Source organism: Salmo salar, chromosome 01 (genome assembly GCF_965601325.2).
Source record: "Salmo salar chromosome 01, fSalSal1, whole genome shotgun sequence".
NCBI classification, from domain to species: domain Eukaryota; kingdom Metazoa; phylum Chordata; class Actinopteri; order Salmoniformes; family Salmonidae; genus Salmo; species Salmo salar.
The window spans coordinates 92836258-92897205 of record NC_138291.1 but is presented as its reverse complement, the minus strand read 5'-3'; the positions used below and the strand labels follow the sequence as shown (position 1 = coordinate 92897205).

At 45.1% G+C, this 60948-nt stretch overlaps 1 protein-coding gene across 2 annotated transcripts; it reads left to right on the top strand.

The window, feature by feature from the left end:
* Positions 1-703: 703 nt before the first annotated feature.
* On the top strand, positions 704-44769 carry LOC106610271 (fatty acid synthase). Of its 2 annotated transcripts, none has more exons than XM_082978156.1 (43): positions 704-991; positions 15316-15460; positions 16587-16739; positions 16975-17148; positions 18020-18220; positions 18400-18522; positions 19619-19734; positions 19887-20021; positions 20137-20623; positions 20843-21030; positions 21249-21438; positions 21603-21697; positions 21863-21997; positions 22168-22371; positions 24435-24550; positions 24846-25021; positions 25128-25319; positions 25529-25609; positions 25799-25984; positions 26162-26341; positions 26419-26622; positions 26883-27199; positions 27354-27755; positions 27967-28131; positions 28214-28329; positions 28501-28655; positions 28867-29070; positions 29181-29331; positions 29726-29904; positions 30004-30123; positions 31011-31133; positions 31235-31458; positions 31708-31906; positions 32247-32398; positions 33689-33780; positions 34021-34415; positions 34586-34774; positions 34852-35079; positions 37201-37259; positions 37359-37511; positions 41072-41170; positions 42646-42897; positions 43001-44769. In XM_082978156.1, the coding sequence occupies exons 2-43, from the start codon at positions 15334-15336 to the stop codon at positions 43136-43138; spliced, it is 7575 nt and encodes a 2524-aa protein (XP_082834282.1). In that variant the 5' UTR covers positions 704-991; positions 15316-15333; the 3' UTR covers positions 43139-44769. The 2 variants fall into 2 exon arrangements, with proteins under 2 accessions (XP_082834282.1, XP_082834283.1); XM_082978157.1 differs by lacking the exon at positions 704-991 and adding an exon at positions 5914-5936.
* The last annotated feature ends 16179 nt before the right edge of the window (positions 44770-60948 follow it).

The window sequence follows — 60948 nt, the reverse complement described above, 5'->3', positions numbered from 1 at the left end:
GATATATATATATTATATATATGACTCCCTAAATTCGACCAGGTGACCGAACACATGCGTTGATATATAATTTGTACGTCAACCACAGGTGACCATACAATTCTTACTAATGATATTAAACATAGTATTGGCCTAATCTGCGCTAGTAGATTTCCAAATACATTACATATACTGTAAAGAATACATTCATTTGCTCATTCATGATTAATAGGTTAGGGGAACAATATTTACCTGGTCTAGGCTAAATCCACCATTCTTTAATGGTATATCCATCTCCAATAAATTGCATTGCAAAAAAATCATACACATTCTGAATAAAAAGGGGGGAAAATCTAATTGATCAAGATTGTCAAATATGTGTTTCCCAAAGTCCATGGACTATTGCAACCGCATGTGTCCTCCTTTCTGCAAGATTTCGAAATGAGTTATTGTTCAATCAGAGGGAAATCTGAACACAACTCAGGTAAGTGATGGTTCTACGCTTTGAATTTGAGTGATGAACTTGAACTTGGTTTTGGGTTTTACCAATATAAAAGGGCGGGGAAAACTGAGCTAGGTTACCGGTGTACTCAGATGATCCATCCAGTGCTACCCGAATGAACTACAGTAACCTTGCCATCCTGTTTCTTCCGTTTTTTTCTCCCGAATCCACAGAGGCGTTCAGCGAATCACCCCATCACTGGCTGAGACTGGCAGTCCTGCCTCGTTTCTCATTGGACTGAACAGCCCAGAGAAGCTGTCAGCCCATGTGGCGTGGCCGGGGAGAGCATGTCAGACATTTAAATGAAATAGAGAAAGGGATTCATAGAAGCGAGAGAAATTAGAAGGGCTTGGCAGGGAACGGAAGCAGGAACACACACCGACACAGGCAAGCGCACTCTCACCGACGGAAGATAAGGGGTTTTCGAGGAACATTTTGCTAACCGTTTCCTCACTAACATTTCGCAATCCCTTTGGTGTTTTCTACGGATATTAAAACACCTAACTACAGGTAAGTTGTTCTGATATTGCGAGAATATCAATACTTTACCGATGTTAGCTTGCTCTAGCTTCTTCATCACGATAGCCGGTGAGATGCCCATGATGACCGGCATAGTAGAAATAAACATCAACGAACTCGAACTGGATTTCCTCGATTTCACTTAGTTGGTTATCAGCTACACACTTCCTCGCTACAATGTTCATGCATTTTAGAGTTATCATAGCTAGCTGACTAATTCCCAGAAATGGCGACGTTTTAGCGAGGATTACTATCTCAAGTTAAAGCCAATATGACTCCAAGTGATGCGGCAACCTCTGCTAGGGCTAGGCTAGCAGTTGTCACTCTTGCTCAATAATAAAATATGTAGTCATCACTGCCTGGATGCCAAGTTAGCACGTTGTAATCAATTACTATTCACTGATGCCCTGGTTTTTCTGCTTGCTAGAGGGTTGTTTGCATGTCTGGCCCTGGTCTGAATTTGGTAGCAGCACGAGATACAGTAACAGGCTGCGTAGTTAACACTACAGGTCTTGTCTGAGTAGTCGCGGAGGAGCGCTAAGGCCCAGTGACTGTCTAGGCCTACTGTACATAAAAGGGTCATTAATAATTCAAGAAAATGTCTTTCGTTTTTTTTCTCCAGCTGTGGTGCTGCCTGTGATGGTATTGAGTTGGATGTCCTATTGCCTACCTTGTGAGAGACCTTTTGCTGATGCTAGCCTTTCTGATCCAATTTTGGTTCAATTTGTTTGACATCTAGTCTGGTGGGAGCTGAGCATGATAGAGTTTTCTCACCCTCTTACTGTAATCACGCGATGAGTCATATTGTAAAACTCAGCGTAGCTATCCGTGTCTCTGAACACAATCACTTTCACTGTCAACTTCCACCCCTGTCACCTTCTGAACTTTACTTAATAAGTCCCCAAGGGTCTAGTATGAATCTGAGTTTTGTGCCTAAGCCATTGAAAAAAGATGGCCAAATCTAACTGCAGACGAATACAGAGCAATACACAGACAAATATCAGAAATGGATACCAATGTTTGGTGAGCCTACCCATCCCAGTACCCTCGCTCTCTATACTCTCAATGAGTGAAGGAGCTGGACTGGTGAGAGGCAAGAGAAGGCCCATTCTAAAGCCTAGTTGTGGAATTCACCATGCTGCAAGTGTGTGTCAAGCAACCTTTCCACATGTGACCTAGCTGGACAAATCACCAACAGAGCTCTATCCTACCAGCCGATATGTTGGGTGTTTCTCAAGATGTTCATGTTACATTACCTGGCATTTGCAGACGGATGGCATGCAGTGGTCTTTAACCCTCCCGTTGAGACCGGTATTCTAGGCACAGGATGTAATGTCCTGGCTTTGAGAGATGTAGTCTATATCTATAGTGGAATTGGTCATGTTGCTCTGTATTACCCTCCCAGTGTTTTTCAGGTGTTTTAATATATAGCTTAAGTGACAAGTTGAGTCAAGTCGTGTACTGCTATTTTTATTTAACCTATTTAACTAGGGAAGTCGGTTAAGAGCAAATTCTTATTTACAATGACGGCCTACCAAAAGGCAAAAGACTGGGGGCTGGGATTTTAAAAATTTGAATAACATATAAATATAGGACAAAACACACTACGACAAGGGACAACATTACATAAAGGGAGACCTAAGACAACAACATAGCAAGGCAGCAACATGACGACAACAACATGGTAGCAACACAACATGGTAGCAGCACAAAACATGGAACAAACATTATTGGGCACAGACAACAGCACAAAGGGCAAGAAGGTAGAGACCACAATACATCATGCAAAGCAGCCTATTTGAGACAGGTGAAACTATTACACAAGGTATATGGCCTAGATTTGAACATATTGTATTTTTGATAGATTGTCATCAATACAAATTCATTGTCATCCGTACAAGAACACCAATATTATTTTCCTGTACAGATGTTGGTCTGTAGCATGTCACTCCCTCATCAATTGAGTTATTAAATTAAACAACATGGCTGTGGAGGACGGAGTGAGACTGCGGCAGACAGAGAAAAACGAGAGAGGGGAAAGAAGGGAGCCCGAGACGGAGGGAGAAAGAGACGGAAGCACCAAGGGACAGAGAGAGAAACACACCCACACGGGAAAGCTGTGTGCGGTGTTATCTATGGCATGGTGCCACTGTAGTTGTTATTGTGTTGCCTCAGCTAGGCCTATATCCAACACATGTCATCAATCAAGGCCCTGCCTCACAGTGATGTGATCCAGGTCAGGTAGATGATAATCCACCTTAATCCCTGTAAACTATTTCCAAACCTGCTCCTACCCATCCCTCTGGCAGGAAGGGTGATCAGGAGGAGGTGTTTGTACTCTATTGTCACTGTGACTGCTGTTTAGAGTGTAGCCTATTATTAGTGAGAAGGTTGGTTCTCTGAACGAAATGGGAAAGATGTGTTCAACAGGCCTCTTTTCTTCAAGCTCAAGGCCTCTTCTTCAAGCAACTGTTCACCTACAGCTTCTTGTTTAGCCTTCTCTCGTCCGTTGGATCTTGATTAGCCTACTTGTCTGTCTATTGTGATAGACAGGTAATCGGCTAATACAGCAGTGGTCTTTACTGAGCTGTTAGCATGGAGCTAAGGGGCGCACACACACACACACACACACACACACCACACACACACACAGCCTATACATCAGGGATCATCAACTAGATTTGCCCGCAGGCCAATTTTTTTTCTTGAGGGTATGGTTGGGGGGCTGGAACATAATTACAAATAATTTCGGCTTCTTACAGTCAATTTGCAGTCTACAAACAGATCATGTTTGACTTAAACAATCATTTCAAACCTTGCTTACATTAGTATACGATTTGTGTCTCTCTCTATTATGCGGAGGAATAATTGGGAAATGATTTCCAAAGTTAAAATCACCTGGAGCTGACTTCCTGCTGTTTTTAGTCCTTTATGTCCAATAATAAAAAAAAACTTTTTTGGGGAACCCTGCTATACATAGTAACAAAGGAGTGGAAAAAACCATTCCATCTTTCACTCATCCCCTTCTAATGATCCCCTATTTTCTCTTGCTTGCTCGCCTCTCTGTCTCTCTCCGTCTCGTTCTCTCTGAGGTGTGAGAGTAAGGGGACCCAGTGCCTTGGCAAGAGTTGAATAGGTTCCCATGCAATGCAGTTCTCAGACCTGTGTGTAGGAATGTGTGTCCATTTTGGCTGCTATTAGCCCTTTGAAAGCCGGTCAACTATTTTCTAAAGAGACTAGCTTAGGCCTAGTTCATTTCATTTGAATCCTCCTAAACAAGTTATTTTTTAAAGTTAATTTCACCTTTTATTTTTTTTTACAGGCAAATCAGTTAAGAACAAATTCTTATTTACATTGACGACCTGTCCAACGAATCATTAAACAACACCTCTATAAACAACAATTACACTATACGCCTGTATTACACTATACAGAGTCTACACAAAACTGTCTATGGCAGACTGACCAGATGAAAGCTATGATCCCTTATTGATGTCACTTAAATCCACTTCAATCAGTGTAGATGAGAGAGGTTTTTAAGCCTTTTTTTAACTAGGCAAGTCAGTTTAAGAACAAATTCTTGTTTTCACTGACGGCCTAGGAACAACGGGTTAACTGCCTTGTTCAGGGGCAGAACGACAGATTTTTACCTTGTCAGCTCGGGGATTTGATCTTGCAACCTTCCAGTTACTCGTCCAACGCTCTAACCACTAGAGACAATTGAGACAATTGAGACATGGATTGTGTATGTGTGCCATTCAGAGGGTGACGGGGCAAGACAAAATATTAAATTGCCTTTGAACGGGGTATGGTAGTAGGTACCAGGAGCACCGTTATTTGCCAAGAACTGCAACGCTGCTTGGTTTTTCATGCACAACAGTTTCCTGTGTCTATCAAGACTGGTCCACCAAAGGACATCCAGCCAACTTGACACAACTGTGGGAAGGAACATGGGCCAGTATCCCTGTGGAAGGCTTTCAACACCTTGTAGAGTCCATGCCCTGACAAATTGAGGCTGCTCTGAGGGCACAATGGGTGGGGGGGTATGCGCAACTCAATATTAGGAAGGTGTTCTTAATGTTTTGTACACTCAGAGTACATTCATATCGCACTGCATCTCGCACGGCTATTGGCTGATTGCTATGTCATCCTGATACTCTTACTGATACATGACCACAGCTCACAGGAAGCTGACTTCAGCCAATAACAGCGTGAGATGTGCAGATGTGTGAGATATGCAGGCATTTGTCCGAGGGTCAGCTGTAACACAGCTGCTCTATTTATAACCCTGAAATGACTATATATAGTAGCCCTAACCTCTATCTGTATGAGTTTGACTGGTTCCTATTAATCTTCTCCTAGCTCTGTTTTTACGTGACCATGTGCCCTAGGCTTCTAGCAGAATGTAGGCCTAGCCACATTACATTTGAATGACAGCACCGCTTTGTACTGTTGGCCGTTTCCACGCCATTAGGAGTGGATAATACACTACATGACTAAAAGTATGTGGACACCTGCCCGTCGAACATCTCATTTCAAAATCATTGGCATTAATATGGAGTTGCCCCCCCCCCAAATCCACTAATTTGAAAGGGTGTCCACATACTTTTGGGTTGATTTCAAGTTTTCATAACAATCGGTAATCGGTATTTTTGGCCACCGATTTGCCGAACTTTAATAATATTTTTTTTTTGTATATATATATTTTTTTACACCTTTATTTAACTAGGCAAGTCAGATTAAGAACACGTTCTTATTTTCAATGACGGCCTAGGAACGGGGGTTAACTGCCTTGTTCAGGGGGGATTCTGGGATTCATTTTTGCAACCTTCCGGTTACTAGTCCAACGCTTTAACCACCTGCCTTACATTGCACTCCACGAGGAGCATGCATGGCAGGCTGACTACCTGTTACGCGAGGACAGCAAGAAGCCAAGGTAAGTTGCTAGCTAGCATTAAACGTATCGTATAAAAAACTATCAATCTTAACATAATCACTAGTTAACTACACATGGTTGATGATATTACTAGTTTATCTAACGTGTCCTGCGTTGCATATAATCGATGTGGTCGGCCTGTTAATTTCTCATTGAATCGCAGCCTACTTCGACAAACGGGTGTTGATTTAACAAGCGCATTTGCGAAAAAAGCACTCGTTGCACCAATGTACCTAACCATAAACATCAATGCCTTTCTTTAAAACCAATACACAAGTATATATTTTTAAACCTGCATATTTAGTTAATATTGCCTGCTAAGATGAAATTGTGTCACTTATCTTGCGTTCATTGCACGCAGTCAGGGTATATGCAACCGTTTGTGCCGCCTGGCTCATTGCGAACTAATTTTCCAGAATTTTAAGTAATTATGACATAACATTGAAGGTTGTGCAATGTAACAGGAATATTTAGACTTAGGGATGCCACCCGTTAGATAAAATACGAACGGTTCCGTATTTCACTGAAAGAAAAAAAAATTGTTTTCGAGATGATAGTTTCCGGATTCGACCATATTAATGACCTAAGGCTCGTATTTCTGTGTGTTATTATGTTATAATTAAGTCTATTATTTGATATTTGATAGAGCAGTCTGACTGAGCGGTGGTAGCCACCAGCACGCTCGTAAGCATTCATTCAAACAGCACTTTCGTGCGTTTTGCCAGCAGCTCTTCGCTGTGCTTCAAGCTGTTTATGACTTCAAGCCGGGTGGATATAATTTGTGGAACGTTCCAACAGGAATCTATTCCAAAAACTTCGGAAATAACAAGGTTGCCAAAAAACAACGCATACAAAGTTGTATAGCGGCAGAATAAGATACCGGGTAGGGAGTGGTCTATTTCATTGCGTTTTTCATTCATCACGTTTATTCCGAAAAATGTCTGTCCTCACTCTGGTTGCCTATGGACAAACATTAAGAATAAGCTACGTGGTTGATGCCTATTCGGCAGCTAGTTGGCTAGGTTTGTATGTGTTGCTACTTTGTATGCGTTGTTAGTTGGCAACCTTTTACTTTACGTTTTTTGTAACAGATTCCTGTTGGAACGTTCTACAAATTATACCCACTCCTTCAAGCCTATCAACTCCCAAGATTAGGCTGGTGTAACCGATATGAAATGGCTAGCAATTTAGCCGGGTGCGCGCTAATAGCGTATCAAACGTCACTTGCTCTGAGACTTGGAGTAGTTGTTCCCCTTGCTCTACATGGGTAACGCTGCTTCGAGGGTGGCTGTTGTCGATGTGTTCCTGGTTCGAGCCCAGGTAGGAGCGAGGAGAGGGACGGAAGCTATACTGTTACACTGGCAATACTAAAGTGCCTATAAGAACATCCAATAGTCAAAGGCATATGAAATACAAATCGTATCGAGAGAAATATTCCTATAATAACTACAACCTAAAACTTCTTACCTGGGAATATTGAAGACTCATGTTAAAAGGAACCACCAGCTTTCATATATTCCCATGTTCTGAGCAAGGCATTTAAACGTTAGCTTTCTTACATGGCACATATTGCACTTTTACTTTCTTCTCCAACACTTTGTTTTGCATTATTTAAACCAAATTGAACATGTTTCATTATTTATTTGAGGCTAAATTGATTTTATTGATGTATTATATTAAGTTAAAATAAGTGTTCATTCAGTATTGTTGTAAGTGTCATTATTACAAATAAATTCAAACCATTTTAAAATCGGCAGATTAATCGGTATCGGCTTTTTTTTGGTCCCCCAATAATCGGTATCGGCGGTGAAAAAAAAAAAATCCTAATCGGTCGACCTCTAAAATATATATATATATCTCTCTCTCTCTCAGCAAAAAAAGAAATGTCCTCTCACTGTCAACTGCATTTCTTTTCAGCAAACTTAACATGTGTAAGTATTTGTATGAACATGCAAGATTCAACAACTGAGACAAACTGAACAAGTTCCACAGACATGTGACTAACAGAAATTGAATGTGTCCCTGAACAAAGGGGGGGTCAAAAATAAAAGTAACAGTCAGTATCTGGTGTGGCCACCAGCTGCATTAAGTACTGCAGTGCATCTCCTCCTCATGGACTGCACCAGATTTGCCAGTTCTTGCTGTGAGATGTTACCCCATTCTTCCACCAAGGCACCTGCAAGTTCCCTGACATTTTTTGGGGGAATGGCCCTAGCCCTCACCGTCCGATCCAACAGGTCCCAAACATGCTCAATGGGATTGAGATCCGGGCTCTTCGCTGGCCATGGCAGAACACTGACGTTCCTGTCCTGCAGGAAATCAGAACGAGCAGTATGGCTGGTGGCATTGTCATTCTGGAGGGTCATGTTAGGATGAGCCTGCAGGAAGGGTACCACATGAGGGAGGAGGTTGTCTTCCCTGTAATGCACTGCATTGAGATTGCCTGCAATGACAACAAGCTCAGTCCGATGATGCTGTGACACTGCCCCAGACCATGACGGACCCTCCACCTCCAAATCGATCCGGCTCCAGAGTACAGGCCTCGGTGTAACGCTCATTCCTTCGACGATAAACGCAAATCCGACCATCACCCCTGGTGAGACAAAACCACAACTCGTAAGTGAAGAGCACTTTTTGCCAGTCCTGTGTAGTCCAGTGATGGTGGGTTTGTGCCCATAGGCGGCTTTGTTGCCGGTGATGTCTGGTGAGGACCTGCCTTACAACAGGCCTACAAGCCCTCAGTCCAGCCTCTCTCAGCCTATTGTGGACAATCTGAGCACTGATGGAGGGATTGTGCGTTCCTGGTGTTACCCTGGCAGTTGTTGTTGCCATCCTGTACCTGTCCCGCAGGTGTGATGTTCGGATGTACCGATCCTGTGCAGGTGTTACACGTCGTCTGCCACTGCGAGGACGATCAGCTGTCTGTCCTGTCTCCCTGTAGCACTGACTTAGGCGTCTCACATTCCGGCATTGCAATTTATTGCCCTGGGCACATCTGCAGTCCTCATGCCTCCTTGCAGCATGCCTAAGGCACATTCACACAGATGAGCAGGGACCCTGGGCATCTTTTTTTTGGGTGTTTTTCAGAGTCAGTAGAAAGGCCTCTTTAGTGTCCTATGTTTTCAGAACTGTGACCTTAATTGCCTGCTGTCTGTAAGTGTCTTAACGACCGTTCCACAGGTGCATGTTCATTAATTGTTTATGGTTAATTGAACAAGCATGGGAAACAGTGTTTAAACCCTTTACAATGAAGATCTGTGAAGTTATTTGAATTTTACGAATTATCTTTGAAAAACAGGGTCCTGAGAAAGGGACGTTTCTTTTTTTTGCTGAGTTTATATAGTTCCTCTGTCCAGTGTCTGTCTTCTTTTGCCCGTCTTAATCTTTTCTTTTTATTGGCCAGTCTGAGATATGGCTTTTTCTTTGCAACTCTGCCTAGAAGGCCAGCATCCTGGAGTTGCTTCTTAACTGTTGACGTTGAGACTGGTGTTTTGCGGGTACTATTTAATGAGCTGCCAGTTGAGGACTTGTGAGGCATCTGTTTCTCAAACTAGACACTCTAATGTACTTGTCCTCTTGCTCAGTTGTGCACCGGGGCCTCCCACTCCTCTTTCTATTTTGGTTAGAGCCAGTTTGCGCTGTTCTATGAAGGGAGTTGTACACATCATTGTACAAGATCTTCAGTTTCTTGGCAATTTCTCACATGGAATAGCCTTCATTTCTCAGAACAAGAATAGACTGACGAGTTTCAGAAGAAAGTTCTTTGTTTCTGGCCATTTTGAGCCTGTTATCGAACCCAGAAATGCTGATGCTCCAGATGCTCAACTAGTCTAAAGGCCAGTTTTATTGCTTCTTTAAGCAGCACGGCAGTTTTCCGCTGTGCTAACATAATTGCAAAAGGGTTTTCTAATGATCAATTAGCCTTTTAAAATTAAAAACTTGGATTAGCTAACACAACGTGCCATTGGAACACAGGAGTGATGGTTGCTGTTAATGGGCCTCTGTTCGTCTATGTAGATATTCCATAAAAAATCTGCCGTTTCCAGCTACAATAGTCATTTAGAACATTAACAATGTCTACACAGTATTTCTGATAAATGTGATGTTATTTTAATGGACAAAAGATGTATAAATAAAAATAAAAAACAGCAAGCAATGCAGGTGTAGAAGCACGGTGGCTAGGAAAAACTCCCTAGAAAGGCCACAACCTCGGCCGAAACCTAGAGAGGAACCAGGCTATGAGGGGTGGCCAGTCCTCTTCTGGCTGTGCCAGGTGGAGATTATAACAGAACATGGCCAAGATGTTCAAATGTTCATAAATGACCAGCATGGTCAAATGATAGTAATCACAGTGAACAGGTCAGGGTTCCATAGCCGCAGGCAGAACAGTTGAAACTGGAGCAGCAGCACGGCCAGGTGGACTGGGGACAACAAGGAGTCATCATGCCAGGTAGTCCTGAGGCATGGTCCTAGGGCTCAGCTCCTCCGAAAGAGAGAATTAGAGAGTATACTTAAATTCACACAGGACACCGGATAAGACAGGAGAAATACTCCAGATATAACAGACTGACCCAAGCCCCCTGACACAAACTACTGCAGCATAAATACTGGAGGCTGAGACAGGAGGGGTCATTATCATCGTTATTGTCATTATACTCCCTACTGTGCTCTCAAATATGCAGTATCTGTAGATTCTTAAATAAAGTCACATTTATTTACTATTATTAATGTCTCAAAAGTATCCTTTTTAGATTTAGCTTGTTTTTAGACAATGTTTAACAATCTACTCTCTAAACACGTCAAATTTCCAGAGTGGCTCTGTGGTACTTTTAATGATATGACCCATTTTATATATAGAAATGTACATTTATAGGTCATTAACCAATCACAGTCCTCCTTTAGGATTGTACATTCAGCAAATCACCAGCAGAGGAAGTTCACTTGGAATCAATTTTCCATTCAATGTGTTGGTGGTGCTCATAAAATGTATCATACCTTCAGAATTAGCAGAGTGCCTACTTGTAGAGTATATTGTGCCAAACAATGTCTTTAAAAGGAACAAAATCAAAAACTGTATTTTTTTAGATATTAATATCCCATTATTTTAGAGTGGGGAAAGAAGTATGTGAGGATGGGGGGGCACCCTCCAGAAGTTGGAGAATTTAGCATTTTTTTAACACCGTAAACAGCTTTTTTTCTACAATCTAGAGCCATAAACATGCCTAATTCTATGTAAATACCTCTTTAACTGTTCAATTGTCATTTTAATGAGGGTGTCATTCTGACTGTTGTAAATCACGCATTTCAATATACTGCAGCAACATGCCTAGGATATTACATCCAAATTCCAACCCAGTACATGGGATCATAACACACATCTCGACAGGCACATATCACAGCATCATAATTAATACACACAAATATCATGATGTTATCATAAGGTGCCAGATAACATAAACCAAGTATATTTCTGTGTGTCTTAAGCACCTTTTGAGCTGTCTGTCCTCTGACTGGTGGTTCTTTTATTAAACAAACTAAATCTGCATCTCTGCTAACATCTGTGTAAAAGCTGGAAAGGATGTGAGTCTTATTCAGTACATTTAGTCATTTCTTGCTATTCTGAAGTCTAGCAACCTTGCCAGCAGGTATGCCAGCTAAGATAGTTAGACAAGCTACTCTAACTTGATTGACAGCCTGAAATAGCTTGGTAGTTAGGTTCCCGTCTCCCAACCTCATAACTTTCTAGCTGGCTAGCCAAAGCCAACTTCATAAAATTGCAATGGTGGCTAGTATTACAGACAAACATTTATTTATCAAAAAGGAATCAATAGGTTACATAGATCAAATTAATTTACATACGAGTCCTGTCCATCACCAGCAGCTAAAATCAAATCAAACTCTGTGTGTGTGTGTCACTTTACACTCTCTCGCTCTCTTTCTCTCCTCCCCCCCACTGATGATACTGTCTGCACGCACTAGAGTATCTAGTGTCCTGCCAAGCATACCTTTGGTCCATGGAGCACCTTGGAAGGAACCACTAGATAGAGAGAAGAACTCACTTACTGGGGGGGACTCTTTGCCTGGTCCAGTCATTGTGCCCCCTCTGCAAAATACCGCTGACAGATCATTTTATAAATGATTATGATCAAACGTGGGCTTACAAAATGAAGTTTAGTAATTCTTTTAAAAAACAGGGCAAATCTGAGGGGCTTGTGCCCCCTATGAGCGTGACACCTCTGTTAATATCTCTTAATGTTGAACAATTTCACATCAATTTATATTTCAGAATCAAGACTTACTCCATATGTTAGAGCCCACTATAAGGAGTATAATGACATCAAGATGGTGTCTGTGCCATGTACGGTTCATAGGGTCTTACAGGACACATGTATAGGTCTAAAATGACCACTTTCGTCATGGATTTTGTCAAATGGTTTGTGATGCAAATGTAGAAAGCATGTTAAACATTCTTCCTCCCAAATGAAGTTCCTATATGAGAATTGCCGGAACAATCTGCGATACCAAAAATATTTTACGTTCCCGCTGGCGTGGAATCGACCGTTACGTGAAAGGGGACTCTTCCATTTGATTTTGTAGAGTTATCAGGGGAAGGTAGATATGCATCAGTGGACTGACACACACACACTGGCAGGCGAACTCACAGGGCTCTTGCTATTCAGATGTTACACACACACATAGCAGCCAATCATCTGGTGTTATGATAAGATACTGCATTCTCAGCAGCCATTTTTTTTTTTATTCAACTTTTATTTAACTAGGCAGGTCAGTTAAGAACACATTTTTATTTACAATGACGGCCTACCAGATGGCCTTACCAGAAGGCCTCCTGCGGGGACGGGGGCTGGGATTAAAAATAACAAAATAAATAAAATATAAATATTGGACAAAACACACATCATGACAAGAGAGACAACACTACATAGAGACCTAAGAAGACAACATAGCATGGCAGCAACATGACGACAACAACATGGTAGCAACACAACATGGTAGCAGCACAAAACATGGAACAAACATTATTGGGCACAGACAACAGCACAAATGGCAAGAAGGTAGAGACAACAATACATCACGTGAAGCAGCCACAACTGTCAGTTAGTGTCCATGATTGAGTCTTTGAATGAAGAGATGGATATAAAACTGTCCAGTTTGAGTGTTTGTTGCAGCTCGTTCCAGTCGCTAGCTGCAGCGAACTGAAAAGAGGAGCGACCCAGGGATGTGTGTGCTTTGGGGACCTTTAACAGAATGTTACTGGCAGAACGGGTGTTGTCTGTGGAGGATGAGGGCTGCAGTAGATATCTCAGATAGGGGGGAGTGAGGCCTAAGAGTTTTAGAAATAAGCATCAACCAGTGGGTCTTGCGACTGGGAAGTGCAGTGATGTGTTCTATAAGGAGCATTGTTGTTATCAGAATGCTGCATTCACAGCAGCCTATCATCTGGTGTTATTAATAAAGAGAAACCGAGCGTGCTGTCCTTGCCTCAGTGTCTCTGTACCGTACATCATCGCCACTCTTGATTGGTTAACCAGGATAACTCTCACTGCCCGACGGGCTAACTAGGTTAACTGCGTAAAGCAGTGTTTTTCAATTCTGGTGCTGGTGACCCACAGGGTGTGCACAGTGCAGGCTTTTGTTCTAGCCCAGTAACTCACCTGTAGCCTACATGAAAACCTTGATAAGTTGAATGAGCTGGGTGGGCTGGAACAAAAGCCTGCACTTTCTTTACCGTAGCTCTCTAGGATTAAAGAGCACTGCTGTAACACTCTTCTAAAAGAGTTCAGGGGTACTGTAGGGGCTGAGTTCTACTAGCTGTATGGGTGGCTACGGTTGGTGCCCCTGCCCTGTGTGAGAGGGCCAACAGTAGTCTTCTGTGTGTTGGACTACAGCTAGGAGCAGAGCGCTTCACTGTCTCAGTCAACTAGGATTCACTGGTTGGCCCCCCCTGCCGTCTCATTGGTTGGCTGGCCTGCATGGAAACCAGGAACAAAGTTTCTGAGGTGGATGATGAGTTCACTCTACTGTTCACTTGCCCTCAACTGCTCACACAGAGTAGCCTACCATCTCTACTTCTCTTCTTAAACAGATGCAGACATCGACCCCTCTGTCTCAGTGAGTGTTTCCCAGCCCAGCCCGGTGCTGTCGCCTGCGGTGAACTAGCTGGTTTATAATGCTGGGCTGAACATGACCTTGTGCTATAGAGGCTTTCATGGCTCGTTCCCACAAGGTAATGCAGACCCTCCGTGCTGCCTGGTCAAGCAGTTACAGAGAATCTATTGTCAGTCTAATAAGATGCCTTGCAGGGGGTGAGGGAGTTTATAGCCGCCAGCTACTGTCTGTCTGCAAGCACTGAAATGTTTCTGTGGGGAATGGGAACGCTCACATAGGGTCGTTTTTTGTCTAGACTTTTATGTCTCCCTCTCTCTTTCTTCATTTCTTTAAATTCTCTCGGTCTCCTCTTCCCTACTCAGAGATCTCATGCTGTAGTTTTCTGATTATTTGTGGCGCTGCTGCCATCTTGCACCAGTTCTTGTGTAATAGATTGTGTGTCAATGAAACTACAGTAATGTGGATAAATACAGGTTAAATGAAAGGATCCTCTAACTAGGATTGTGACGATACTAGTTTACCTGATTTTTTTCCATGGCAAAAAAAAGGAAAGAAGCAGACAACTCTTTGGTCCTTTTGTCAAATAGGGTATCATGTGCTATAGCTTAATTAAATACATGTTCTTAAGTCATCCGCTTCATGTTTCTAAGCTGTGATTTACATGTTGTTATTTAACTACGCAAGTCGGTTAAGAACATATTCTTATTTACGATGACGGCCAAACCCTAACCCGGACGACGCTGGGCCAATTGTGCGCCGCCCTATGGGACTCTAATCGAACCAGGGTCTGTAGTGACGCCTCTAGGACTGAGATGCAGTGCCTTAGACTGTAGCGCCACTCGGGAGTCTGAAAGTCTGAAAAGCACTTACCCATTGGACAAGTCAGGAGCATTTTTTTGTTTTTGGTTGCCTTAGTGTTAATTAGATATTTACCTGCAGAAGTGGCATGTATTGCCTGCGTTTCACTTAGACAAGGAATCAGAAAGATCACTATTGGAATTATTTCTATTTTGGTTGTCATCAGTAAAATACATTCTCAGAGCAGGCTCAACTTGCCTGTCTTCACTTTAAACGGGAGGAACCCGAAAGATCAGTTTTAGGTTACTGGAGGTAGGATCAACTTGTTCGACAGCTCTGTTCACTTGCCCCAGGCAATAAGGCAACTCTTAATGTCAATCCCTGCTTCTGATTATTGTGATACTGGTACCTTGTCGACCTTACTTCTAACTCGCGCTCTCTTTCTCGCCCACAGTAACCCTTCCTTCCCAGGATGGAGGAGATTGTTGTAGCAGGGATATCGGGCCGGCTTCCTGAGTCGGACAACCTGGAAGAATTCTGGGAGAACCTCTTCAATGGGGTTGACATGGTAACAGAGGATGACCGACGGTGGAAGCCAGGTGAGCCCCTGTGACCTTTCCATGACCCGGACTATTATGACCGACAAACATCAGACTTGTTTCTGTTGTTTATTTGAAAAGCCTTTGAACTCTGAAACGACTCCCAACAAGCTTTGAAAACCTCAGACTGACACACAAGCTACCTTGCATCCCGGTGTTCTACTCCGTAAACTGATGAGTAGCTTGTTGTATCAGGATGTGGGTCTACTGCCTAGTCATGAATGTTGCATCAACCACGTGACAGGAAATACTTCCCTTCCCTAGAAGAACATTCTGATCACAGACCTGGTTAGTTGTACTTTGCATCACCATCAATGTCGGCAGCTCAATGAGTAGAATGCTGAATGCTTCCTGCACAGTCTTCACTGGCCCATTCAGTCAGTGCCCAGCACCCACTACCCACATGAAGTAACCCACATGAACACAAATCAACCCTGGCTAGCGCTGGTGGCCATTAGCTGTAAGATGAGCCTTTGATGTGTGACACTATGAGAGAGTTACTCTGTAGTCTCTGAAGGAGTTGTTTTTCACCACCTGGCTGGGGTGCTGGGCTGTTGGCACTGCTGCTTAGATTCTCTTTCTCTCTATTTCTCTGCCTAATTCACTCCCTCTTTATTTCCTCTCTCTTGTTCTGCCTTTCTCCCCATCTTTTTCTTCTTAGCCCCGTCTCACCTCCGTAGCTCTCTCTCTCTCTCTCTCTCTCCACACTCCATCGCTTGCTTGATCGCTGTCTCTCTCCTCCTCTCTTTCCTCTCTGTGAATAGCACCTCTCATCAGTAGTGCCTGGCAACCAGCTAAAGCTCGCATTCATGTGCAAAAAGGCCTTGGGCTGATGGCACCTCAGCCCTAAGACCGCACACCACAGGAGAGGAGGGAAAGAAGGGAGGAAAGGGCCTTGTATGCTGTCCGCATAGAAATACTGAGAAGAATGAACGGTCCTGCTTTAGATGTGTGTGAAACTATGACATTCATTCATTCATTCATTCATTCGCTATTACATTCATGTCCCATGAATCTGTTCAGATGATCCAGTCAGTGACTACAGGTAGAACATGCTGACTGGGACACCCAGTGATCCGGTTATTTATCCCTCAATGCTCCACGTGCCATTCCCATTCATTCCTAGGTCTGTACGGTCTTCCCAAGAGGAACGGCAAGCTAAAGGATATCAGCCGGTTCGATGCTGCGTTCTTCGGGGTCCATCCCAAACAGGCCCACACCATGGACCCTCAGCTTCGCCTCATGCTGGAGATTGCTTACGAAGCCATTGTAGACGGAGGTGAGGAGTGGAGAGGGATGAGTAGATGTGTATAGATATACATTTTACTGTGTCTCTTTACAAAGTTTTCCAAATAAATTGTATTTGTTTATTTGGATCCCTGTTAGTAACAGCTATCACAACAGCTGCTCTTCCTGTCGTCCATAGATTACATTATCCACATGTCAAAAGGTGAATGTTTAAACGTTCATAGACCTGCGTGTGAGATTAGTTTGTTTAATGTGTGTGTGTACAGGTCTGAACCCCACAGAGCTGCGTGGCAGCAGGACAGGTGTTTACATCGGGGTGAGCGGCTCGGAGGCGGGCGAGGCCTTCAGCAGAGACCCCGAGGAGTTGCTAGGATACAGCATGACGGGCTGCCAGCGTGCCATGTTTGCCAACCGTCTCTCCTACTTCTTTGACTTCAACGGTATGACCTCATCTAGCACGGCAGTGGCTTCTCTTTAAGCTCTTATGGTATCAGCTGTCATCAAAGATAATCTGAATGTTCTCCTGTGTTTGTCTCATCTCTCTCTGTCCCTCATCTCTCTCTGTCCCTCATCTCTCTCTGTCCCTCATCTCTCTCTGTCCCTCATCTCTCTCTGTCCCTCATCTCTCTCCCTGTCCCTCATCTCTCTCTCTCTGTCCCTCATCTCTCTCTCTCTGTCCCTCATCTCTCTCTCTCTGTCCCTCATCTCTCTCTCTCTGTCCCTCATCTCTCTCTCTCTGTCCCTCGTCTCTCTCTGTCCCTCGTCTCTCTCTGCTCTCCCCCTCATCTCTCTCTCTCTCCTCTCCTCATCTCTCTCTCTCCTCATCTCTCTCCTCTCTTACCATCTCTCTGTCCCTCATCTCTCTGTCCCTCCTCTCTCCCTCCTCTCTTACAATCTCTCTGTCCCTCCTCTCTCTCACCATCTCTCCTCTCTCACCATCTATCCTCTCTCACATCTCTCTGTCTCTCTGTCCCTCCTCTCTCACCATCTCTCTGTCCCTCATCTCTCTCTCTCACCATCTCTCTGTCCTTCCTCTCTCTCTCTCTCACCATCTCTCTGTCCCTCCTCTCTCTTACCATCTCTCTGTCCCTCCTCTCTCTCACCATCTCTCTGTCCCTCCTCTCTCTCACCATCTCTCTGTCCCTCCTCTCTCTCACCATCTCTCTGTCCCTCCTCTCTCTCACCATCTCTCTGTCCCTCCTCTCTCTCACCATCTCTCTGTCCCTCCTCTCTCTCACCATCTCTCTGTCCCTCCTCTCTCTCACCATCTCTCTGTCCCTCCTCTCTCTCACCATCTCTCTGTCCCTCCAGGCCCTAGCACAGCAATCGACACTGCCTGCTCCTCCAGCCTATTGGCTTTGGAGAACGCCTTCAACGCCATTCGCCACGGACACTGTGACTCCGCCCTGGTGGGAGGTGTCAACCTGCTGCTCAAGCCAAACACCTCGGTGCAGTTCATGAAGCTGGGCATGCTCAGTCCGGACGGAACCTGCAAGTCCTTCGACTCCTCAGGTAAGAGGGGGAGAGACCTGGGTTGTGTTCAGAATGGAGTAATGTGCAGCATTAAATGTTGGAGATAAAATGCTTCTCATGCTGAAAGCACACCCACATACAGCAGCACTATTTCCTGGTTTGGCCCTGAAAGCACACTAACATTACTTCCTGGTGCGCTCCTCTATGTGTTCCCCCAGGAAACGGGTACTGTCGTTCAGAGGCTGCGGTGGCGGTGCTTTTGACCAGACGCTCCATGGCTAAGAGGGTATACGCCACGGTACTCAACGCTGGTAACAACACTGACGGATACAAGGAGCAGGGTGAGAGAACGCCTCATTATAACACACCACTGAGGGTACCTACCCAGTCTGGAATGAAACCCTGGGCCTAGCCACTATCCCCAAGGCACTGAGAGGAAGAACTCTCAAACCTAGCATGGTTTCTGTCTTATATGCACCTCTAGCACCTCTCTTAAAACTTCTCCCAGATCTAAAAGGGTTTTAATATTGTAAGCAATATTGTCATGTTTCTGCCTCACTCTCTGGTAGGTTACATATATATTTTTCACAACAATTTTCTCACCAACGTGTGGCCTGCCTTACGTATGTGCCCTGTACTGTAAATGCCAAGCAGTAACCCAGTAGAAACATTATTTTTGTGGAGAAACACAATTCCCTTGGCCTCTGTTGCATTTCCCATAATCCCTTTTGGTCTATTGTCCAGTGGGTTGTGAGGCCTCACTGACCCACACACTGGGGCATCAGGAAAACAGTGTAACTCCCCTGTTATCTGTGGTGTAATCTAGTTAGCACCCAGGAAGTGCCAGGTCCAACTCTTTGAAGTACAGATGGACTGATGTGGGGAGTGTAAAAGAGATTCCCAGTCATTCCTCACACACTTAGCGTTGCTGGCCTTAGTGCTGCTGGCTGAAGAGGGGGACACATTCTCTGGCATGTGACACAGGAACACACACCTGATAGCTTCTGGATACCACTAGTGGCTGGTCAGTTTTTTTAAGATGTTCCATACCACACTTCACCCCCATGCCCCCTTTCCTCTGCTCTGCCAAGTCTGTCTGCCTGTCACACACAACAGTAAACACACTCCCAGACTGGTGATCCAGTCACAACATACCGGCCTGCCGTATTTTGAAGGCCAGACCGGCCCCATGAAGTGCCTCAGTTCTTAGCTCCTCCGGGGTGATGTTTCCCCCAGGTACAGATCTAGGATCAGCTCCCCCTCCCTCAAGCCTTTACCATTAGTGAGGAAAATGCAAAACTGACCCGAGATCAGGGGCAACCTGTCCCTACACCGCTGTTAGCCATGTGGGTGACATTTGTTATACAACATTACATAACAATTCTCTATGAATGGCTACAGAAAAGACCAATTCATTGATTGACGTGTTTGTCCCAGGTGTGACGTTCCCTTCAGGTGAGATGCAGCAGCGGCTGGTACGTTCTCTCTACCAGGAAGTCAACATCACACCTGACCAGGTGGAGTACATCGAGGCCCACGGCACCGGGACCAAGGTGAACACACACTTGATTCATTGTTGTTGGATCATGTCACCACCACACCAATAACATAATTTCCCAGAATGTTCTGTGGACGGTGTTCTGTCCCATTCCTCCCCCCTGATACATCTGGTTCCCCTGGTGACCTCAGTCCATTCTCCTTCCAGGTCGGCGACCCACAGGAAGTGAATGGGATTGTCAGTGTGTTCTGTCAATCAAAGCGTGACCCACTGCTCATTGGGTCCACCAAGTCCAATATGGGCCACCCAGAGCCCGCCTCTGGCCTGTCTGCTCTGGCCAAGGTGAGAACTGCTCTGTGTTGACCTCCAGAACACCTGTTGTTGTGTACAAAATCACAATATGTGCAGGCTTTTGGCCAAGCCCAGCACTAAGACTTGTCTCGCTCTCTCCCTCCAGGTCGTGTTGTCTCTGGAGCGAGGTGTGTGGGCTCCCAACATCCACTACAACAGCCCCAACACCGACATCCCTGCCCTTAGTGACGGCCGCCTCCGCGTCGTCAACGAGCCCATACCAGTCCGCGGCGGCATCGTTGGGATCAACTCCTTCGGATTTGGAGGCTCCAACGTTCATGTGATCCTCCGCCCCCCTGGTTTTGACACCCCCAAAAAAGTCAAACCGCCCCCCAAGATCCCCTCTGAGTCCTTTCCAGTACCCAGGCTCCTCCAGGCCTGCGGGCGCACAGAGGAGGCTGTCTCCACCCTCCTCAGCAAGGGGAAGGAACACTCGGGCAATGACAACTTCCTGTGTCTGCTGAACGAGGTGTCTGGGGTGCCCACAGCGGGGATGCCCTACAGGGGCTACGCTCTGATTGGCTCCAAGGATGATGTCACAGAGGTGCAGAAGACTGAGGCCACGCCCAGACCACTGTGGTACGTCTGCTCAGGTAAGAGAGAGGACTCGGTAGGAGAGGAAATGAGAAGTTACCTCTAACCACTGCTACAGGGTCAGATGTAGCATTTCTTCAATCCCCAGCCTACTGTTTGATGTTAGTGTTGGGGGCAGGGTAATGTGTTCCTGGATCTGTGGTTAAGGGCAACTTCTACCTCGAGTGATGAAAGCAAAGAGGTTTAAGAGGGAGCTGTGTGTGTTGTGTATATCTCAGGTATGGGCACCCAGTGGGGTGGGATGGGCCGCAGTCTGATGCAGCTGCCAGACTTCCGGGAGTCCATCTTGCGTTCGGACATAGCATTGAAGGACACGGGGATGTGCGTGTCCAGTCTGCTCATGGAGGCTGATGAGAGCACCTTCGATGACACTGTCCAAGCCTTCGTAGGTCTCGCTGCCATACAGGTACGCTGGTGCAGCCGTCTTAACTAAGAGCAGATCACCATTTTTACAGAGGGAGAGGCACCATTTTAACTAAGAGGAGGGGGGAAATGGCACTGAAACCAAAAGGCTATGGACATAGGACTGTATTGTCCTCCAAAGACCACACAATACCTCTGACATATCAAGGTGTTGTACTGGGTTCCTATAGATAACCCCTGTCTGTCTGTCCCACCTCTCAGATCGCCCAGATTGACCTGCTCCAGAAGCTGGGTCTGCAGCCAGACGGCATTGTGGGCCACAGTGTGGGAGAGCTGGCCTGTGGCTATGCAGATGGATCCCTCAGTCACAGTGAGGCTATCCTGGCAGCATACTGGAGAGGGAGGTCCATTAATGAGGCTAACCTGCCCCCTGGTGGCATGGCTGCAGTCGGTAAGGACCTGTGTGTGTGTGTGTGTGTGTGTGTGTGTGTGTGTGTGTGTGTGTGTGTGTGTGTGTGTGTGTGTGTGTGTGTGTGTGTGTGTGTGAGTGCTCGTGCATATGTGTTGTGAATTGAGTTCAGTTGGGTTGCCCCTAACTCGCTCTCTCTTTTTCAGGTCTGACCTGGGCAGAATGTAAGGCACAATGTCCCCAGGGTGTGGTTCCAGCCTGTCACAACGCTGAAGACACCGTCACCATCTCTGGCCCTGCGGTAACACATTTTGGTCCAAATCCCTGCAGTTGTATCTGTCATTAGCGTTATACATTATGTCAAAGATCCTATACTGTTGAGACCAATTCTGTCTGTAACCTACATTTTTGTCTGTGAAAACCATCTGCCTGAAACTGGCACTGTGTACCTGTTTTCTGTATGCAGGAGGCAGTGAGTAGGTTTGTATCAGAGCTGAAGGAGAGTGGTGTGTTTGCCAAGGAGGTTCGTAGTGCTGGTGTAGCCTTCCATTCTTACTACATGGCCTCCATCGCTCCGGCCCTGCTGGCTGCTCTCAAGAGGGTAAGACGATGTGTGTCAAACGGTTTGGGGTTTTAACTGTCATTTCAGGAGGAGAATTTAAACTACCTTCAGGAACTGAAAAATTCCTATACACTAGAAAATCATCTAATTTCAAGTCATCTGCCAAATGAACTCCATTTTCGCTCTCTCTCTCTCCTCCCCCTTTGTAGGTGATCAAGGAGCCGAAGCAGAGGTCTGCCAGGTGGATCAGCACATCTATCCCCCAGAAGGACTGGGACAGCCCGCTGGCTCTGTACTCCTCAGCAGAGTACCATTGTAATAACCTGGTCAGCCCTGTCCTCTTCCAGGAGGGCCTGAGCCTGGTGCCTGATAACGCTGTTGTCGTGGAGATAGCACCACATGCTCTGCTGCAGGTTAGACTACACACTATATAGACGGCACCACACGCTCTGCTGCAGGTTAGACTACACACTATATAGACGGCACCACACGCTCTGCTGCAGGTTAGACTACACACTATATAGACGGCACCACACGCTCTGCTGCAGGTTAGACTACACACTATATAGACGGCACCACACGCTCTGCTGCAGGTTAGACTACACACTATATAGACAGCACCACATGCTCTGCTGCAGGTTAGACTACACACTATATAGACACACAGGAGGAGATGGCTCCATTCATTCACTACTGCTGCCAATGTGACCGTTTTCTCCTCTCAGAAACACACACACACACACACACACACACACACACACACACACACACACACACACACACCTGACAAAAATGTATGCACATACAGTTGAAGTCGGAAGTTTACATACACTTAGGTTGGAGTCATTAAAACTCATTTTTCAACCACTTCACACATTTCTTGTTAACAAACTATAGTTTGGGACATCTACTTTGTGCATGACACAAATCATTTTTCCAACAATTGTTATTATTTCACTTATAATTCACTGTATCACAATTCCAGTGGGTCAGAAGTTTAAATACAGTAAGTTGACTCTGCCTTTAAACAGCTTAGAAAATTCCAGAAAATGATGTCATGGCTTTAGAAGTTTCTGATAGGCTAATTGTCATCATTTGAGTCAATTGGAGGTGTACTTGTGGATGTATTTCAAGGCCTACCTTCAAACTCAGTGCCTCTTTGCTTGACTTCATGGGATAATCAAAATAAATCAGCCAAGACCTCAGAAAACAATTTGTAGACCTCCACAAGTCTGGTTCATCCATGGGAGCAATTTCCAAATGCCTGAAGGTACCACGTTTATCTGTACAAACAATAGTATGCAAGTATGAACACCATGGGACCACGCAGCCATCATACCACTCAGGAAGGAGACGCATTCTGTCTCCTAGAGATGGACGTACTTTGGTGCGAAAAGTGCAAATCAATCACAGAACAACAGCAAAGGACCTTGTGAAGATGCTGGAGGAAACAGGTACAAAAGTATCTATATCCACAGTAAAACTAGTCCTATACCGACGTAACCTGAAAGGCCGCTCAGCAAGGAAGAAGCCACTGCTCCAAAACCGCTATAAAAAAGCCAGACTACGGTTGGCAACTGCACATTGGGACAAAGATTGTACTTTTTGGAGAAATGTTCTCTGGTTTGATGAAACAAAGATAGAACTGTTTGGCCATAATGACCATCGTTATGTTTGGAGGAAAAAAGGGGGATGCTTGAGGAGCCGAAGAACACCATCCCAACCGTGAAACATGGGGGTGGCAGCATCATGTTGTGGGGGTGCTTTGCTGCAGGAGGTACTGGTGCGCTTCACAAAATAGATGGAATCATGAGGCAGGAAAATGATGTGGATATATTGAAGCAAAATCTCAAGACATCAGTCAGGAAGTTAAAGCTTGGTCGCAAATGGGTCTTCCAAATGGATAATGACCCCAAGCATACTTCCAAAGTTGTGGCAAAATGGTTTGAGGACAACAAAGTCAAGGTATTGGAGTGGCCATCACAAAGCCCTGACTTCAATCCTATAGAAAATTTGTGGGCAGAACTGAAAAAGCATGTGTGAGCAAGGAGGCCTGCAAACCTGACTCAGTTACACCAGCTCTGTCAGGAGGAATGGGCCAAAATTCACCCAACTTATTGTGGGAAGCTTGTGTAAGGCTACCCGAACGTTTGACCCAGGTAAAACAATTTAAAGGCAATGCTACCAAATACTAATTGAGTGTATGTAAACTTCTGACCCACTGGGAATGTGACGAAATAAATAAAAGCTGAAATAAATAATTCTCTCTATTATCCTGACATTTCACATTCTTAAAATAAAGTGGTGATCCTAACTGACCTAAGACAGGGAATTTTTACTAGGATTAAATTTCAGGAATTGTGAAAAACTGAGTTTTAAATGTATTTTGCTAAGGTGTGTGTGTTAACTTCCGACTTCAACTTTAGCTGTTGTGGTCATTACTCTGTGTGAAACTGTGCTCTGTCTCCCCCTGCAGGCGATCCTGAAGCGCAGCCTGAAACCCACATGTTCCATCCTGCCCCTGATGAGGAGAGGCCATGCCAACAACCTGGAGTTCTTCCTCTCTCACATCGGCAAGGTCTACATGAACGGGTCCGTACCTGCTGCTGACATGCCATGCCTCTGATGTCATCATTATGCAACTGATGCTATTCTATTCTCAACCTAATTCAGATTTATCTGGTGTTGTTGTTTTAATAAAGACACCACCTATTTCCCAATACTGCAAGATGGCCTTCTGACCTTGCTTTGACATCATTTGTCTCTTATAATCTCTGATGGCCCATAGACAAGCCAAAACATGCATGTAAAATGTTTAGTTTTGAGTTCTAGAAAGCTATACTTGGGTCTGATGTCTCAATACCAAGCATCTCTCCTTTGTGTCCAGGATCAACGTGGACAGTAAGCAGCTGTACCCGCCCGTGGAGTACCCGGTGCCAGCGGGCACCCCTCTGATCTCCCCCCTGGTGCAGTGGGACCACGCCCAGACCTGGGACGTACCCAAGGCTGAGGACTTCCCTGCTGGTTCTGGAGGGTCCACCTCAGCTACCATCTATAACATTGGTGAGAGACATGCATACACAGAATACACACATACCAACTTGTACGTACACACACACACACACACACACCATCAGACAATAACAGAGTTGATCTCCTCTCCCCCTAGACATGAACCCAGAGTCTCCAGACTACTATATGATTGGCCACTGCATTGATGGGCGTGTCTTGTACCCGGCCACGGGTTACCTGGTGCTAGCATGGAGGACCCTGGTGAGGAGCCTGGGAGTTGTCATGGAAACCACCCCTGTCACCTTCGAGGACGTCACCATCCACAGGGCCACCATCTTACCCAAGACTGGTGAGAGAGGGATGGAGAAAGGATGGATGAAGGCAGGGGAGGAGTTCGATCACGGGTTGTCTGTTTGGGTTGTCAATCTTTTGCTGTGGTTCATTTCTAACCTTCAATGTGTGCTCACCCGCTCTCGCTCTCTCTCCCCCACGCCCCCTCGCTCTCTTGCTTCCTCTCTCTCCCTTCTCATCTCTCTTACTCCGTCTTCTCTCTGTCAGGTTCAGTCCAGTTGGAGGTGCGTCTCATGCCTGCCACCAGTCGGTTTGAGGTCTCTGAGAACGGCAACCTGGCTGTCAGTGGTGTGTATACTCTACTCTCCTATAAGCATCCAAGATAAATGTTTGATATGTAAATCAGGAGGGTTTCTACATGCTCTGTTACATGGTAATAACCAGTGTATACACAGAGTCACTATGAACTCTACATACACACCTTCTCCATGGTCCTCCACACGGTCTCTCACCTTATGCCCCTCGCTGTCTGTGCAGGCAAGGTGAGCATTCTGGAGGACTCTGCTCTGGACTCATTTCACTCTCAGATCAGTAAACCTGTCGCCGGGGATGACGGTGACCCCAAACTGCGCCTGACAGCCCATGACATCTACAAGGAGCTCCGTCTCCGCGGTTACGACTACGGCAAGACCTTCCAGGGCATCCTGGAGTCCAACAATGCAGGTGTGTGTCTGTCAGAGGAAAAGTTTAGACTTTGTGAACCTCTTTATGAAGGCTTACTTACTACTGGGTGGCTACTAAGATGGGTCATTTGTTGTAGTAAGTACTAGAAGTTGTTTTCCTCAGTCATTGGTTGATTCCCTCTGATCTTGCCCTCTCCCTGTCTGTGATTGGATGTAGGTGACAGTGGGAAGCTACAGTGGACCGATAACTGGGTGACCTTCCTGGACACCATGCTGCAGATGATCGTGGTTGGCCTATCAGGACGCAGCCTTCGCCTTCCCACGCGGATCCGCTCTGTGTGTGTGGACCCCAACATCCACCAGGAGAGGGTCACTGACTATGCAGAGGGGAAGAAAGGTGTGTAAAAACACACACTCGACTCAATATTAAGTATGTTTATTATTTCCTCTGACTGTTCCCTCTCCATCATCCAGCTGTGGATGTACACGTCAGCCGTTGCCTTGACAACATTGTGGCGGGCGGAGTCCAGATCTGCGGCCTGCACGCCACGGTAGCGCCACGTCGTCAGCAGCAACAGAGCCCGCCCACGCTGGAGGAATTTGTGTTCGTTCCCTACCTGGAGACAGAATGCCTGTCAGCCAATGACAAACTAGGAGACCAACTAAAGAACTGCAAAGGTTAGATGTCTACTTCCTGTTGCCTTTATAATCCCAACAGTGAGAAAATAATTTGGCTTTCAGCTTCACTGTTTTAAAATATGTATGGCAACCCATACCTATGCAGCCCGTACCTATGCAGCCCGTACCTATGCAGCCCGTACCTATGCAGCCCTTACCTATGCAAATAATACTAAAAAGAATCACAAAGGGTTAAATACTGTAGATCTAATTGGATTCCTTTTTAAAATACATGTTCTGTGTTTCATGCATCTCTCCAGGTCTGATCTACAAGCTGCAGAAGAAGCTGGCTCCTCAGGGCGTCAAGCTCTCCATCCCTGGTCTAGAGGGGGTGTCTGACCCTGCTGTACCCAGCCCAGAGCCCTCTGAGCCTGGCTTGCTGCGGCTGCTGTCCCTGCTGTGCGGTCTGGAGCTGAACGGTAACCTGCGGTCAGAGCTGGAGCAGACTGTTGAGAAGGAGAGGGGTTGTTTCCTCCAGGACACCCTGCTACAAGGCCTGCTGGACGGCCCAGCCCTCAGACACTGCCTGGACACAGCCCTGGAGAACTCTACCCCCGGGAAGATCAAAGTCCTGGAGGTGAGCTAGACTTCCAAAGCCTTTGTTTGGGGACACGATAAAGAGATTTAACAAGAAGAAAGTGACAAAGCAAACCTATTTGAATGATTCTTTATTACTTCTCCTAGGCCATCAGACTCTCCTCTCTAACCCAGCTCTGTCTCTCCCGCCTCAGGCTCTCTCCAGCGACGGTCGTCTCTTCTCCCGCGCCGTGCCCCTCCTCAACATCCAGCCCATGCTCCGCCTTGACTACGTTGCCACGGCAATGACCCTCGACCTCCTGACCCCCCATCAGACCACCCTGGACGCCCTGGGTGTCACAGCGGCGCAGTGGGACCCCCACCAGGGCCCCGTGCCTGGGGGAGCAGTCGGAGGGGCTGACCTGGTGGTGTGTAACCATGCCTGGGGGCCACTGGGGGCCGGGGCAGAGGTGGTGGTGGAGAACCTGGCCTCGGGGGCCAAAGAAGGGGGCTTTGTGATGCTCCACACCCTACTGAAGGGAGAGACGCTGTCGGAGACGGTGGCCTTCCTCACCTCCAAGGACAGCAAGGCCAACCGTCAGAGACTGTTCTCGCAGGTCAGTCGTACTGAAGTGGACAACGGAAGCCCAGAACTATTCTTAGCCCTTAGCAACTCTTCAAGTATTATAGCAGGGATCTATCAGCTTCAGGCAGTATTTAGTGAGGATCCATAAACTGACCATACATACAGTCTCATCTGTGACCGTTCTCTCAGTGATGACCTGTTATGTCTAATCCTGCAGCTGTTATTGTCCTCCTATTCTCTAGGCTGAGTGGGACAAGGCGTTCTCTGATGCGTCTCTCAAATTGGTGGCTGTTAGGAAGTCCTTCTATGGCTCTGCCCTATTCCTGTGTCGCCGTCGGTTACCCAGCAAACAGCCCATCTTCCTGCCTGTGGACAGCATGGACTACCAGTGGGTGGACACACTCAAGGTGAGGGAAACGTGTGGCTCTGTGTCTGTGTTAACTCCTTTTTAAGTGCTTATAAGCCTTTATAACTGTCTCTCCCCCCCAGGCGATGCTGGCTGAACCCTCGGACTCTCCGGTCTGGCTGACTGCTACCCAGGGCCACTCTGGGGTGGTGGGCATGGTCAACTGTCTACGCCAGGAGCCTGGTGGCAACCGCATACGGTGAGATAAAGCCTGGTTTGAAACAAGCCCTCGCCCCTTACCCTAGACTGTTGATCTGAAAGGATTGAATTGGTATTAGCAGCACAGATGTGTATATTAGAAAGGTAGTAGCTTGGCTGTTTATCACAGACTAAAGCTGTACCTCTCCTCTCGCTCTCTCTCTCCCCACAGGTGTGCATTTGTGTCCAACCTGTGTGAGTCCACTATGGCGCCCACCCTGCAGCCTACCCATAGTTCCATGAGGTCTGTGCTGGAGGGAGACTTGTGTATGAACGTGTTCAGGGATGGACACTGGGGAATGTTCAGACACCAGCTCATCTCTCAGGGTACGACAACCACGCTGCCATCTGCCTTCTCTCTTGCTCTAGCAAGATCTCAAAGGTTGCACCGCTGAGATATCGAGAGAGAGAATTCACACATTCAGTCATTGCATAGGAGCTTGATGATATAATTCTTCCCTAATGATAAATACTAGAACAGTTGATGTCAGACTAGCCCTAGGCTCAAGAATACCAAGCTGAACATCTTTCATCTCAGATCTGAGTGAGGAGTTGACAGAGCAAGCGTACGTTAACGTGTTGACCCGCGGTGACCTCTCCTCCCTGCGTTGGATCGCCTCGCCCCTCCGCCATTTTGTTGCGAGCAGCCCCCACGTGCAGCTGTGTCGCGTCTACTACAGCTCCCTGAACTTCAGAGACATCATGCTGGCTACCGGGAAACTGCCACCGGACGCCATCCCAGGTACACACATCACTTTGGAGACAAACGCACAGGGAAACTCCCGCACAGCCAGATTTACTCACACATACACACACAACAACCTGACTACCCTCCCCTCTCTCTCTCTGTAGGTGACCTGGCCCTGCAGCAGTGCATGTTGGGTATGGAGTTCTCAGGTCGTGACCCCAGCGGTAGGCGTGTGATGGGGCTGTTACCTGCTAAAGGCCTGGCCACCTGCGTCGACGCTGACACACGCTTCCTCTGGGACGTCCCAGACAGCTGGTGAGGCACTGGGATGATACCAAATGACACCCTATTCCCTATGCAGTGCACTTGAGTAGGAGTGCTGATCTTGGATGGGGGAGGCAGCGTAGCCTAGTGGTTAGAGCGTTGGACTAGTAAACGAAAGGTTGCAAGATCGAATCCCCGAGCTGACAAGGTAAAAATCTGTCATTCTGCCCCTGAACAAGGCAGTTAACCCACTGTTTCTTGCCTAGTTAAAAAAAGGACTATTTTAAATCATAATAACTAAGAGTGGGAAACTAATCCTAGATCAGCACTCCTATAATTTGGGAATACAGAAAATCTGATGTTCTGGGAATGGACTACCTATTTACTGGTGATGTCTAGCCTAATGACTAAGTTATGGTTAGTAACTTAAGGTTTCTCTCTCTAGGACCCTGGAGCAGGCTGCGTCGGTTCCAGTGGTCTATGCTACAGCCTACTACTCGCTGGTGGTGCGAGGCAGGCTCCGCCCAGGCGAGAGTGTTCTCATCCACTCAGGGTCAGGGGGCGTCGGCCAGGCTGCCATCGCCATCGCACTCAGTCAGCGCTGTAGGGTTTTCACTACTGTTGGTGAGTACCAGAGACCACACCCTCAGCCTGTTAGTGTCAGGATTGTCAGTGCATTTAGCCACAGATGTGTGTCTGTAACCTGTGTTTGTTCTGTCTCAGGTTCAGCAGAGAAGCGTGCCTACCTACAGGAGCGTTTCCCCCAGCTCACCGCTGAGTCCTTCGGCAACTCTAGAGACGCCACCTTCGAACAGCACGTCCTGCTACACACACAGGGAAAAGGTCAGACACACTTTAAGTATCCGCTCCTATCCAAACTTGCCTCACACAAAACTATACACACCCAACATGTCACTGAACTATCAAAATATGCAGTCATACCTTGCACACGTACCCTATGTTAAGCCATCAAATCCAGCCTCCCTTCCTCACAACCACTCATGTGCCATTTAGCAAATGCTTTTATCCAAAGTGACTTAGTCATGCGTGCATACGTTTTACATATTGGTGGCCCCAGTGGGAATTGAACCCATGTCCCTTGGCGTTGCAAGCTCCATGCTCTACCAACTGAGCCACAAAGGACCACTTAAATGTGGTCTTATTTATCCTGAATGTCTCTGTTTAGTGAACATGGTATTGTGTATCCTGGATGTCTCTATGTTTAGGAGTGAACATGGTGTTGTGTATCCTGGATGTCTCTATGTTTAGTGAACATGGTGTTGTGTATCCTGGATGTCTCTATGTTTAGTGAACATGGTGTTGTGTATCCTGGATGTCTCTATGTTTAGGAGTGAACATGGTGTTGTGTATCCTGGATGTCTCTGTGTTTAGGAGTGAACATGGTGTTGTGTATCCTGGATGTCTCTGTGTTTAGGAGTGAACATGGTGTTGTGTATCCTGGATGTCTCTGTGTTTAGGAGTGAACATGGTGTTGTGTATCCTGGATGTCTCTGTGTTTAGGAGTGAACATGGTGTTGTGTATCCTGGATGTCTCTGTGTTTAGGAGTGAACATGGTGTTGTGTATCCTGGATGTCTCTGTGTTTAGTGAACATGGTATTGTGTATCCTGGATGTCTCTGTGTTTAGGAGTGAACATGGTGTTGTGTATCCTGGATGTCTCTGTGTTTAGTGAACATGGTATTGTGTATCCTGGATGTCTCTGTGTTTAGGAGTGAACATGGTGTTGAACTCCCTGGCTGAGGAGAAACTACAGGCCAGTCTTCGCTGTCTGGCCCGACACGGACGCTTCCTGGAGATCGGCAAATACGACCTGTCCAACAACTCCCCTCTGGGTCAGTGCACTGCAACTGCTCTCTCCATGGCAGCCATTTTGTCCCCGACTCGCTGTGCCACTGCAGCTGAGCTTTCTGACCTGCGTTCCTATTTCCCTCAGGAATGGCTCTCTTCCTGAAGAATGTGGCGTTCCACGGAATCCTACTGGACGCCCTGTTTGAGGAGGGGAACAGGGAGTGGGAGGAGGTGTCCCAGCTGCTGAAGGAGGGCATTGTGGGAGGTGTAGTCAAGCCCCTGAGGACTACAGTGTTTGAGAGAGACCAGGTGGAGGAGGCCTTCAGATACATGGCCCAGGGAAAACACATCGGCAAAGTACAGCTGCAGGTCAGTGACTGAACCATTTGTACTCTTTCCTTAGCTGCTTTTTCTCCCTCACAAAAAATGATGTTTCCATTTCCTCACTTTGCTTTTTAAACCTTTCCATCACTTGTTTTTTTCCCTTTTCGCCTTCTTTTTCCTCTCAACACAGACATATTACACTTTTATGATGCTGTTGTAACAGTTATTCCTACTAATCACATCACTTTTGAATTCTAGTCAGATATCTGTGTTGTATCTGATGTCTTTCTCTAGGTGCGTTCTGAGGAGATGGGTAATGGTATCCAGGCGGTGGGCTCACCCCTCCCTGCCATCTGCCGTACCTTCTGCCCCGCCTCCCACTCTTACATCATCACCGGGGGACTGGGTGGCTTCGGGCTGGAACTCGCCCATTGGCTGACGGAGAGGGGCGCCCGCAAACTGGTGCTCACCTCCAGATCGGGCATCCGCAACGGTAAGAGAGAGACAATAACTTTTACCACTAACTAGGTTAGTACTCTTCCATTTTTACATGTGTGTTGTTCTGTAAAGCCAAGCCATTGTGCTAGGCAAGTCAGTTAAGAACAAATTCTTATTTTACAATGACAGCCTACCAGAGAACAGTGGGTTAGCTGCCTTGTTCAGGGGCAGAACAACAGATTTTTACCTTGTCAGCTCGGGGATTCAACCTAGCAACCTTTTGGTTACTGGTCCAATGCTCTAACCACTAGGCTAACTGCCACCCATTAGCTACACACTGCTGATTTGTTAGTGACAGTTCAGTCACCTTTGTCATTGTCGGTTCATGTTGCTAGGTTACCAGGCGAAGCGCGTGCGTGAGTGGCAGGGGATGGGCGTGCAGGTGCTGGTGTCGACCAGTGACGTCAGCACCCAGGAGGGGGCGGAGCAACTCATTAATGAGGCCTGCAGGTTGGGGCCTGTGGGAGGAGTCTTTCACCTTGCCATGGTAACGACCCCCTCCTACATGTACACTGTTCTCACCTGTCTCTCTCACCTGTCGTAACCTGTCTCCTTTACCTGTCCCTGTTTCACCTGTCTTAACCTGTCTCCTTCACCTGTCTTAACCTGTCTCCTTCACCTGTCTTAACCTGTCTCCTTCACCTGTCCCTGTTTCACCTGTCTTAACCTGTCTCCTTCACCTGTCTTCACCTGTCTCCTTCACCTGTCCCTGTTTCACCTGTCTTAACCTGTCTCCTTCACCTGTCTTCACCTGTCTCCTTCACCTGTCCCTGTTTCACCTGTCTTAACCTGTCTCCTTCACCTGTCTTCACCTGTCTCCTTCACCTGTCCCTGTTTCACCTGTCTTAACCTGTCTCCTTCACCTGTCTTCACCTGTCTCCTTCACCTGTCCCTGTTTCACCTGTCTTAACCTGTCTCCTTCACCTGTCCCTGTTTCACCTGTCGTAACCTGTCTCCTTTACCTGTCCCTGTTTCACCTGTCTTAACCTGTCTCCTTCACCTGTCTTAACCTGTCTCCTTCACCTGTCTTAACCTGTCTCCTTCACCTGTCCCTGTTTCACCTGTCTTAACCTGTCTCCTTCACCTGTCTTCACCTGTCTCCTTCACCTGTCCCTGTTTCACCTGTCTTAACCTGTCTCCTTCACCTGTCTTCACCTGTCCCTGTTTCACCTGTCTCCTTCACCTGTCTTAACCTGTCTCCTTCACCTGTCCCTGTTTCACCTGTCTCCTTCACCTGTCTTAACCTGTCTCCTTCACCTGTCCCTGTTTCACCTGTCTTAACCTGTCTCCTTCACCTGTCTTAACCTGTCTCCTTCACCTGTCCCTGTTTCACCTGTCTTAACCTGTCTCCTTCACCTGTCCCTGTTTCACCTGTCTTAACCTGTCTCCTTCACCTGTCTTAACCTGTCTCCTTCACCTGTCTTCACCTGTCCCTGTTTCACCTGTCTTCACCTGTCCCTGTTTCACCTGTCTCCTTCACCTGTCTCCTTCACCTGTCTTCACCTGTCTCCTTCACCTGTCTCCTTCACCTGTCTTCACCTGTCTCCTTCACCTGTCTTCACCTGTCTCCTTCACCTGTCTTCACCTGTCTCCTTCACCTGTCTTCACCTGTCTTAACCTGTCTCCTTCACCTGTCTCCTTCACCTGTCTTAACCTGTCTCCTTCACCTGTCTTCACCTGTCCCTGTTTCACCTGTCTCCTTCACCTGTCCCTGTTTCACCTGTCTTAACATCTCTCTCTCTAACCTGTCTGTCTCTCTCCTGTCTGTGTGTACCAGGTGCTGAAGGATGGTATGCTAGAGAATCTGACTCCTCAGCTGTTCCTGGATGTCAACAAACCCAAATACAACGGCACCCTCCACCTAGACAAGTGAGATGACATTCTCCAGCCTAATATAGTGTTATCCTCAACCTTGGCTCTGCCTCGCTTGCCTCGGAAGAAAGTCAAATTAGTTTGGTTTGAATTTAAGGTGAAATCCAAGACAATGGTTGAAAAACAAAAATAGTATAGATTTTAGAGCAACAAATATTTGAGACTCACATTTGAAACCCACATTATCAAATTTTGGAGACAAAATGAATGTCTCATATGCTTATTTTTTGTCCTCAGTATGACCAGAATGATGTGTCCAGACCTCAGTTACTTCGTAGCCTTCTCCTCTGTGAGCTGCGGCCGCGGCAACGCCGGCCAAAGTAACTATGGTTACGCCAACTCTGCCATGGAGCGCGTGTGTGAGCAGCGGCTTCACGACGGCCTGCCTGGATTGGCTGTCCAGTGGGGCGCCATTGGTGACGTGGGCGTTGTCCTGGAGACCATGGGCGGTAATGACGTGGTGGTGGGTGGGACTCTCCCGCAGCGCATCACTTCCTGTTTGGAGGTGCTGGACCGCTTCCTGTGCGAGCGTCGTCCGGTGATGTCGAGCTTCGTGCTGGCAGAGAGGAGCGTGGTGAAGAGCGAAGGAACAGGACAGAGAGACCTGGTGGATGCTGTTGCTCATATACTGGGTAAGAGAGGTTCCATTCTGGTATTCCAGAAGTCATGCTTATTGCCATCTGATTTTGGGAATCTTCCAACTGGGATTTCTGAGAATTTTGGGAAAGTGGCCAGTATTTTGCATCCCTAATTTGGTATGTATTCATGATGTGTAACTTCTCACCCTCCCTCCCTCTCTCAGGTGTACGTGATGTCAGCAGCCTGAACGCTGACGCCTCATTGGCTGATCTGGGTCTGGACTCTCTGATGGGCGTGGAAGTGCGTCAGACACTGGAGCGCGACTACGACATTGTCATGGCGATGAGGGAGATCCGACAGCTCACCATCAACAAGCTCAGAGAGCTGTCCAGCCAACCGGCAGGAACGACAGGTGTGTGGGTGTTGTGTGTGTTGTGTGTGTGTTTCTTGGGCTCATGTCTCTCGCTCTCTTTCTCACTCTCACTCTAGAGTCCCGTCAGTCTCCAGTGAAGAAGGGAGGAGTGCGTTCTCTGTTGGAGTCGGACCTCAGTTTGATGCTGGTCAACCCAGACAGCCCCACGGTCTCACGTCTCAACGAGGTGCAGAGTGTTGAGCGCCCGCTGTTCCTGGTCCACCCTATAGAGGGCTCCATCGCTGCCTTCCGCACGCTCACCGCCAAGCTCAGTGTTCCCTGCTACGGCCTGCAGTGCACCAAAGGTACACATGAAGACATACACACACATGTACGCACAAGTACAGTGCCTTGCAAAAGTATTCATCCCCTTGGCGTGTTTCCTATTTTGTTGCATTACAACCTGTAATTTAAATGGATTTTTATTTGTGTTTCATGTAATGGACATACACAAAATAGTCCAAATTGGTGAAGTGAAATGAAAAAAATAACTTGTTTAAAAAAATTCTAAACGGAAAAGTGGTGTGTGCATATGTATTCACCCCCTTTGCTATGACGCTCCAAAAATAAGATCTGGTGCAACCAGTTACCTTCAGAAGTCACATAATTAGTTAGATTGCACACAGGTGGACTTTATTTAAGTGGCATATGATCTCAGTATATATACACCTGTTCTGAAAGGCCCCAGATCCTGCAACACCACTAAGCAAGGGGCACCACCAAGCAAGTGGCACCATGAAGACCAAGGAGCTCTCCAAACAGGTCAGGGACAAAGTTGTGGAGAAGTACAGAACAGGGTTGGGTTATAAAAAAAAATATCCAAAACTTTGAACATCCCACAGAGGACCCTTTTTAAATCCATTATTAAAAAATGTAAAGAATATAGCACCACAATAAACCTGCCGAGAGAGGGCCACCCACCAAAACTCACGGACCATGCAAGGAGGGCATTAATCAGAGAGGCAACAAAGAGACCAAAGATAACCCTGAAGGAGCTACAAAAATCCACAGCGGAGATTGGAGTATCTGTTCAGGCGACCGCTTTAAGCCGTACACTCCACAGAGCTGGGCTTTACGGAAGAGTGTCCAGAAGAAAATAAGCAAACATGGTTGGTGTTCACCAAAAGGCTTGTGGGAGACTCCCCAAACATATGGAAGAAGGTACTCTGGTCAGATGAGACTAAAATTGAGCTTTTTGGCCATCAAGAAAAACGCTATGTCTGGTGCAATCCCAACACCTCTCATCACCCGAGAACACCATCCCCACAGTGAAGCATGGTGGTGGCAGCATCATGCTGTGGGGATGTTTTTCATCGGCAGGGACTGGGACACTGGTCAGAATTGAAGGAATAATGGATGGCGCTAAATACAGGGAAATTCTTGAGGGGATCCTGTTTCAGTCTTCCAGAGATTTGACACTGGGACAGAGGTTCACCTTCCAGCAGGACAATGACCCTAAGCATACTGCTAAAGCAACACTCAAGTGGTTTAAGGGAAAACATGTAAATGTCTTAGAATGGCCTAGTCAAAGCCCAGACCTCAATCCAATTGATAATATATGGTATGACTTAAAGATTGCTGTACACCAGTGGAACCCATCCAACTTGAAGGAGCTGGAGCAGTTTTGCCTTGAAGAATGGGCAAAAATTCCAGTGGCTAGATGTGCCAAGCTTATAGAGACATACCCCAAGAGACTTGCAGCTGTAATTGCTACAAAAGGTGGCTCTACAAAGTATGGACTTTGGGGGGTTGAATAGTTAGTTATGCACGCTCAAGTTCAGTTTTTTTTGTCTTATTTCTTATTTCACAAGAAGAAATATTTTGCATCTTCAAAGTGGTAGGCATGTTGTGTAAATCAAATGATACAACCCCCCCCTCCCAAAAATCTATTTTAATTCCTGGTTGTAAGGCAACAAAATAGGAACAATGCCAAGGGGGGTTGAATACTTTCGCAAACCACTTTATTCATAGTCACACAAACTCCCTCCTCTCTCTCTCTCATTCTCATACTGATACAGTTACGCCACACACTCTCGCTCTAAAGTTGTAAACAATTAATCAAGTCGCCACCTGGACTATTTACATTGCCCCCCCCCCCCCCCCCTTTCTTTTTAAGCTGCTGCTACTCACTGTTTATTATCTATGCATCATGACTTCACCACTACCTACATTACAAATGATCTTGACTAACCTGTACCCCTGCACACTGACTCGGTACTGGTATCCCCTGTATATAGTTTCGTTATTGTTATTTTATTGTGTTAATATTTACTGAATAAACTAAAAGTAAAACAATTCTTAACTCTATTTTTTGAACAGTATTGTTGGTTAAGGGCTTGTAAGTAAGCATTTCACTGTTGTTTTCGGCGCATGGGACAACTAAAGTTTGATTTAACCTTGATCTAAATGACCATCCATCTCTCTAGCTGCTCCTTTGGACAGTATCCAGTCGCTGGCTGCATACTATGTGGAGTGTATATGTCAGGTACGTAATATACTAACCACAACTTTGTAATGTACATTTAGATAAATTATAGATAATTTGTGATTTATAAATAACTGTCTCTGATTTTTTTGTGTAAAGGTGCAATCAGAGGGTCCGTACCGAATCGCCGGATACTCCTTTGGAGCCTGTGTGGCGTTTGAGATGTGTTCTCAGCTGCAGGCACAGGGTAGAACCGTAGAGTACCTCTTCCTCTTCGACGGATCACACTCCTACGTCGCCGCTTACACACAGGTGAGCGCTTACGGACACGTGGATACACAGACGGACACGGACGGACGGACAGGACGGACGGACACGGACGGACACGGGCAGACACAGACGGACGCGGATACACACGCGGATAACAGACGGACACGGATACACACACGGACGCGGATACACACACACACACATGCATACAGACAGACGCATGGATATACACACGGATACAGACACACACACACAGACACACACAGACACATGGGTACACACACGGACCACATGGATACACAGACACATCGGTGATACATGTGTCTACATACTGACACACAGATGACATGTTAACAGGATGCACATGTACACAGAGGCCCTCAGGCACATTCATACTCAGTTACCTCAAAGTGAACTCTACTGCAACACTCCTAACCTCATGATTAACCACAGTGTAGAGTTAGAATACCAACATGGACCACAGTGTAGTGTAGAGTTATGAACCACAGTGTAGTGTAGAATTAGAATACCAACATGAACCACAGTGTAGTGTAGAGTTAGAATACCAACATGGACCACAGTGTAGTGTAGAGTTAGAATACCAACATGAACCACAGTGTAGTGTAGAGTTAGAATACCAACATGAACCACAGTGTAGTGTAGAGTTAGAATACCAACATTGACCACAGTGTAGTGTAGAGTTAGAATACCAACATGGACCACAGTGTAGTGTAGAGTTAGAATACCAACATGAACCACAGTGTAGTGTAGAGTTAGAATACCAACATGGACCACAGTGTAGTGTAGAGTTAGAATACCAACATGAACCACAGTGTAGTGTAGAGTTAGAATACCAACATGAACCACAGTGTAGTGTAGAGTTAGAATACCAACATGGACCACAGTGTAGTGTAGAGTTAGAATACCAACATGAACCACAGTGTAGTGTAGAGTTAGAATACCAACATGAACCACAGTGTAGTGTAGAGTTAGAATACCAACATGAACCACAGTGTAGTGTAGAGTTAGAATACCAACATGAACCACAGTGTAGTGTAGAGTTAGAATACCAACATGAACCACAGTGTAGTGTAGAGTTAGAATACCAACATGGACCACAGTGTAGTGTTATGTGGCGTTAGAATACCAACATGAACCACAGTGTAGTGTAGAGTTAGAATACCAACATGGACCACAGTGTAGTGTAGAGTTAGAATACCAACATGGACCACAGTGTAGTGTAGAGTTAGAATACCAACATGGACCACAGTGTAGTGTAGAGTTAGAATACCAACATGAACCACAGTGTAGTGTAGAGTTAGAATACCAACATGGACCACAGTGTTATGTAGAGTTAGAATACCAACATGAACCACAGTGTAGTGTAGAGTTAGAATACCAACATGAACCACAGTGTAGTGTAGAGTTAGAATACCAACATGAACCACAGTGTAGTGTAGAGTTAGAATACCAACATTGACCACAGTGTAGTGTAGAGTTAGAATACCAACATGGACCACAGTGTAGTGTAGAGTTAGAATACCAACATGAACCACAGTGTAGTGTAGAGTTAGAATACCAACATGGACCACAGTGTAGTGTAGAGTTAGAATACCAACATGGACCACAGTGTAGTGTAGAGTTAGAATACCAACATGGACCACAGTGTAGTGTAGAGTTAGAATACCAACATGAACCACAGTGTAGTGTAGAGTTAGAATACCAACATGGACCACAGTGTAGTGTAGAGTTAGAATACCAACATGGACCACAGTGTAGTGTAGAGTTAGAATACCAACATGAACCACAGTGTAGTGTAGAGTTAGAATACCAACATGAACCACAGTGTAGTGTAGAGTTAGAATACCAACATGGACCACAGTGTAGTGTTATGTGGCGTTAGAATACCAACATGAACCACAGTGTAGTGTAGAGTTAGAATACCAACATGAACCACAGTGTAGTGTAGAGTTAGAATACCAACATGAACCACAGTGTAGTGTAGAGTTAGAATACCAACATGAACCACAGTGTAGTGTAGAGTTAGAATACCAACATGGACCACAGTGTAGTGTAGAGTTAGAATACCAACATGGACCACAGTGTAGTGTAGAGTTAGAATACCAACATGAACCACAGTGTAGTGTAGAGTTAGAATACCAACATGAACCACAGTGTAGTGTAGAGTTAGAATACCAACATGGACCACAGTGTAGTGTTATGTGGCGTTAGAATACCAACATGAACCACAGTGTAGTGTAGAGTTAGAATACCAACATGAACCACAGTGTAGTGTAGAGTTAGAATACCAACATTGACCACAGTGTAGTGTAGAGTTAGAATACCAACATGAACCACAGTGTAGTGTAGAGTTAGAATACCAACATGAACCACAGTGTTAGTGTAGAGTTAGAATACCAACATGGACCACAGTGTAGTGTAGAGTTAGAATACCAACATGGACCACAGTGTAGTGTAGAGTTAGAATACCAACATGAACCACAGTGTAGTGTAGAGTTAGAATACCAACATGGACCACAGTGTAGTGTAGAGTTAGAATACCAACATGAACCACAGTGTAGTGTAGAGTTAGAATACCAACATGAACCACAGTGTAGTGTAGAGTTAGAATACCAACATGAACCACAGTGTAGTGTAGAGTTAGAATACCAACATGGACCACAGTGTAGTGTAGAGTTAGAATACCAACATGGACCACAGTGTAGTGTAGAGTTAGAATACCAACATTGACCACAGTGTAGTGTAGAGTTAGAATACCAACATGAACCACAGTGTAGTGTAGAGTTAGAATACCAACATGAACCACAGTGTAGTGTAGAGTTAGAATACCAACATGAACCACAGTGTAGTGTAGAGTTAGAATACCAACATGGACCACAGTGTAGTGTAGAGTTAGAATACCAACATGAACCACAGTGTAGTGTAGAGTTAGAATACCAACATGAACCACAGTGTAGTGTAGAGTTAGAATACCAACATGAACCACAGTGTAGTGTAGAGTTAGAATACCAACATGAACCACAGTGTAGTGTAGAGTTAGAATACCAACATGAACCACAGTGTAGTGTAGAGTTAGAATACCAACATGGACCACAGTGTAGTGTAGGGAGTTAGAATACCAACATGAACCACAGTGTAGTGTAGAGTTAGAATACCAACATGAACCACAGTGTAGTGTAGAGTTAGAATACCAACATGAACCACAGTGTAGTGTAGAGTTAGAATACCAACATGAACCACAGTGTAGTGTAGAGTTAGAATACCAACATGAACCACAGTGTAGTGTAGAGTTAGAATACCAACATGAACCACAGTGTAGTGTAGAGTTAGAATACCAACATGAACCACAGTGTAGTGTAGAGTTAGAATACCAACATGAACCACAGTGTAGTGTAGAGTTAGAATACCAACATTGACCACAGTGTAGTGTAGAGTTAGAATACCAACATTGACCACAGTGTAGTGTAGAGTTAGAATACCAACATGGACCACAGTGTAGTGTAGAGTTAGAATACCAACATGAACCACAGTGTAGTGTTATGTGGAGTTGGAATACCAACATTAAGTTATTTTCCTTTCAGAGCTACAAATCCAAGCTGACCCCTGGTAAAGAGTCAGAGGCAGAGACTGAAGCTATGTGTGCCTTCATCCAGCAGTTTACTGGCATCGAGTACAGCAAGGTACACTGCACCCCCCCTCTCTCTCCCCCCCTCTCTCTCTGTACCTCTTTCTCTCTCTGTGTACCTCTCTCTGTACCCCGCTCTCTCTCTCTCTCTCTCTCTGTGTACCTCCCTCTCTGTCTCTCTCTGTCTCCCCCTTGTGAAACATATGTTTACATTGCCAAAGCAAGTGAAATGGATAATAAGCAAAAGTTAAATAAATAATATAAAATTAACAATAAACATTACATTCACATGTTCCAAAAGAATAAAGACATTTCAATTGTCAATATGTGCAAATAGTTCAAGAACAAAAGGGAAAATACATTTACATAAATAGGGGTTGTATTTACAATGGTGTTTGTTCTTCACTTGTTGCCCTTTTCTTGTGGCAACAGGTCACACATCTTGCTGTTGTGATTGCACACTGTGGTATTTCACCCAATAGATTCATCAAAATTGGATTTGTTTTCAAATTCTTTGTGGATCTGTGTAATCTGAGGGAAATATGTGTCTCTAATATTGTCATACATTTGGCAGGAGGTTAGGAAGTGCAGCTCAGTTTCCACCTCATTTTGTGGGCAGTGTGCACATAGCCTGTCTTCTCTTGAGAGCCAGTTCTGCCTACGGCGGCCTTTCTCAATAGCAAGGCTATAATCACTGAGTCTGTACATAGTCAAAGATTTTCTTAATTTTTGGTCAGTCATATTCTGCCACTGTGTACTATCTGTTTAGGGCCAAAGATCATTCTAGTTTGCTCTGTTTCTTTGTTACTACTTTCTAATGTATCAAGTAATTATCTTTTTGTATTCTCATGATTTGGTTGGGTCTAATTGTGTTGCTGTGCTGGAGCTGTGGGGTCTGTTTGTGTTTGTGAACAGAGCCCCAGGACCAGCTTGCTTAGGGGACTCTTCTCCAGGTTCATCTCTCTGTAGGTGATGGCTTTGTTATGGAAGGTTTGGGATTCACTTCCTTTCAGGTGGTTGTAGAATTTAACGTCTCTTTTCTGGATTTTGATTAGCTGGTTATCGGCCCAAACTTTAGACATTTGACTTCAGATTCTAGTAGGGTGAGGCCGGGTGCTGCAGACTGTTCTAGTGTCGTCGCCAATTCGTTGATATATATGTTTAAGAGGGCAGGGCTTAAGCTGCATCCCTGTCTCACCCCATGGCCCTGTGGAAATGTGTTTTTTTGACAATTTTAACCCCACACTTGTTGTTTGTTTACATGGATGAAAAACATACAACATTATAAAATCTAACACCACTTTCCATCAATTTGTATACCAGACCCTCGTGCCAAATTGAGTCAAGTTTTTTTTTAAATCAACAAAGCCTTTGTTTCGGGTTGTTTGTTTGTCACTTAGGGTGTGCATGGTGAATACGTGGTCTGTCGTCCAGTAATTTGGTAAAAAGCCAATTTGATATTTGCTCAGTACATTGTTTTCACTGAGTAAATGTACAAGTCTGCTGTTAATGATAAATCTCTCTGTCCAGTTGTTGGAGACCCTCCTCCCTCTGTCTGATCTGAAGGCCCGTGTCAACATGGCGGTGGACCTCATCACCTCCAGCCATAAGAACGTCAGTAAAGACTCCCTGCGATTCGCCGCCGCCACATTCTACTACAAACTCAAGGCTGCCGACAGTTACGTCCCGGCAACCAAATACCATGGCAACGTCACCCTGCTCCGCGCCAAGGCCAGCAGCGACTACGGAGACAACCTGGGGGCCGACTACAAACTGAATGAGGTGATTGCACACACACACACACACACACACACACACACACACACACACACACACACACACACACACACACACTACTATAATAACTGGTTTTGTTTCTCCCCAGGTGTGTGATGGTAAGGTGTCGGTTCACGTCATCGAGGGAGACCACCGCAGCTTCCTGGAAGGAGAGGGGGTTGAGTCTATCAGCAGCATCATCCACAGCTCATTGGCCGAGCCACGCATCAGTGCCCGAGAGGGTTAGACCAGTCCCGCCCATTTCCAGCCCTCTCCCCCAATAGCATCAACTTCTCCTATCATCAAATCTAAACCCCATTGATCATTACATATAATGGACGCAATCCCCCACCAATTAAAGCTTGTCTCGCTGCCACAGGGTATGTTCCCATGGGAACAAAACGTGCTGTATGTTATGCTACCAATAAGGTCCTCTCTTTTTTTATCCTGTCTCTTTATCATGTTTGGAATGGTAGAATAAATGTCCATACTGATAATCCTGCTACAACTGGAAACACGCTGGCTCAACCCAATTGCTAGCCTAGCGTGTGAGCCTGGCTGTGTTGCCAACTGACTAGTGACTAGATAACCTACCTAGCTGATGTGTTATGAAACTGCTAAACGGTGTGTTGTTACCTTGATGATAAAGCTGTGTGGGTGGACCCTTTTATGATCCCTATTTTAGTAGATTTTGATGTGTTTTGTTGCCTTGCAGAGATGGTGACTGTTGTAGTATTGTTACACTGGTCTACTTAAGGTAGGTTCACACAGTGACATGCATAAGACTCCTCAACTTGAGAACTAAAGGTGTTACTGTCGCTACAAGGAAATGGATAAAGTGTTTGACTGATGCCATATTTGATCAAGTTAATGACTTTATTACCTAGCTGTTTCCTAGACTCCATGTCTTTCCAGTTAAGAACTGAACCTTTTGAAAACAACAGTATTCTTCTGGGTTGAGATCTGTGTGTGTTGTCTTTTCTGTGTGAGTACACCTTTTTAAGAGGACTGATTAGATATCTACAGTTCACGTTTCTATGATGTTGGGTTTTTTTTAAAGAAAAAAAGTCATTTAAGTTGCTGCTGTTTAAAAATGTATGATGTTCTATGTGACCACAATGGGTTACTAAATTATCATTGTTGTCTTTTCCTTAAATGGGAAGACATTTTCCAACATTCCTGAAATATTGTTACACGACTCATTTTAAATATTTGAATATTGCTGCTGTCAACATGCAATGCTTCAAAACTCTTTGTCACTTATTTGAAAGGAAATTGAGCAATAGTCCAGTATTTGGGTAGTGCCATACAAGTGATGTCCTGCTAAACCTGTGGTCGTGTTCACTAGGGCACAACGTAGCAAAATGCTTTGCAACTGAAGATGAGCGTTCATGTTTGGTGCCCACTGAACATGACCAGATTTGACTGTCTCACTGAAAGAGTAGTAGTTTGTCCAAGCTTCCATTTTGTTTGTAATGTGGAATCATTGATCTGAAGAACGGGCCTTGTTGAGGAGTAGGTAGAATTGACCCCTAACCACTAGTCCAGAAACAGATATTTTACTGTCCTCCCGTTAGGACTGTTGGGAGGGTAATCTGATCCTATTGTAGATCTGTGGTTACCAGGCAACTTTATACCTCTATCTGTTTTTGACTCCCATGATCTTTGCTGTCCCCTAAAGGTCCTCTAAGATCTTGGGTCCAATCCCAGAATGCAACACACTGACCTGACTTCTGAGACTTCTAATCAGGTCTATGAAGAGTCAGGTGACTGTGTTGAGCCCTGTGATTGGCTGCAGTAAAAAGGAGGAGGAAATTGACGGTGTGCTCCTCTAGTTGTATTTATTGTATTAGTCCAAATAAAGAGCTCTCACTAACATCCTGCCTCACTGTCTGTTCTATGTAAACTTAACAAGGACATTATAGTTCTCAGCAAGTACTGTATTCAGCATATTCAACTGATTTTAGAGGTTGGCATGGAATATAATGAGAGAACTTGTTATGCACCAAATACTTAGTAGGGGTTACTTTATTGCCCTGGGCAAGTGAACTGGGCAAGTTCAGGCTGATCTGTGGTTGTCCCATTAGGCAGGTGACATTTTTCACTGAAAACAACCAACCACAGCCTGTAGCCTGATCTTTCTGGTTCCTCCCAAGTGTCAGTCTTTCACTTAAACAAGTTATGACGTTTGTGTGTAAACAGCTTTTTTCACAAGTGTCTATAATCTTCGGGCATTCATGACATACTCCTGGCCTTTCACACCTTAATGTCAAGCTCTGCGTATAACTGACCATACATCCCCACACGTTCCTTATGCAATCAGATGTCGTGTGTCTCTAAATGGGTGTTATTCCTTTGCTGGTCATGTGTTTGTGTCGTATAGAAGTTACCACTAAAAAGTCACACCGCATTTGGCTATGAGGGCCATCACACAGCATTTGGCTATGAGGGCCATCACACAGCATTTGGCTATGAGGGCCATCACACAGCATTCGGCTATGAGGGCCATCACACAGCATTCAGCTATGAGGGCCATCACACAGCATTCGGCTATGAGGGCCATCACACAGCTTTCGGCTATGAGGGCCATCACACAGCATTCGGCTATGAGGGCATTTGGCTATGAGGGCCATCACACAGCATTTGGCTATGAGGGCCATAGCACAGCATTCGGCTATGAGGGCCATCACACAGCATTCGGCTATGAGGGCCATCACACAGCTTTCGGCTATGAGGGCCATCACACAGCATTTGGCTATGAGGGCATTTGGCTATGAGGGCCATCACACAGCATTTGGCTATGAGGGCCATCGCACAGCATTCGGCTATGAGGGCCATCACACAGCATTCGGCTATGAGGGCCATCACACAGCTTTCGGCTATGAGGGCCATCACACAGCTTTCGGCTATGAGGGCCATCACACATCTTTCGGCTATGAGGGCCATCACACAGCATTTGACTATGAGGGCCATCACACAGCTTTCGGCTATGAGGGCCATCTGCTACTACGTTCCCTACAGATCTGCCTTTAAAGTTAGTATGGACACGTGGACAGAGAGTTGTTTTGTGTGTGTGTTCCTTTGAGGTTGAGTACAGATGATGTGAGTGAGAGTGATAAGATGAATGCACACATGACTGTCAGTCACGTTGGTTAAAAGCATCTGCTAAATGGAATATTGTTATATATTATAAGAAACAAGACCGCTGGATTGGCCTTTCAGTCCAACAGGGGGCTATCTAGTGCTCAGACACAAGGGATGCATCCCAAATGAAACCCTGTCCTCTACATAGTGCACTGCTCTGGTCAATGTAGTGCACTATGTAGGGAATAGGGTGTCATTTGGGACAAAGGTAGGACTGGGACACTCAGAGGAGCAACAGATTGTTTTTCGGAAAACGACCACCCTGCGAGGCAGACTGATTAAACCACAGCCTTGGATGTTCAAAGGCTGTTATGACACAGAGAGAGAGATACATCTAAATGCATATACACTCACTGTCCTCTCTCTGTTGGTGTTCATCATCTGAATAAATCCAATAAACTGCTGTCTATCTGTCCTATCCTGTGACAGGTGGAATTTAAAATGAGGCGTGTGTTAATCACCTCAAATTTCTTTCCCTGGAAATCAGAGGTTGAGAAGAAAAGGTTTGCAGAGGAGCACAGTAATTATTTCTATCCACGGCCACAAAGTTGAAGTGAGGACAAGTTTCCGACAGGCCTGCATGTTAGGATTGGTCTTCCTCAATGATGATAAATGATAGATATTGGCATTATGATGCTATCTGTGTTGGGTGGATGGATGCCTGTTGGTCTAGGACTAGGTAATGATGTTATACTGAATGGTTATTAGAGACTACAGCAGCAGAAGTCATCTCACAGGGGATCAGTCACAGATGCATCTCTTTTTCATCTCAATTTCTGTAACACACTATCTAGTCTCTAACTCTCACTCTCTCTCTGTCTCTCTCTGTCTCTCTACCTCTTTCCCTCTCTCGCTTTCTCAAACTTCTTTCCTTCTCTCAGTCACTCTTTCTTCCTCTCTCTCTCTCTCTCTCTCTCTCTCACTCTCTCTTTCCTGTATCAATTCATCTCACTTATTAAATTAGAGATCTTCAGCACAGGTCAATGAGCTAATGAGTATCTGGGGTTGAACCATAGCAGACAGTTGGATGGCAGGCTTGTTCTATTCTCTCATGAACACCCCCCCATGCATCAACATTCCTTTGTTTTGAAAGGGCATATGCACTGATTGAATCAACGTTGTTTCCACGTCAGTTCAATGAAATTACGTTGAACAACATAGAATAGACGTTGACGTCTGTGCCCAGTGGGTAGGTTGGTTTGATTCTCTTAATGGAGATTCATTAACAAATGTGATCTTCAACTAAGACCCTGGCCTTTCCCCAGGGTTGTGCTCAATTTACAATTTCTGAATTTATGCTCAACAAAAATATAAAAGCAACATGTAAAGTGCTGGTCCCACGTTTCATGAGCTGAAATACTCACAAAAAAAACGTATTTCTCTCAAATTTTGTGCACACATTTGTTTACATCCTTGGTGTCATTTCTCCTTTGTTAAGGAGAGGTGTGGCATGTCAGGAAGCTGATTAAACAGTATGTTCATTATATAGGTGCACCTTGTGCTGGGGACAATAACAGGCCACTCTAAAATTAGCCGTTTTGTCACACAACACAATACCACAGATGTCTCACGTTTTGATGGAGTGTGCAATTGGCATGATGACTGCAGAAATGTCCACCAGAGCTGTTGCCAGATAATTGAATGTTAAGGATCTGACCCTTTTTTCAATTTTCACCTAAAATGACCTACCCAAATCTAACTGCCTGTAGCTCAGGACCTGAAGCAAGGATATTTTTTACAATTTTCCTTTATTTAACTAGGCAAGTCAGTTAAGAACAAATTCTTATTGTCAATGATGGCCTAGGAACAGTGGGTTAACTGCCTTGTTCAGGGGCAGAATAATATATTTTTACCTTGTCAGCTCAGGGATTTCATCTTGCAACCTTTCGGTTACTAGTCCAGTGCTCTAACCACTAGGGTACCTGCTGCCCCAGGTAGCCTATTCTTGATACCATTTGAAAGGAAACACTTTAAAGTTTGTGGAAATGTGAAATTAATGTAGGAGAATATAACACATTAGATCTGGTAAAAGATAATACAGACAAAAACATGGGTTTTAATTTTTTTTCTCTCCATCATCTTTGAAATGCAAGAGAAAGACCATTATATGACTTAGGACTCTAGGCGCAATTTAGATTTTAGCCACTAGATGGCAGCAAAGTTTTAGACTGATCCAAGGAACCATTGCATTACTGTTCAAAATGTTGTATCAAGTCTGCCCAAATGTGCTGAATTGGTCAATTGATACATTTTCAAGTACATAACTATAGAGAACATACAAAAATTATATGGTAATAAAAAATTAGTTTACACACTCCCAGGAATGTCATAAATGACGGATAATTAGCTTCCCTACAGAAAAGACACTAACCTTCAGGATCGATGGAAAGATGAAGGCGCAAAGTACAGAGAGATCCTCATTGAAAACCTGCTTCAGAGCACAAGTTTTACCTTCCAACAGGACAACGACCCCAAGCACACAGCCAAGACAACGCAGGAGTGACTTTGGAACAAGTTTCTGAATGTCCTTGAGTAGCCCAGCCAGAGCCTGGACTTGAACCCGATCGAACATCTCTGGAGAGACCTGAAAATAGCTGTGCAGCAACGCTCCCAATCCAACCTGACAGAGCTTAAGAGGATCTACAGAGAAGAATGGGAGAAACTCCCCAAATACAGGTGTGCCAAGCTTGTGGTGTCACACCCAAGAAGACTCGAGGCTGTAATCGCTGCCAAAGGTTCTTCACCAAAGTACTGAGTAAAGGGTCTGAATACATATGTAAATGTGATATTTCAGTTTTTTATTTTTAATACATTTGCAAAAATGTCTAAAAACCAGTTTTTGCTTTGTCGTTATGCGGTATTGTGTGTAGATTGATGAGGGGAAAAAACTATTTAATCAATTTTAGAATAAGTCTGTAAGCTAACAAAATGTGGAAAAAGTCAAGGGGTCTGAATATTTTTCGAAGGCACTGTACCGTATGTGCCAAAGTAATGAGAAGTTCATATTTTATGTCTCAGTTGAAAATCGTTGGATTGGTTTGTTAATTAAATTCTACTTCCTGTCATACAGATATGATGCCTTTAAAAAAAAGGTAGGGAAGTGGATCAAAAAAGCAGTCAGTATCTGGTGTGACCATAATTTGCCTCATGCAGCTCATCTCCTTTGCATAGAGTTGATCAGTCTGTTGATTGTGGCCTGTGGAATGTTGTTCAATGGCTGTGCGAAGTTTCTGGATATTGGCAGGAACTGGAACACGCTGTTGTACATGTCGATCCAGAGCATCCCAAACATGCTCAGTGGGTGACATGTCTGGTGAGGATGCAGGACGTGGAAGAACTGGGACATTTTCTGCTTCCAGGAATTATGTACAGATCCTTGCGACATGGTGCCGAGCATTGTCATGCTGAAACATGAGGCGATGGCGGCTGATGAATGGCCAGACAATGGGCCTTAGGATCTTGTTGCGGTATTAATGTTCATTAAAATTGCCATCAATAAAATACCATAACACGTGATCTGTGGTTGTGTGGCTAGTTGGACGTACTGCCGAATTCTCTAAATCGACTTTGGAGGCAGCTTATGGTAGATATATTATGAATGATGGAGGCTACTGTGTTCTTGGGGACCTTCAATGCTGCAGAAAAGTTTTGGTACCCATCCCCAGATCTGTGCCTTGACACAATCTTGTCTTGGAGCTGTACGGGAAATTCCTTTGACCTCATGGCTTGGTTTTTACTCTTTCATGCACTGTTAACTGTGGGGCCATATATAGACAGGGGTGTGCCTTTCCAAATCATGTCCAATCAATTGAATTTACCACAAGTGGACTCCAATCAAGTTGTAGAAACATCTCATGGATGATCAATGGAAAGAGGATGCACCTGAGCTCAATTTTGAGTCTCAAAACAAGGGCTCTGAATACTTATGTAAATAAGGTATTTATTTTTTATGTTCATTTTGTTTTGCAAAGATTTCTACAAACCGGTTTTCACTTTGTCATTATGGGGTATTGTGTGTAGATTACAGATTTTTTTTAAATTTAATCCGTTTTAGAATAAGGCTGTATCGTATTTTTATTTTTTTTAAGTCAAGGGGTCTGAATACTTTCCAAAGGCACTTTATTTACCAGAACCATCTTCCATTTCTCACTGCAAACATGTAATGAGATGGTAGGTTGTTCCAACGATATTATAGCAAAGCCAGAAAGTATGAAGATAGGCAAAAACTGCTTCTCCAATAGAAATCCCCAATTGCACTTGTAGGCGATGTCATGGCGATAGGACCATGCCTCAGGACAACCTGGCCTGATGACTCTTTGCTGTCCCCAGTCCACCTGGCCGTGCTGCTGCTCCAGTTTCAACTGTTCTGCCTGCGGCTATGGAATCCTGACCTGTTCACTGGACGTGCTACCTGTCCCAGACCTGCTGTTTTCAACTCTCTAGAGACAACAGGAGCGGTAGAGATACTCTGAATGATCGGCTATGAAAAGCCAACTGATATTTACTCCTGGGGTGCTGACCTGTTGCACCCTCAACATCCACTGTGTTTATTATTATTTGACCCTGCTGGTCACCTATGAACATTTGAACATCTTGGCCATGTTCTGTTATAATCTCCACCCGGCACAGCCAGAAGAGGACTGGCCACCTCTCATAGCCTGGTTCCTCTCTAGGTTTCTTCCTATGTTCTGGCCTTTCTAGGGAGTTTGTCCTAGCCACTATGCTTCTACACCTGCATTGCTTGCTGTTTGGGGTTTTAGGCTGGGTTTCTGTCCAGCACTTTGAGATATCAGCTGATGTAAGAAGGGCTTTATAAATAAATTTGATTTGATTTGACGTTGGCTAGCAAAGCTCAGGTGTAGAAAACACGTCACCAGGTCTAACGGTCATCTTGAGTCGAGCTGTGCATGTGCAGGCCATCAAATCAAAGGCACTCCTTTGATATAATGTTGTTTTTTATGAAAACAGAAACATGTCAGTTTGTCACTTTCATGAGGTTGGAGTAATAACATGTTCAACTACTTAAGGCATTGGCTCGAGGTTGTGCTTTTAGATTTAGAGAAAATTAACAACTGAGGAAGAATTTTCCTCGGCCTGCCGGAGCTCACTTCTTTCATTGACTTCTCAATCTCCAAACCCTGGCCTGGTCTGTATGTTCTGTTTCACAAGCGTGCCCGGAAGTCCCGCAATGTTGTGCCTCTGGGTTTAGAAAATGTGGGATTATAGTCTGTTCCCTTCAACTCTGGAATGCTTGATGTAATGCATTCTGGTAAAATGTATTCTTCTAATACTTAATAGCATGGGTAGTGAATTACAGACAACTGTTGTGTTTTGACATCATTAAAACGGAAGACATGTTTATCAAATAACTCTCTGTAATTATTATTACGCGATTAAACTGATTAATTGTGTAACTGTAATTAACTAGGAGGTCGGGGCACCAAGGAAAATATTCAGATGACAAAGTTATAATTTTCCTAATATAACTTTCAGATATCATAATATCTGATCTATTAGTCTTCGGATTAACGATGTATTCTTTACCTCGTCAGTCTCATTCCAAACGTCGTAAATTGTTGGTTATCTGCACGAACCCAGTCTTCACTATGAGTCATCCATACATCAATTGTCTTAAAATCATTTATTTACTAACTAAGTAATTCACAGAAATGCATAACAAACAGATATGGTTACAAGGAAATGATAGGAGAATGTGCCTTAGTGGGCTAAACAGGCATGGCGGCTTGTTAGACAAAAGAGTTGATAATTACAACAATTGATATGCTAAACCTTTGCACATGAACGCTCACTCATTCGGGAACAATTGCAATCAACATATATATTTACGCTCAGTGTGTCGTCGGAATCTTTGTTGAAAAGTTTGTTTTGTTGGAGAGGTTGTCCTCGCGTTCTCTCTCTCTCTCTCTCTCTCTCTCTCTCTCTCGCTCTCTCGGTTAGAATGGATAATTCAAAGTGACATTCATTAATGTCGTTATAGGACAGATGTTACGTCGGTCTTCGCGTTCAATGATACCGAATTCCTAGCTGCAGACTAGTAATTAATATCAAAGACTTGTTATTATTCTGTCGGTATCAATAGTCTAAGAGTTTAACCACGTGGTTTGGTTAAAGTTCAGAACGAGGAATGCATGGTCAAACCTTCAGCCAACTCGTAATGGAGGTCAGCTCGGTCTCGTGATAGAAAATCTGGGTGGGGGTTATATTCGGAACATAGAAAAGGCTGTCTCATGACGCCAGGTCCCGTCTGTTCATGGGGGGCGTGCCGATGACTTGGTGAAACTTTAAACAGAAATACAATTCTCTCACATTAACATCTTACAAGCATCCCAATATATTCCAAATAGCTTTATCCTTATTCATTCATTGTATACAACCATTAGATGTAAGTCTCACAACTGAGGCTATTATATAAACAGCGCCATGGTAATGTGGCCGTATTGTCTCTCATGAGTTTCACAAAATTGTACCAAACGGACCAGTTCGTAGCTGGATTCTTCACCGGTCTTTTATACCTTCTCCAGAACATAAATGTCGTTCGGTTCTCCAGTCCTGTGAGGTGGAAGAATTCCTGGGTTCTTTCTATGAAACCCACGCTGTCTCAAAACTGTGGCCATGAGGTAGGACATTCTTGTAGGAATTTACGACCACTCTCACAGAGCCTGGGTAGGGGGAGGTAGGGGGATGGTGCATAGAAAACCCAAAGAGGGCAACGTCATGACACAACCCACAAAATGTTAGTACTACTTTCATTCTTAAAAACACATTTCAAGAGAATGAGTTTCAAAATGAAATGTTTCAGCCATTTTTCAACCATATGTTATACAGCAGGGATCATCAACTAGATTCAGACAATTTCTTTTCTTGAGCAGATGGTAAGCACCAGCCCAGAGCTGGTGCTGGGTCTGGAGATGGACCCAGGTCAGTGCTGGACTGGTTCTCGAGGACGGCAGTGGACACTGGGACCAGGAAGGTGGACAAGTCTGGAGACAACATGTCAACAAGGAGAGACACAGGCTGCGTCGGTTAGGTAGCCAGCTCAGGCACCTGCTGTGGCTGCAGGCTTGGCTGGCCGTCTGCAGGCTGAGCATGGAATGCTGGTTGTTGCTGGTGTGGCTGCTGCTCTGTTGACGTCTCGGCCTGCCGTAGCTCTGTTGGTCGCAGGGCAGGCTTGTCTGTTGGCAACGGTTTGTCTGGCTCAAGTGCTGCTCGCGGGGTGTGGAGTGGAGCTCTGCTGGCTGCTGGAATGGCTTGGGACTTGGTAGCTGTTCCTGGACAGACTTGAGCACTGGCAGTCACTGGTCTGGCTGCACTGTTGTTGTCGGGCTGGCTTTGTCATGACTCTCCTGGGTGAGGATCCAAGGCTTCAGATCAGCTTGGCAAATGGCTGACAGAACCCTTTCTCTCCCACAGGAGAGGAGAAGGGGGGGGGGGGGGGGGGTGGGTCTTGGCCAGTTTTATGACACTATCCCACCCTGTCATAAATGAAGGGAGAGAGAACTCTCCCTCTGGCTCTCTAGTAGCAAGATTGGAATGGTTTTGTTACAGAGACATTTTGCCTCCCAAAAACTTTTTGTCCAAAAAGTGAATATGGGAACAATATTTATAAGATAGGAATGTTAAGAATGGTCTGTGGGGATCTAAAGAATAATGCTGCCATATTGCTTTTCATTTTGTGATGTCATTAAGGAAATACATTCTAGCTCCAAAGTTTCCATCCAGTATGATGCTAATACAATATGAAGAACTAGGAAACTATTTTTGTTAAGATAGGATTGTGATTTTGGCTGTCTAATGTTCTGGCACATTAACTAAGCCACGCCCCTAATGAGGTCAGAAGAGTGTGTCAGTGTGATGGAATCGCCTTTCCGACTAGAGTGCTTAAAAGAACTCGCTAAGAATTAACATATCAGACCAGCAGACGAACAACGTGGTTGGAAACTCTGAAATGTGGAACCAACACGAGGTGAGAAGATAACCTCACCTACCAGACCAACAGACGGACAGCGTGAGCTGAACATTACGAATGGTTGAAACTCTAAGACTCAACATGAGGTGAGAAGATAACCTCACCTATCAGACCAGAGAAGTGTAGTGTTGAGAAGTGAAGTGTTGACCACACGTTGAAATGGTTAGAAACTCTGAAACTCTCAACATGAGTGAAGAAGATAAAGACTACACCAGAACATTTGACAGTCTGCAGCTGTGCATGTCAGTCCACCAGGGACCTTTGTCTCATGTAAGTGTGTATGTGTATTCTGTGTTATTATTTAGTTATTTAGTAAATAAAAAGTTAAATAAATGTGTATAGTACTGAATAATCAGAAAGATAGGGTTTTTTGCGGATTCAAGAAGTCTGCGATGTTCAGAATGAGTCTGATATGAGGTAATGATTAATAAGTGACTGTTATCAATATATTACATATATTTATATATCTTTAGAGTTTAATTCGGGAGATGGTAACTATTTAAACAACTTCTTCTGTGGTGCCCCAAATTCCTAATGAGTTAATTGTCACATGATTAATTTAATTGGGTAACAATTAAACATAGTTGATTCGATAAATAACAGTCATCACATTAATGCAAGTCACGTCACAACAGCTGCCTGGAGAGCTTTGGACGACGTGGTTAAAACCTCTTAAGGATTAGCCCCTTTTTTAAAATATTAGCCTAAAATGACATACCCAAATCTAACTGCCTGTAGCTCAGGCCCTGAAGCAAGGATATGCATATTATTGGTACCATTTGAAAGGAAACACTTTGAAGTTTATGGAAATGTGAATGGAATGTAGTAGAATATAACACAATAGATCTAGTAAAAGATAATACAAAGAAAAAAAAAACCATTCTTTTGTATTTTTTTGTACCATCATCTTTGAAATGCAAGAGAAAGGCCATAATGTATTATTCCAGCCCAGGTGCAATTTAGATTTTGGCCACTAGATGGCATCAGTTTATGTGTAAAGTGTTAGACTGATCCAATGAACCATTGTATTTCTGTTTAAATGTTGTATCACGACTGCCCATATGTGCCTAATTTGTTTATGAATAACTTTTCATGTTCAAAATTGTGCACTCTCCTCAAACAATATCATGGTATTCTTTCACTGTAATAGCTACTGTAAATTGGACAGTGTAGTTAGATTAACAAGAATTTAAGCTTTCTGACAATATCAGATATGTCTATGTCCTGGGAAATTTTCTTGTTACTTACAACCTCATGCTAATCGCATTAGCCTACGTTAGCTCAACCGTCCCGTGGAAGGGACACCGATCCCGAAGAAGTAGCTCTGGCGACTGGTCGGCCGGCCCGAGGACTGGAGATGGGAGTTCTGGAGGCCAGCTGCTGGGCAAGCTGGCTCACTGGAGGCTGCATTACTGGCTGGAGAAGCTGGGGTCCGAGTGGATATCTGATGTGTCAAGGAGCTGGGGAGAGCACTGACTGGAGCACCTCCTAGGGCACTGGTGACCACTGGACATGCTGGAGTCCGGGTGATGGTTGAACTGGCTGGGTGGCAGTTGTATCTGCGGCTGTGGCACCCAAGCCATTTGAGGCTGCTGAGCCGCCTGGTACATAGTATCCGGCTGGTCAATCCTATGGTACTCTGGGACGTGAGGTGCAGGCCAGGTGTTGGAGGTTGTGGAGTTGGTGAGTGCTGGACAGGAGGGGGAGCTGGGACCGCTGTGCCTGCATAGTGGATAAAGTAATCCTTCTACCCCCCCCCCCCCCCCCCCCCCCCCCCACCCCACCCCCAAAAGATATAGATGTACTATTGTAAAGTGGTTGCTCCACTGGATATCATAAGGTGAATGCACCAATTTGTAAGTCGCTCTGGATAAGAGTGTCTGCTAAATGACGTAAATGTAAAATAGTGCCGTGTATTCCTCCTTTCAACACCTGAGTAGCTCCAAGCTCTGTTCCCTGACAGCGACAATATGGCAGTATGGGGACACGGGGGGCCTCTCCATGGTCTCGATCTGCTGGACTTCCCAGTCCTTCCCTTTTAGCTGGCATGTGCGCCTTGTCTGTGTCATGGCACAAACTGCATCCTGTCGCTACTGGTCATAGTCCAGGGCAATTGCACATATCCAGCTTGAAGGACCATGGAAAAAAGTGTCACCAAATGGTGGTGGTATTGAAAGAGGTGCCGGTTTAAATTCTAGGTATAACTGGCCCAGCATCCTGGTTAAAGGACGTATAATGACCAGTAGGAGACAGAGATACAAGTCAGGCTTTTAATACCACACTCAAGACAGACACACACTAAGCAAACAGGAAGGATTAATGGTGAAAGATAATAATGTAAGTGGTTTATGGTCAAAGACACACTAAACACTGATAAGGAAGTGCAGAGGCAGGATTGTCCAAATCAAATCAAATAAACATTTATTTATCACATATCGTGAAATGCTTACTTACAAGCCCTTAACCAACAATGCAGTTTTACGAAAAATACATGTTTAGTAAAAAATAGATAAGTAAAAAATAATAAATAAAAGTAACAAATAACCTAAGAGCAGCAGTAAAATAACAATAGCGAGGCTATATACTGGGGTTACCCGTACAGAGTCAATGTGCGGGGGCACTGGTTAGTCGAGGTAATTGAGGTAATATGTACATGTAGGTAGAGTTAAGGTGATTATGCATAGATAATAAACAGAGAATAGCAGCAGCGTAAAAGAGGGGGGATGGGGTTAATGAAAATAGTCTGGGTAGCGGTTTGACTAGCTGTTCAGGAGTCATATGGCTTGGGGGCAGAAGCTATTAGTAAGCCTTTCGGAACTAGACTTGGCACTCCGGTACCGCTTCCATGCGGTAGCAGAGAGAACAGTCTATGACTAGGGTGGCTGGAGTCTTTGACAATTTTTAGGGCCTTCCTCTGACACCAGCTGGTATAGAGGTCCTGGATGGCAGGAAGCTTGGCCCCAATGATGTACTGGGCTGTAGTGCCTTGCGGTTGGAGTGCCTTGCGGTTGCCATACCAGGCAGTGATGCAACCAGTCAGGATGCTCTCGATGGTGCATCTGTAGAACCTTTTGAGGATCTGAGGACCCATGCCAAATCTTTTCTGTCCTCTGAGGGGGAATATTGTAGGTTTTGTCGTGCTCTCTTCACGACTGTCTTGATGTGTTTGGACCATGATAGTTTGTTGGTGATGTGGACACCAAGGAACTTAAAACTCTCAACCTGCTCCACTACAGCCCCAACGATGATAATGGGGGCATGCTCGGTCCTCCTTTTCCTGTAGTCCACAATTATCTCCTTTGTCTTGATCATGTTGTGGGAGAGGTTGTTGTCCTGGCACCACACGGCTAGGTCTCTGCCCTCCTCCCTATAGGCTGTCTCATCGTTGTCGGTGATCAGGCCTACCACTGTTGTGTCATCGGCAAACTTAATGATGGTGTTGGAGTCGGAGGGGACTGAGCACGCACCACTGAGGGGCCCCCGTGTTGAGGATCAGCGTGGCTGATGTATTGTTACCTACCCTTACCACCTGGGGGCGGCCCGTCAGGAAGTCCAGGATCCAGTTGCAGAGGAAGGTGTTTAGTCCCAGGCTCCGTAGCTTAGTGTTGAGCTTTGAGGGCTAGGTGTTGAACACTGAGCTGTAGTCAATGAATAGCATTCTCACATAGGTGTTCATTTTGTCCAGGTGTGAAAGGGCAGTGTGGAATGCAATAGAGATTGAATCATCTGTGGATCTGTTGGGGCGGTATGCAAATTGAGATGGTCTAGATTTTCTGGGGTAATGGTGTTGATGCGGGCCTTGACCAGCCTTCAAAAGCACTTCATGGCTACAGGCGTGAGTGCTACAGGTCGGTAGTCATTTAGGCAGGTTACCTTAGTGTTCTTGGGAACAGGGACTATGGTGGTCTTCTTGAAACATGTTGGTATTACAGACTCAGACAGGGAGAGGTTGAAAATGTCAGTGAAGACACTTGCCAGTTGGTCAGCGAGTACACGTCCTGGTAATCCGTCTGGCCCTGCGGCCTTGTGAATGTTGACCTGTTTAAATGTCTTACTCACATTGGCTACAGAGAGCGTGATCACACAGTCTTCCAGAACAGCTGATGCTCTCATGCATGTTTCAGTGTTACTTGCCTGTAGCTTAGCATCTGCTTCATCTGACCACTTTTTTATTGACCGAGTCACTGGTGGATCCTGCTTTAGGTCTTGCTTGTAATCAAGAATCAGGAGGATAGAATTATGGTCAGATTTGCCAAATGGAAGGCGAGGGAGAGCTTTGTATGTGCCTCTGTGTGTGGAGTAAAGTTGGTTTTCCCTCTGGTTGCACGTTTAACGTGCTGGTATAAATTGGTTAAAACTGATTTAATTTTCCCTGCGTTAAAGTCCCCGGCCACTAGGAGCGCCGCCTCTGGATGAACTTTTTCCTGTTTGCTTATGGCCGTATGCAAAAATCACTGAAGCTGGAGACTCTTATCTCCCTCACTAGCTTTAAGCACCAGCTGTCAGAGCAGCTCACAGATCACTGCACCTGTACATAGCCCATCTGTAAACAGCCCATCCAACTACCTCATCCCCATACTGTATTTATTTATTTATCTTGCTCCTTTGCACCTCAGTATCTCTACTTGCACATTCATCTTCTGCACATCTACCATTCCATTTAATTGCTATATTGTAATTACTTCGCCACCATGGCCTATTTTTTGCCTTACCTCCCTTATCTTACCTCATTTGCACTCACTGTATATATATAAAAAAAATTATACTGTATTAGTAACTGTATGTTTGTTTATTCCATGTGTAACTCTGTGTTGTTGTATGTGTCGAACTGCTGTGCTTTATCTTGGCCAGGTTGCAGTTGTAAATGAGAACTTGTTCTCAACTAGCCTACCTGGTTAAATAAAGGTGAAATAAAAAAATTAAAAAAATACAGCTCATTGAGTGCAGTCTTAGTGCCAGCATCGGTTAGTGGTGGTAAATAGACAGCTACGAAAAATATAGATGAAAACTGTCTTGGTAAATAATATGGTCTACAGCTTATCATGAGATACTCTACCTCAGGCAACCAAAACCATGAGACTTCCTTAGATATTGTGCACCAGCTGTTGTTTACAAATATGCATAGGCCGCCACCACTTGTCTTACCAGAGGCTACTGTTCTATCCTGCCGATACAGTGTTCATGTTGTCGTTCAGCCACGACTCTGTGAAACATAAGATATTACAGTTGTTAATGTCCCGTTGGTAGGATATACATGCTTGTAGTTCGTCTATTTTATTATCCAATGATTGGCTAATAGGACCGATGGTAAAGGCAAATTACTCACTCGTCGCCGGATCCTTTCAAGGCACCCCAACTTTCGTCCTCGATATCTCCGTCTTTTTCTCCTGCGAATTACGGGGATGAGGGCCTTGTCGGGTGTCTGGAGTAAATCCCTCTCGTCCGACTCGTTCAAGAAAAAATCGTCTTTCAATACGAGGTGAGTAATCGCTGTCCTGATTTCTAGAAGCTCTTTTCGGTCATAGGAGAAGGTGGCAGAAACATTATGTACAAAATAAGTTACAAATTACACGAAAAAACACACACAATAGCACAATTGGTTAGGAGAAGGTAAAACGGCAGCCATTCACCACGGCGCCATTCTCCATTCCATGTGGAAAGGGTCCAGATGTGACAAGAGTTTCTAGAGGTTGTCTCAGTCTGCCCTCCTGGAAAGAACTAAAGAGTTCAGGGGCAGACTGGGGTCTCCAACACGGTTATGTGATTCTGGTTACCGTTAGCAACAGAGTGTTCCAGGAGCAGAGGTGTGAAAGTTGAGGGGCAGAGTGTCTGTAAACAATGGAACACCCATCCTGCAATATCTCTGCTCTCTGCTCTCTGCAGGGTAATAAAGTGTCATACAGTTGTGTCTCTGAGAGAGGGTCAGAGAGGACACTGAGAAGTACTCATGGGCAACCCGAAGGGTTTTCTACAATATTTCTGTCCGTCATTCTGTCTTCCTGGCAATATGGAGACATTACCTTCTGTAGCCGTACCTTCAGGCTTTGTGATGCATGGATCAGTATCAAACCGCTAAATAATGTAGCCATATGATTACTCCCCTCTGCCTGTTCCTGTTCAGTTCTCAGTTAATAAAGACCTTGTGATGATGCAGACGTTGACTCTGTACTTGCCTGCTAAATCAGTGACACCCTCAGAATTTCCTCTTAGCCTATGGTTAAGATGTTGGTTTCTCCCATGGGAGGCTGGGATTCAGATCAAAACTGTGACATCTACTTAGGTCCTACAGTATAGATGTTTGCTTGACTCTCAGAGATTGTAAGTGTTGTGTGGGGTGGGGATTATATTTTTTTATACAGGTCTGATACTGGTCTGGTACTGATCTAATACTGGTCTGGTACCGGTACTGGTCTGATACTGGTCTGGTACTGATTTAATACTGGTCTGGTACTGTTACTGGTCTGATACTGGTATGGTACTGATCTAATACTGGTCTGGTACTGATCTAATACTGGTCTGGTACTGGTACTGGTCTGATACTGGTATGGTACTGATCTAATACTGATCTGGTACTGATCTAATACTGGTCTGGTACTGATCTGATACTGGTCTGGTAGTGGTACTGGTCTGATACTGGTGTAGTACTGGTCTGATACCGGTCTGATACTGGTGTAGTACTGGTCTGGTACTGGTCTGATACTGGTCTGCTACTGGTCTGATACTGGTCTGGTACTGATCTGATACTGGTCTGGTAGTGGTACTGGTCTGATACTGGTGTAGTACTGGTCTGATACCGGTCTGATACTGGTGTAGTACTGGTCTGCTAATGGTCCGATACTAGTGTAGTACTGGTCTGGTACTGGTCTGATACTGGTTTGATACTGGTCTGGTACTGGTCTGATACTGGTCTGGTCTGATACTGTTGT

Coding starts and splice junctions, on each gene's coding strand:
- LOC106610271 (XM_082978156.1), top strand. CDS start 15,334: ATGGAGGAGATTGTTGTAGCAGGGATATCGGGCCGGCTTCCTGAGTCG. Junction 19,735..19,886: donor CCCACGGCACCGGGACCAAG/GTGAACACACAC, acceptor TTCTCCTTCCAG/GTCGGCGACCCACAGGAAGT. Junction 37,260..37,358: donor ATGTGGAGTGTATATGTCAG/GTACGTAATATA, acceptor TTTTGTGTAAAG/GTGCAATCAGAGGGTCCGTA.